Here is a 69,116-nt window from a genome sequence, read left to right as displayed (position 1 = left end):
ATAATGGTTATCATATTTATACATATATATATTAAATGTTATTTTTTAAAAATAAGGAAGGAGGTACAACTTCCTTCTCCCTCTTTTCTCTCCATCCACATAAGTGGGTGGTTGTTATATTTGGCATTCTAAAAAGAATGTTTTCCTCTTCTGGCTTTTGATCACTGATTTTGATAGCGAGAAAAAGAGATAGAATTGTTCTTTGAGTTATTTGAGCACCTTCCCTTACTACTAAAATTCTCTCAATCCAAAATAACCAGAGTCCACCACTCCTGGGTTCTTTACTTAAGAATACAAAAGAAGCCTTTGTGGTACTGTTTGTACTAATGTTCAAAGTTTTCTTGAAGAAAGTCTTCAAGACGTTCGTGTGCTGTTCGAGTGATTCTTGAAAAAAATCTTCAAAGGTAAGGTTTCTAAAACCTTTTTAATAGCATGTTGTAATTTATATAAATGTATATCTTGTTCTTTATTTACTGTAAAATTTACATTCAATGAAAAATGGATTTGTGTCGATCTTGCTTTCACTCACGGTTCCTTTCAATTTGAGATCCTTCAATTGGTATCAGAGCCAGGTTGCTAGTTATCTGATCTCAAATTCTATTATTTTGTTTAATTGCTTTTACAGTGATGGTAGGTTTTTACATACTCTGCATTCTATTTAAAGTTCATGTGATGAATGTTTTTGAATGTTTGTTGATGGATGTTTCGGGATTGGATACTCTGTTTTAAGGCTTTATTTGTTTACAAATTTGGTTTGTAAAGGCCCCTACTTTGGGCATAATTTTTCTATAGAGTCTGTAATTCTTAGCATATCCATGCATCATTTTATATTATAAGTGTTATAGTATATGAATATGCATGATTTAAATTATATAGCATGCTTATGCATCATATAGTATAAATATTATAGTATATGTATACATGCATTATAGCATATCCATGCATCATTTATATTATAATTATTATAATATATGGTTGAATGAATGTATGGAAAGTATGCTATAGTATGATTCATTACCTAATTATATAATTCTTATATATATTAGTAATGAATGAAGATTGCATGAAGCATGATATTATCTTAGGTTAATTTATAAATGTTATGATTAATTGAAGTATGTCAAGCATGCAATGGATGTTTTAATTATTTCATTTATTTATAATTGTTATAACTAAATGAAATTAGAATTAAAATCAATAATTAAGAGTTGCATGAAAACCTTAGGCTATAATCATTTTTTTAAATTGTTTTAAAACATGATTGAGATAGACCTAAGATCACATTTCTAATGAGATTAGAAATCTTAGTTTAATTTTTTAATAGGTTTAATAGGATTAAATTGATTCTTAATAAAAGATTGAATATGTAACAAATGTATCTATAAGAGACTTTTTGGCTAAGGTGGGTTCTGGCTAGGCTGGGGTATTTAAGTTGATGGAAACGTCGCAGCCCTATCTGGGAACCTACCTGGAAAGGTGAATTAGATAGATTTGTTTCATGCATGCAAGTTTTATCAAAGTCTATCAAAGAGTCTAATGAGAATTCAAATAAAATTGTTTATTCATCAAAGACAAGCGTTATTTTTTTAGTAAATTAAGCAAACACTTAGATAAAATCAGTAGTCAAATTTTTCCTAAGTTTATTTACCTAGGTAAAACGCTCAGTGGGAGGAAAATGAGGTATATGATACTTCATTTTATCCTCTACACGTTTCTCTCTGTAAATTCAGATCGTGGGATCTACACTCGGCCTCGAGGCACCATTGGTGTCCCTCTACGGGTGACATTTGGATAGGTCAATAACAAGGTGAATAGAGAGAGTTCTTATAGTAAGTGGGAGTGGGACGTGTGACAGCACATCCCTCGGGATCTCTCATTAGGTTAAATGAAGTTTCATACATCACCTTGTAGTATCGTGGGTGTCCCCCTAAAGGATGGCAGTATTGCATGATGCTTTATTTGATCTCCAGAAATTGATAGGGTTGTTTTATTTTCATGTCCCTATCGAGTTTTTCCCACTGTTGGCTTATTAGGGTGGAACTTTAGAACCTAAAATGAGGAATTACACTTACACATAATTGTTAAAGATGTTAACAAATTTTGGATTGAACAATGATGATTGTTAGTTACAGTGACAATGTGTTGTTTCTGTCTAATGGTTGAGAATGTCTCATTTCAGTGAAGGGGCACTTGATCACCCTATAGTGAATTTTGTCCTACCTCACTGAATCATCATTGCAAAATAGATGTAACTTAGGATACACTAGACGATTTTGCTAAAATCTTATTGGTTGTCTTAAGTGGTTTAATGCAAGTAGACTAAATGTAAATAGTTTGTTCTTTTTAGCAAATTCTTTAATATGGCTGCCGCTACTTTAAGTTTACTTGTCGCGGATAAATTAACGGGAGAGAATTACACTAGTTGGAAAAACACAATCAACACTATACTGATCGTCGATGATCTTCGCTTTGTCCTGATGGAGGATTGTCCTTCCCTTCCAGCTCACAATGCTCCTCGAAATGTTTGGGAAGCATATGAGCATTGGACGTCATGCAAACGAAAAGGCCTGAGCATATATCTTGGCTAGTATTAATGAAGTCTTGGCTAAGAAGCATGAGCCCATGCTCACAACTCGTTAGATCATGGAGTCCCTAAGGAGAATGTTCGAACAACCGTCTGTACGGCTCAGGCATGACGCTCTGAAACACATCTTCAATCTCGTATGCAAGAAGGGGGATCTGTTCGAGAACATGTTCTCAACATGATGGTCTATTTCAACGTGGCGGAGATGAATGGGTCGAGCATTGATGAAGCCAGTCAGGTTAGCTTCATATTGGAATCTTTCCCTGAAAACTTCCTACATTTTCATGCAATGCTGTTTTGAACAGGATTGACTACAACCTGACCACTCTGCTTAATGAGCTTATACCTTCCAATCCTTGATGAAAAGTAAGGAACAAAAGAATGAAGCAAATGTTGCTTCATCTTCTAAAAAGTTCTATAAAGGTTCGACCTTTGGAACTTAGTTTGTACCTTCTTCCTCCGGCACCAAAAAATGGAAGAAGAAGAATGTTGGAAAGGGGAAAGCTAGCCCTGTAGTTGCTGTTCAAAGGGGTAGAAAACCCATCAAGGCTGCAAAGAGAATCTGTTTCCATTGTGACCAAGATTTTCATTGGAAAAGGAATTGCCCTAAATATTTGGCAGAAAAGAAGAAAGCCAAGCAAGATAAATATGGTTTACTTGTATTAGAAACCTGTTAAGTGGAGAATGATGATTCTGCCCAGATTATTGACTTTGGGGCCACTAACCATGTTTGTTCTTCATTTCAGGGAATTAGTTTCTGGTGGCAACTAGATGCTGGTAAGATGATGATGTGAGTTGGAACTGGGCACGTCGTCTCGACTATGGCAGTGGGAGGTATTCGGTTGACTTTATAGAACAAATTTCTTATTTTAGAAGATGTTTATGTAACTTCTGATGTAAAAAGGAACCTAGTTTCTGTAAAGTGTTTGCTTGAGCATTCTTACTGTATCAACTTCATTGTAAATAAAGTGTTTATTTCCAAAAATAATGTTGATATTTTTTCTGCAAAACTGGAAAATAATCTTTATATGCTTAGACCGTTAGCAACTAATACCCTCCATAACACAGAAATATTTAAGACTGTAGTAACTTAACATAAAAGACTTAAAGTTTAATCTAAAGAAAATGCCCAACTTTAGCACCTAAGACTAGGACACATCAATCTTAATAAGATTGAGAGGTTGGTGAAGAATGGACTTCTAAGCGAGTTAGAAGAAAATTTTACCTGTGTGTGAGTCATGCCTTGAAGGCAAGATGACTAAGAGACCTTTTACTAGAAAGGGTCACAGGGCCAATGAACCTTTAGAGCTAGTACATTCAGATCTCTATGGTCCGATGAATGTAAAAGCTAGGGGAGGTTATGAATACTTCATCATCTTTATTGATGATTATTCAAGATATGGGTACGTTTATTTAATGTAACATAAGTCTCAATCTTTTGAAAAGTTCAAAGAATTCAAGGCTGAAGTTGAAAATGCATTAAATAGAACTATTAAAACATTTCGATGTGATCGAGGTGGAGAGTTTATGGATTTAACATTTCATAAATATTTGATAGAATATGGAATAGTATTCCAACTCTCAGCACCTGTACACCTCAGTAAAATGGTGTATCAGAAAGGAGAAATCGAATCCTATTGGGCATGGTTCGGTTTATGATGAGTTACACTTTCTTACTTGACTCGTTTTGGGGTTATGCAGTAGAGACTGCATTGTACATCTTAAATTGTATTCCATCCAAGAGTGTTGCTAGAACACCTTTGGCGTTATGGAATGGTCATAAAGCTAGTTTATGTCATTTTAGAATCTAGGGTTGCTCAGTGTCACGGTCATACTTCTCCAACCATGCGGCACCACAATTCACCCATGATCATGGTCAGCCTTAAGGGATGCTCAAGTCCCAATTCACTTTTTGCTCGACTCTTTGAAGCTTCATCGGACCTTAGGCGAGGTTATTCCATCCTCGACTGAATTGAACTCATGCGAAACTGAACTTCATTCGGCCATACATGTCGCCCGTACGAGTATTTTCCCTCATGTGCGACTTTAGCCGACTTGCCTCTACTCTAGNTCAAGCATGCAATGGATGTTTTAATTATTTCATTTATTTATAATTGTTATAACTAAATGAAATTAGAATTAAAATCAATAATTAAGAGTTGCATGAAAACCTTAGGCTATAATCATTTTTTTAAATTGTTTTAAAACATGATTGAGATAGACCTAAGATCACATTTCTAATGAGATTAGAAATCTTAGTTTAATTTTTTAATAGGTTTAATAGGATTAAATTGATTCTTAATAAAAGATTGAATATGTAACAAATGTATCTATAAGAGACTTTTTGGCTAAGGTGGGTTCTGGCTAGGCTGGGGTATTTAAGTTGATGGAAACGTCGCAGCCCTATCTGGGAACCTACCTGGAAAGGTGAATTAGATAGATTTGTTTCATGCATGCAAGTTTTATCAAAGTCTATCAAAGAGTCTAATGAGAATTCAAATAAAATTGTTTATTCATCAAAGACAAGCGTTATTTTTTTAGTAAATTAAGCAAACACTTAGATAAAATCAGTAGTCAAATTTTTCCTAAGTTTATTTACCTAGGTAAAACGCTCAGTGGGAGGAAAATGAGGTATATGATACTTCATTTTATCCTCTACACGTTTCTCTCTGTAAATTCAGATCGTGGGATCTACACTCGGCCTCGAGGCACCATTGGTGTCCCTCTACGGGTGACATTTGGATAGGTCAATAACAAGGTGAATAGAGAGAGTTCTTATAGTAAGTGGGAGTGGGACGTGTGACAGCACATCCCTCGGGATCTCTCATTAGGTTAAATGAAGTTTCATACATCACCTTGTAGTATCGTGGGTGTCCCCCTAAAGGATGGCAGTATTGCATGATGCTTTATTTGATCTCCAGAAATTGATAGGGTTGTTTTATTTTCATGTCCCTATCGAGTTTTTCCCACTGTTGGCTTATTAGGGTGGAACTTTAGAACCTAAAATGAGGAATTACACTTACACATAATTGTTAAAGATGTTAACAAATTTTGGATTGAACAATGATGATTGTTAGTTACAGTGACAATGTGTTGTTTCTGTCTAATGGTTGAGAATGTCTCATTTCAGTGAAGGGGCACTTGATCACCCTATAGTGAATTTTGTCCTACCTCACTGAATCATCATTGCAAAATAGATGTAACTTAGGATACACTAGACGATTTTGCTAAAATCTTATTGGTTGTCTTAAGTGGTTTAATGCAAGTAGACTAAATGTAAATAGTTTGTTCTTTTTAGCAAATTCTTTAATATGGCTGCCGCTACTTTAAGTTTACTTGTCGCGGATAAATTAACGGGAGAGAATTACACTAGTTGGAAAAACACAATCAACACTATACTGATCGTCGATGATCTTCGCTTTGTCCTGATGGAGGATTGTCCTTCCCTTCCAGCTCACAATGCTCCTCGAAATGTTTGGGAAGCATATGAGCATTGGACGTCATGCAAACGAAAAGGCCTGAGCATATATCTTGGCTAGTATTAATGAAGTCTTGGCTAAGAAGCATGAGCCCATGCTCACAACTCGTTAGATCATGGAGTCCCTAAGGAGAATGTTCGAACAACCGTCTGTACGGCTCAGGCATGACGCTCTGAAACACATCTTCAATCTCGTATGCAAGAAGGGGGATCTGTTCGAGAACATGTTCTCAACATGATGGTCTATTTCAACGTGGCGGAGATGAATGGGTCGAGCATTGATGAAGCCAGTCAGGTTAGCTTCATATTGGAATCTTTCCCTGAAAACTTCCTACATTTTCATGCAATGCTGTTTTGAACAGGATTGACTACAACCTGACCACTCTGCTTAATGAGCTTATACCTTCCAATCCTTGATGAAAAGTAAGGAACAAAAGAATGAAGCAAATGTTGCTTCATCTTCTAAAAAGTTCTATAAAGGTTCGACCTTTGGAACTTAGTTTGTACCTTCTTCCTCCGGCACCAAAAAATGGAAGAAGAAGAATGTTGGAAAGGGGAAAGCTAGCCCTGTAGTTGCTGTTCAAAGGGGTAGAAAACCCATCAAGGCTGCAAAGAGAATCTGTTTCCATTGTGACCAAGATTTTCATTGGAAAAGGAATTGCCCTAAATATTTGGCAGAAAAGAAGAAAGCCAAGCAAGATAAATATGGTTTACTTGTATTAGAAACCTGTTAAGTGGAGAATGATGATTCTGCCCAGATTATTGACTTTGGGGCCACTAACCATGTTTGTTCTTCATTTCAGGGAATTAGTTTCTGGTGGCAACTAGATGCTGGTAAGATGATGATGTGAGTTGGAACTGGGCACGTCGTCTCGACTATGGCAGTGGGAGGTATTCGGTTGACTTTATAGAACAAATTTCTTATTTTAGAAGATGTTTATGTAACTTCTGATGTAAAAAGGAACCTAGTTTCTGTAAAGTGTTTGCTTGAGCATTCTTACTGTATCAACTTCATTGTAAATAAAGTGTTTATTTCCAAAAATAATGTTGATATTTTTTCTGCAAAACTGGAAAATAATCTTTATATGCTTAGACCGTTAGCAACTAATACCCTCCATAACACAGAAATATTTAAGACTGTAGTAACTTAACATAAAAGACTTAAAGTTTAATCTAAAGAAAATGCCCAACTTTAGCACCTAAGACTAGGACACATCAATCTTAATAAGATTGAGAGGTTGGTGAAGAATGGACTTCTAAGCGAGTTAGAAGAAAATTTTACCTGTGTGTGAGTCATGCCTTGAAGGCAAGATGACTAAGAGACCTTTTACTAGAAAGGGTCACAGGGCCAATGAACCTTTAGAGCTAGTACATTCAGATCTCTATGGTCCGATGAATGTAAAAGCTAGGGGAGGTTATGAATACTTCATCATCTTTATTGATGATTATTCAAGATATGGGTACGTTTATTTAATGTAACATAAGTCTCAATCTTTTGAAAAGTTCAAAGAATTCAAGGCTGAAGTTGAAAATGCATTAAATAGAACTATTAAAACATTTCGATGTGATCGAGGTGGAGAGTTTATGGATTTAACATTTCATAAATATTTGATAGAATATGGAATAGTATTCCAACTCTCAGCACCTGTACACCTCAGTAAAATGGTGTATCAGAAAGGAGAAATCGAATCCTATTGGGCATGGTTCGGTTTATGATGAGTTACACTTTCTTACTTGACTCGTTTTGGGGTTATGCAGTAGAGACTGCATTGTACATCTTAAATTGTATTCCATCCAAGAGTGTTGCTAGAACACCTTTGGCGTTATGGAATGGTCATAAAGCTAGTTTATGTCATTTTAGAATCTAGGGTTGCTCAGTGTCACGGTCATACTTCTCCAACCATGCGGCACCACAATTCACCCATGATCATGGTCAGCCTTAAGGGATGCTCAAGTCCCAATGCAACGTCACATCACTCTTCGTCATCTTGGTTCCCAACAACACATCCCCCACACTTCTACTCTCTTATCGAGCTCTACCGAACCATCACACTGATTAACGGGACCACTCGAGCAAGTATCGGGCCAACCGAGAAGTATCGAGTCCCACCGATGCTTTAGGATGCCATCCCGAGTGTCGGAATGTCATCAGCTTTCTCTCTTCTACTCGGGCACGCTTATCGAGAACCATCATCAACTGACCCATGGGCAACAATCCAACTCGAAACTTCCCGAACATCCATCCATCCGGATATAATCGAGACTTGGGCCCTTCCAAGACATTGTCGAATCAAAACGGCATACCGGGTGCTATATCGAACCTCTGGCCCATGGGAAGGGGCGCAATGCCGACACACCCACGCCATCCGACACTATCCATGAGATCCCATTCTCGATGGAAGACGCCTAAGACACTTGTCATGTAACGCTCACACATGCCATGACACACGCGTGTGCCATGGGATAGCTCACTTAGGCCATAGGGCCCAGGGGTGGTGGAGAGCTGACACCATGCCTCCCCCTATAGTGCATTCCGGACATTTTCCTCTTTGCCACCCATGCATATCAAATGTGGCGAACTGTCATTTACCAACGTAGAGCACTCGTCTGAACTCCGATTGACATGAAATTCGACGTGCTTGCATATCTTATCAATATACATCTAACTCTAGCGTCGCTCATCCAAATTCGCGACAGAACCCCACCTTCCGAGGTCACAGCCTGGGGCCCCATCTGGCCCCCATGGAGCTTATCACTGACACCACCAATGACACAGTTGCTTGTCTTTCTGCTTTATGTTCAACATGACATTGTTGCCCACTTATGTTGGTGTGTTGGATGATGCACCGTCCTCCTCAGTCGCATCATGGCACTTCCCTTGGCCCTCTATCTTTGCCAGATGTGTCGAGACTCATGTGTCACCACTACACTGTCTGCACAAGTGGGGTCACAATCTACCATCTCAAAGTTAGATTGTGATACCCTCCCCCACTTAAACTATCATCGTCCTCGATGACAACTTTGGGGTGCAATACACTTTCAATCTCGTTGGATTGCAACACTCTCCCTCGCTTAAACTCGGCATTGTCTCGATGACGATCCGATCTTGGGTTGGCTGCATAACAGACCCACTAAAAATGATGTGCATCAGACTAAGTACGGAAAGTGCCACTACGTATGAGCGATCCCACCCACGGGCCTCCTCGTGCCCACTGTAGGACTTGGCCTCTGAGACTCGCAACATATGCATGGAAAAAGCTTTAGCATCCTCTCGCCTCCGCTAAGCAGGGATATATTTTCATTCTAATCAACTTGGTCGTAACCACAGCCATAACACATACTTCTCCGAGCACACATCAAGATGCACCCCTCGGGGTAAGGCTCGCAAGCCTACCACGAAACATCACACATCGTGGCATTCTCCCACCTTAGCGAATTCAGAAAACAAAACACAACCCCCTCTTTTGTTGGCACTACACTTCAGCCAACTCACTGGCCACCTCATGTGGCGGTGCTGCAAAGATGCTTCTCTTGCTCTTGATGCAGCTTCTTCTCTTTCTTTCTGTCTTGTCCGACTTCACTAAAAAAGAGTGGCTCTGATACCAAATGTCACGGTCATACTTCTCCAATCGTGCGGCACCACGATTCACCCATGATTATAGTCAGTCTTAAGGGATGCTCAAGTCCCAATTCACTTTTTGCTCAACTCTTTGAAGCTTCATCGGACCTTAGGTGAGGTTATTCTATCCTCAACCGAACTGTTCATGCGGAACTGAACTTTATTCGGCCATAGACATCGCCCATACGTGTATTTTCCTTCATGTGTGACTCTAGCTGACTTGCCTCTACTCTAGTCTAAGTCCTGAGGCTCGACCTTGCCCATATATGAGGCTAAGGTCATCACAATGCAACATCACATCACTCTTCATCATCTTGGTTCCCAACAACACGTCCCTCACACTTCTACTCGCTTATCGGGCTCTATCGGACCATCATACTGATTAACGAGACAACTCGAGAAAGTATCGGGCCAACTGAGAACTATCGAGTCCCACTGATGCTTTAGGATGCCATCTCGAGTGTCGTGATGTCATCAACTTTCTCTCTCCTGCTTGGGCACGCTTATCGAGAACTATCATTAACCAACCCATGGGCAACAATCTAACTCGAGACTTCCTAGACATCCATCCATCCTGACATAATCGAGACTTGGGCCCTTCCGAGCCATTGTCGAATCAAAACGGTATACTGGGTACTATATCGAACCTCTGGCTCATGGGAAGAGGCGCAATGTAGGCATACCCGGGTCGTCCGACACTGTCCATGAGATCTCATTCTCGATGGAAGATGCCCAAGACACTTGTCTTGTAATGCTCGCCCATGCCATGACACACGTATGTGCCATGGGGTAGCTCACTTAGGCCACAGGGCCCAGGGGTGGCGGAGAGCTGACACCATGCCTCCCCCTATAGTGCATTATGAACATTTTCCTTTTGCCACCCATGAATGTCAATGTGTCAAACTGTCGCTCACCAACGTAGAGCACTCGTCTGAACTTCGATTGACATGAAATTCGACGTGCTTGCATATATTATCAATATGCAAATCTAACTAGCGTCACTCGTCCAAACTCTCGATGGAACCCCACCTTCCGAGGCCACAGCCCGGGGCCCCATCTGGCCCCCATGGAGCTTGTCACTGGCACCACCAATGACACAGTTGCTTGTCTTTCTGCTTAATGTTCAACATGACATTCTTGCCCACTTATGTTGGTGTGTTGGATGATGCACCGTCCTCCTCGGTCGCATCATGACACTTCTCTTGGCCCTTTGTCTTTACCAGATGTGTCGACACTCATGTGTCGCCACTACACTGTCTGCACAAGTGGGATCACAATCTACAATCTCAAAGTTAGATTGTGATACCTAGCACATGTGCTCGAGGCTAATCCTAAGAAATTGAAACCACGTTCAAGATTGTGCTTATTTGTAGGCTACCCCAAAGGAACGAGAGATGGTTACTTATTTTATCCTAAAGAAAACAAAGTGTTTGTATCGACAAACACTACTTTTCTTGAAAGAATACCACACAAGGGAGCACAGACCCAAAAGTAAGATTGCATTGAATGAAATTTTTAAAGAAACTATTGAATCTTCAACAAGAGTTGTTGAAGAACCTAGTACCTCAACAAGAGTTGTTGAAGTAGGATTATCTAGTAGGTCAAATCCACCTAAAGTGTTGAGGGAACCTCAACGTAGTGGGAGGGTTGCAAAATCTTGGCTATGGTAGCTGATGGTGAAGTTAAGGATCCACTATTTTACAAGAAGGTAATAGAGGATATTGACAAAGATGAATGGATCAAAGCGATGGATTTTGAAATGGAGTCTATGTACTTCAATTTCATATGGAATCTTGTAGATCAACTGATGGGATTAAACCTATAGGTTGTAAATGGATCTACAAGAGGAAACAGGGTATTGATGGGAAGGTGCAAACCTTCAAGACTAGATTAGTGGCAAAGGGTTATATCTAGGTAGAGGGAGTTGACTATGAGGAGACTTTCTCACCTGTTGTCATGCTTAGGTCTATCCGGATCCTCCCATCAATTGCCTCATATTATGACTATGAGATTTGGCAGATGGATATCAAAACTGCCTTTTTGAATGGCAATCTTGAGGAGACCATTTACATGGTGCAGCCCAAGGGATTCATAACCCAAAGTCAAGAGCAAAAGATTTGCAAGCTTAATCGGTCTATTTATGGACTAAAACAAGCTTCTCGATCTTGGAACATAAGGTGTGATATTGCAACCAAATCTTATGGCTTTGATCAAAACGTTGATGAGCCTTGTGTATACAAGAAGATCATCAACAATTTAACAATTTTCTAGTGTTATATGTAGATAATATCCTACTCATTTGGGACGATGTAGGTTTACTGACTGAAGTTAAGAACTGACTAGCGACCTAATTCCAAATGAAAGATTTGGAAGAGGCTCAGTTTGTTCTGGGTATTCAGATCTTTAGAGATCGAAAGAACAAAATGCTAGCTCTGTTTCAAGCATCGTATATTGACAAAATGCTTGTCAAATATTCGATGCAGAACTCCAAGAGGGGCTTTTCCTTTCAGGCACGGAGTTACATTGTCTAAGGAATAGTGTCCTAAGACACCTCAAGAGGTTGAGGAGATGAGACGGATCTCCTATGCATCAGCTGTGGGAGGCTTGATGTATGCGATGTTATGTACTCAACCTGACATCTATTATGCAGTGGGGATAGTCAGTAGATATCAACCACAAACAAATAAACTAACATCCAAGGTTATCTTGTAACTTAAACATGTATGTAGAGACATATAGGTGGATCATGTTTAAGTGATAACCTAAATGGTCTGTAGTAGATTGATAAGGCTGGGTACCTTATCCTGGTGACACTACGAGTATGGCCCACTTTGTAGGTGTTACAATTGTTGTAAAGTGTTACAAATGATCTGATCCTAATCATTCATGTATGGATATATGAGCGGGGATATTCTATACAAAAGAAGACTAGACCACAAAATGTTTATTCTCATTATATAATGTCGTTCATAATTGAGACTTACATTTCACCAGGATGACCATAGGTAACATGACCTGAATCCTGAGTGAGTTGTGAACTCCTGCCTATGAGAGTGGTACTTTGATTTGTATGGCTGAGAGTGGCCAGATCGCTGACTCAACAAGCCTACCATTTTGGGGATTCATCTGTTTGGGGAGCTGGGAACATAGCTACACAAGAAGGAATTCATTCCTTCCCTGAGGTAGGGATAAGTAGATAAATTGCTCCCTTAGGGGCTGATTTCGGAACTTGAACAATCTGGTGCCACATCTTCTACTAGCCCGAGACGGTTTAGTCATAGTTTGACTATGATCTATTATTCATTAGAGGGACCAGTGGTACTTAAGAAGTTAGATGTAACTATAGGGATAGAATGGTAATTTGGCCTAACTGTATTTACGAGCAATTTATGAAGGGTCTTCATATTTCTGATTGATTATATCCAATGAACATAGAAATATATCTATAGTGCGAAGAGTGCAACTGTCGGTCTTTAATGGAGTGCCCGACAGTTAACGAATGGTAAATAATTTGACTAAATAGTTTAATTAATTATTCATGTACCGTTGGAGATTCAAGCTATAGGTCCATGAGGTCCCATTGGTAGCTCAATAGGTTTAATTGAGAATCAGTTTTTGGATTAATTTGAATTGTTCAAATTAGTAGAGAGATTTAATTATATATGATATAATTAAGTTATTTTAATTATATGTCATATAATTATAATAATGTATTTGATATATTATAGCTTTAGTGAGAGGAAATAAATATTTGAATATGATTCAAATATTATTAATATGAATTGGATTCATAATTGTTAATTTTAATATAAATGTGATTTATATTAAATGTCATATAAGAGAGAAAAGAAACTATAGGTTATATGTTATATTTGATATAACGTATAATTTAATATATATATTATATGATAAGTGTTATTATATATATATATATAGAGAGAGAGAGTAAATGTTATTTTAAAAAAATAAGGAAGGGAGTTACAACTCCCTTCCTCCTATTTTCTCTCCACCCACGTAAGTGGGTAGTTGCTATATTTGGCATTCTAAAAAGAAAGTTTTCCTTTTCTGGCTTTTGATCATCGATTTTGATAGTGAGGAAAAGAGACAACTATTTTGTGAGTTATTTGAGTTGTTGGTGAACAATTTTAAACCTTCCTCCTTACTACTAAAATTTTCCCAATCCAAAATAGCCAGAGCCCACCACTTCTAGGTTCTCTACGTGAGAATACCAATGAAGCCTTTGTGGTAGTGTTCGTGCTCTTGTTTGAAGTTTTCTTGAAGAAAGTCTTCAAGACGTTCGTGTGCTGTTCGAGGGATTCTTGAAAAGAAGTCTTCAAAGGTAAGGTTTCTAAAACCTTTTTAATAGCATGTGGTAATTTATATAAATGTATATCTTGTTCTTTATTTACTGTAAAATTTACATTCAATGAAAAATGGATTTGGGTCGATCTTGCTTCCGCTTACGGTTCCTTTCAATTTGGGATATTTCAAGACTGACAACTGCACTTTTCACACTACAGATATATTTCTGTGTCGATTGGATATAACCAATCAACAGTACAATAACACTTCACAACTTGCTCGTAAGTACAAATAGGAAAAACGAGTTACATCTAACTTCTTAAGTACCGCTGATCCCTCTAATGAACAATAAATCATAGTCCAACTATAATCAAATCCCTCTGGGGCCAGGAGAGGGTGCAGTGCCATATTATTCAAGCCCTAGAATCATTCATTAAAGGAGCAATTTATTTACTTGCCCTGACATTGGGGAAGGAGTGAATTTCTTCTTGTGTAGCTGTGTTCCCAGCTCCCCAACTAGACGAATCCCCAAAATGGTAGGCTTGTTGAGTCGGCGATCTGGTCACTCTCACCCATACAAATCAAAGGACGACCCTCATTGGCAGGAGTTCACAACTCACTCAGAATTCAGGTCATATTACCTATGGTCATCCTGGTAAAATGCAAACTTCTATTATGAACAACGTTATATAATGAGACTAAACATTTCATGGTCTGGTCTTATACAAACTCCTTTGTATAGAATATCCCCACTCATATGTCTCCACATGAATGATCAGAATCATATCATTTGTAGTACTTTACAACAATTGTAACACCTACAAAGCGGGTCATACTCGTAGTATCACCATGATAAGGTATCCGACCTTATTTATCTACTACAGACTATTTAGGATATCACTTAAACATGATCCATTCGTATGTCTCTACATACATGTTAAGCTACAAAATAACCCTAGATGTTAGTTTATTAGTTTGTGGTCAATGCAACTAATTTTGAAATAAAGCATCACATATTTTGTTACATAAAAAAAAAATGTTTTTACATTACAATTACAAACTATATGACCTTACGAGATTTAGAGCATCAACCCAACAGTTTGTTTACGTTAGGGACTAAATTGTTACGAATTTAAAAGTACAAGGACTAAATTGTTACATACTAAAGTTCAGTGACTAATTTGTTACAACATTAAGAGTACAAGGACTAAATCGTTACAACAAAAGTTCAATAACTAAATTGTTACTTGCATAAAAGTTTAGGGACCAAAAGTGTTTTGTAACCAACTTTTTAAAAGTTATTTTTTTAGTTTTCAAAATTTGGCCTTGTTTTTTAAACCATATATAAAAAGTAGAAAACAAAAAAAGAAATTTAGAAGTGGAAGTAGCGTCTATAGACTTAATTTTTAAAGAAAAAAATAAAAAACAAAATGATTACCAAACGAAACTTTGTTATATTTGTTAGCGATAAAATTGAAAACAAATGGATCCATTAGATGCAATTGAAAGTTTGAAGACATGTTAAATGCTTTTGAAAATTTAAAAACTATATTGTTTAATGACACTTGTAATTTAGCCTTTTTTAAATTGCATATCTAAATTTTTTATGTTATATTTGCATTTAGATATTTATTATGCATTTTATTAGTAAAAAATAGAAACAAATATATTTTTATTTATGCATTAGAAAAAATAACAAGAAACATGATTATGTCAATTCCAGTTATTGAAGAATGAAAAACAAGAAACATAAACAGGTTATCAAATGCTTTTGTTTCAAGAAACTAGAAACAAAAAGAAACAAAAAAAACAGAAACGTTATCGAATCATAACTCTCCTACAATGTCCAATATATTCCACTAACAATACTCAATCATTAACCCACAAAATAGACACATATTATTATTATTTCAGATTACCTATCTATAGAAATTGAATTAACTAGTTAGGTACAAATTAAGAAATTAGGAGTCAAAAGCTAAGCCTAATTGCTTAAGATGATGGTGTACATCTTGAGGATGATCATCAAATTTTGATCTATCAGGTTGTATCCAACGGCCATCCTTGTTCCTTATCATACCTTTATTTTCATCTTGCCTCCAATTTGGTGGGACTAAGTAATGATCTTTTAGAAAATCACAACCTTTGTTAACCAGTGCCGGATCTCTCCCGCTCGCTAACACAAACCTACCACCCTTTTCGTGGTACCTGTTTCACTTGCGTAAATTTAAGTGAGAGAAGACTTCGTTTTATAATTATTTCAATTTTTATTCCAAACTCCATAAATAAATTTCTAAAATATGCTTTAATAGCTACAATCACAAAGTGGCTCCAATATAAAATTGGTACATATATAGGGATGTTTACGGGTATGCCTAGATTCCAAGTTCTTGCCCCCATTAAATAGCTTCTCTTTCAATTTAAAGAGAATTTTCTTAAATTTATTCATAGAAACAAAAATAATATGACATATTAAATTATTTAATTATCGATATATAAGTTAAATGTTCAATCAGATGATTCAAACATGTCAAATTATGTACATCACATATAATAAAACTTGAAATTCTAATCATATAATAATCTCTTTGTTTTTTTTAAAAAAAAAAGCAAAGGGACGAGGACGGAGAACATAATAGAGAGGAAATATATTCTCGATTTAGTTCACATGATTTTTTTACCCTCACTCTCCCATTCCTCATTTTTCCAATGAGGATTTCCCAAGAGGTTTCCTCACGAGGGATGTGGACAATTGTATTCTAATTATTTAGTCTATATTATTTAGCCAAACTTCCAACCTCGTCCTCATGATTACGATGTTGGCACATTTTCTAAGAAGTTGTAATGTGAATTGGAGTTTTTCATATAGGTAAAGAAGTCCCTTTAAAATTTAGTGTTGAATAAGAAACATAAGGAATATAACGATGTGATTTATTTTTTAATTAGCCAATTAGATTTAAGTATTGATTTAATCAAAAAACCAAAACTTGAAACTAAAATAAAAATCATAAGAATAAATGAAAACAAACGCCTAAAATTATATAAGATCAAAATTTTAATATAAAAACACTTTCCCCAAAAGCTATTACCAATCTAAAACATCTTTGCCAATGCCAACTACCACATAGATTTCTTCCATTTAACATATTAATGGTCAATGACGGTCGTTTTCATTTAATAATAATAAGAAAAAAAAAACAAATATTATAATAGTGATAATAGTAATAGTAATAATAATAAGAAGAAGAAGAATAATAAAAAAATGTCAATCACGGTTGTGACAAAGAATCATATCCCAATTTGATTTTATGTGATATTATAATTTATAGTATAATGTCCAAATCAAGCTATTTCAAAATGTGAGCAAAACACTGCATTCCCTAAAAGATAATATTGTTTTTGTTTATAAATATTACAAAAAAAACTTAAAATATTATTTTTAGTTCTTATATTTTTATTTTTTTTCTATTTAATATTTATTTTCATTCTTTTTATAATTGGAAATTATTAAATATTTTCAATTAAAAATTTGAATTAGAATTTATTAAAAGTATAGAGACTAGATTAGAACCTAAAGGAAAATGATATCGAATGTAAAGTATAGTGACAAAAATTGTATTGAACCTAAAAGTAACTTATTCTAAAAACAACTAAAACAAGACTCAAATTTATTTTGTTTTTATGGTACAATTTGTATTTATTTAATGGTGGTCGAGGGAGAATCACGATATGTAAATATGTATTACATAGTGGCTTTATTTAATTATTTAATTATTATTTTAGTTTACGAAAATCTCACTAACTTTCATAAATTATATTGAATTATTTTGATCCTTTGATTCCTATCATTTTACTGTTTATCTGCTTAAAAAGATGTTTAATTTTACTTTTAACAAGTTTTGAAATTGGTCTTCATCTTTAGTTTAAAGTTATTTTTTATTTCACAAAGTTAAATAATAATAATCCCTTCCATTAAAAAAAAAAATTAAAAACTTTGAATTATATATATATATATATATATATATTAATATATATATATATATATATATATGGATTTGGTTAAATTACAAATTTAAATCAAAATGATTGTAGCTATATTTAGAATTTTTTTTTTTTTGAGAAAATTAGACTTTCAAAAAATAAAGCCTTTATATCTATATATATATATATTAAAAAAAATGATTTAGTACATGCTATTTCATATTGTTACTTAAGTAGATTAATTAGATAAAATAAGGATGATCGAGTGATTCATTATTAAAGGAAAAAATAAAAAATTAAAACTAAAGTGTAAAAGAATAGAATTTTTTAAAGTATAGAAGTTTAATTGAAATTAAGACTAAATTTTTAGAGATTTTTAATATCAATTTAATGTAAGGAGAAAATAAATTTTGTTAGGATACCAGAAAAGAAGAGATAAATATGTGAGGAACTTACCCATCAAGTAAATGTAAAAGAGCTTCCAAATTATGGGCACAAACGGGGTCGTTGGTTTGTTTAAGAAATGGTGAATTTTTGTGATCCAATTTTAACTCCACCCCCACGTGTGAATAACTCCACGGTAATTCCTCCGCAAATTTCATCACTGCCGTAGGTATGCTTTCGTTGAATAAAAATCCTGGTGTTTTTGGAACCATGTCGTGAATATTTACCACCCTCAATACCTGTTTTCATTTTGATTTTATTTTCTTTAGATATTTCTAATAAAAAAAAATATAAAAAAAACTAACTCCTTTTTCATATAATAATAATAATAATACCTTAACTCCCAATTCGTGAAGGCGTTCCTTGAAGGAGACGTTACCAACACGGGGCCCCGAGAATGAGAAAACACAAACCGGCACAACCCGCCCATTTCCCAACCGGTTCAACCCGGTTTCCGCAACATCGAAACCACCCACAACCGCCAAAGCACTTCCCAAACTATGCCCAGTGATCGTAATACTCATCTCCTCCTCCGCTCCAAATCTCTCCGACAGCCGCTTCACCTCCGCCACCACCTGCTCCCTCGCCGAAAATCTACTGTATCGACAACCTTCCTCCTTCTCCGTATACAGATCCAGAAACCCTGATTCCACCTTCACTCCCAAATTAGAGCAAGGAATCTTCGCCGCCGCAACAGGTTTCAGAAAATCCATCAGATCCACAATCCATTCCAACCGCGTCACCGTTCCTCTCCACGCCACCACGATGTCTCGCCGCCCTAGCTCTTTCGATTTCTCCTCGTTCGATACTGCTACATATCCGATCCAGTTCGCGTTCTTGCTCCATACCTTTGGCCATCGCGATTTCTTGAAGAAATTAGGCATGTTGATGTTTGATGTTGCGTACAGGTACCTTGTTACTTCATAGCCTTCGTTTTCCATTCCGAGTCGTTCGAAGAATTTGCCGCGACTGAATCGGCAACTTCCGCAGTATTTTGAGAACGGATCGTAATCGAAGGCGTCGTAGCAAGATTGTGCCATTTCGCCGTATCTGATTAACTCGGAGCGGAGGAGATCGTTCATTGGATCCAGTAATCCAGTCCAATCGTTGCTGCCGTGGATTTCTCGCCAGGAATCAGCGACTTTCGCTTCAGGTACGACTAATTCTTCCATGTTTCTTTGACTTTCGAGTTCTGTGGAAGAGGATGAGTCTCTGGTTCTTGAAACTACTTGACATTGTGATTGTTGCACTGTGTTCCTTGTATTGATTAATCTGAAGCCTTGGAACTGAAAATTTGAGGTTGAGTAATGGAGTTGAGAAGAGGATTGTTTGGAGTGGTGGAGTTGCTTTGGAATTGAGAAGAGAAAGTTGGACAGAAGAATCGCCATTATTGATGAATATGATCACAAGTTTTTTTGTGATGAAGATGAAGGAAATGATCTGGGGAAGATGATGAATGCAATCAAGTTTGTTTATAATTAAATAATAGATTGAAATAATGAGAGTTGATGGGGGAATATAGTGGTTTTTCAAACTAATGACAAAAAAAAAATTTGCTAGATAGGAAAATTTTTCAAAAAGAGGTGGAAATGGAAAATATTGGCAAAAATAGGGTTGTATTTGGGATGATAATCGTGTACCCGTACACTATTACCTTTAATCTAGTCATTACCAAGTAAGCACTATGTTAGCGTCGGTGGATTGGTCAACGACAAACTCGTGGACCCACCTTTATGTGTTTTTTTTTCCTCAATTTTGACTTTTTTTTAAATTTTTAACTAACAAATTTCTTTATTAATAAACTTAATTATATATTTAATATGCAATGAAAACTTAATTAGTCTACACTCATGTTAAAAATAAATTTTTGACTTGACTAAGTTGTATGTCTCTACAAATAAAAAGATAGATAAAAGAAAAATTAGTTATTTAATTTCAAAATAGAAGTTTACATGAAGTTTAAAGACGATCTCTTGGCGCTTACCCACAGGGATTGTCTTCATGTGCCTCTAAATTAGTTTCGCCTTATTGTCGTTGTCATCTACGATGAACATGTCTTCGATCAGTGTCAATAACATTGAGTCGTCTTGTTTGTTGAATAATACTTTCTACATTAACTAATGTTTGATTATACATTAAACCCAACACTGGTAAGATGTGCTATATTGAATATTGTTATACATCTGGGATAAAATATTCTATACGATGAAAAAATTAATATTAAATAATATTCATATCATATATTTGGAAAATGTAAGATTATAAATCTCTTACCATACAGCGCTGTCAGGTGTGATAAATCGTCTAATGATTGAATCGTACCAGGAAAAATAGTTATCTGACACAGCCTGTCCATTTGTTAATTCTCCCTGTGCACAACGATCATGACGTGCACACTACTAGGGTATATATTATGCGTGAAATCGACACTAGTTTTGGTCGTGCTTATCTCTTAAATCAATCTGCGTAGTGCTGAGAGTGTATAACACAACGAAGATACCATTTGTCGCAGACCAAATTGTGTCAACACACAATCTGGATGATGTCACTCTACTATATTGAAACATATAAGAGGGTTAACGGTCAACCAGATGTCTTGACCATCATGACAGTAATCTGATAGACCAAATATCTTGTGTGTTTGACGTTCAATTAATGTGACAAAAAAAAAAAAAGAAGATAACTATACACCTAAAAAAATTTAAATATTCATTTATATATACATTTGTTACCTGATTTTCTATCAATTATTTGTCAATATACTAGTAACATATTTGTTAACTGTTCAAAGACAGTTAATACACCATCCCATCTAAAATTATAAAAAAATATAATTAACTTATATTCTTACCTAAAATGATAATGAAATAAATATATAAAAATGAATAATACCTGACACATAGTGAACGATGACCTGGGGCCTATAGCTAGATTTGTGGTGCTATAATTTTAAATCTATCATAAGAATCAGATAGTAGAGGGAGAAACATAAGATGTACCAGAGTGTTTGACTTGTTAGCGAACAAAAATCTTCCAATAAGCTGCATAATGTATGCTCGTGCATACCTACATATGTTGATGTTGTCGACATCGGGAGGCAATTTTGGAAATTGGGACACTAACCACGAGATACTCAATCTTGCGCCTTTTAAATCATTTGGTAGAATGCCCAAGAGTTCATCACAAAGCTTTCCAATCATATTGTATTGAACCCGTCAAATGTTCTCCGTCCACTTGTAACCCAAACTGAATAGCAACATCCTGCAACGTAATTGTACACCACAAGGTAGGTGAAATGTGTGGGTTTCTGGTCTCCAACACTCTACTAAAGCAGTAATGAGGTGCCAATCAAGTTAGATAAATCTAATTTGTGCAATCCCAAGAAAACCAGCCTGTTCAACGTAATGAGTAATTCGTGGATTAAATGGGATAGTATGTTGAGCCTGTTCAACGTAATGAGTAATCCGTGGATCAAATGGGATAGTATGTTGTGCAGATGTCTCCCTTCTCCGACAACCCAAAACCATGGTAGAAGAATTATCCCATATCGATTGTGAATGATAGGTATTTTGTTGATATAGTTGCACAAGATTAAAAGGACCGAGTTTCATTACCTACGAAGTTCAAATTATATTACATAACAAATAAAATTCCATTACATAAAAATAATATTTCAAACTTTTAAATCCTTTTTTTTTTGTCACAACATTTAGTTTTCAACTTTTGTAAATTTTCTTAAAAAGAGTTCCTTCTTTTTAAGAAAATCTAAATAAATTAATATTTCAAACAATCTAAATATTTTCTTAAATCGTCTTAAATAAAATTTAAAAAAAAGATAGATTTATAAATAAGTCCAAATAAAAAAATAGATCTATGAATTAGCCCAAATGAAAATCTATGAATCATACACTTAAATAAGCCCAAATAAAATATGAATCATGCACTTAAATCAGTCCAAATGAAAACAAAATAATAGATCTATGAAAGAAATTTCATGTATTGGAACAAAAGGATAACCCAAATGTACAAACTTTGGAAATAAATAAATAAAACTTTTACCTAAGGCAGGTGGTAGATCGACTCACGACGACGAAGTAGGATGGCGGAAACAGTAAGATTGGAGACAGTCGGGGAGGAGGCGACAATGCGACTGTGAGAGAGGAAGGAAGGTGAAAAGTCTGCGCGCCAGGTCACTGCCACTTCACGGACTCTAAAGGAAGTCGTATACCGGGTACACGATTAAGGGATTATCGTGTACTGGATACACGATTTCAAAACCTATTTTTGCCAATACTTTCAACCCAACCTTATTTTTGTTAATAATCGTTAAAATAACATTATTTTTTTAAAAAAATCGTTGATGGGAACTGGGAACATATACTTTATATTCAAATGTCATTTTTCCCAAATCTTTTATTGTTTATCTTTTTCCAAAAATATTTATTAATCTTTAAAATATATTTAAATATATTTAAAGAGCAAATATCAATTTATATCTCTAATCTTTAGATGTTGTATCAATTTAAACCCTAAATTGATAATTGTATCAATTTAAGAACCTTGGGAATTGTATCAATTTAAACTCGATTCTTTTGTAAGTGTATCAACTTAAACCCCAAACTTTCATAATTGTATCAACTTAAACCCCCCATTATGTCTTATTTAGATAAGTTTAGTGTTTAAGTTGATATATTTATGAAAGTTCAGAGTTTAAACGGAATAATTTATGAAAGTTCAGGATTTAAATTGATACACTTATAATCGGGGTTTAAATTGGTCCAATTATTAGTTTGGAGTTTAAATTGATACAAATCACAAAGTTCAAGGTTTAAATTGATAAATAACCCTCAAAGTCTAAGGTTTAAATTGATACTATTCTAAGTTTAAGGTTTAAATTGATATAATCCCCAAAGTTTATGGGTATAAATTGATATTTGCCCTATGTTTAAATATACTACTACAATGTTGATACTTTTCGCTTTGATTCATTTTGGTTCCTCTATTTTTAAAAACTTCATTTTGATCCCTAAATTTTAATCTTCGGTTCATTTTGGTTCTTATATTTTCCAACTTTGGTTCATCTATTTTCAATTAGGTATTATTTGGGTGCATCTATACCCCATTCTTATCACTCACACCAACAAAAAATTAAAATATTTCAAAAAAGAAATAAAAAAAATTGCCACATGATAGGTTATGATTGGACAACTTAATAGGATGCACAAAAATAAGTGATGCTCGATATGCACCTTAAGGATTTTTGTGAAACCCGGATTTCCATTTTCCCTAGTTAAGCAAGAAATAAAAGGGATTAACTAAGTATAAGTTAAATCCTATGTTAAAGAGTAGGAAAATTCTAAGTGTTTAAATAGATTATTTAGTAGCTTTGAAATAGATTATTTAGAACTATGCGTTGGAGGGTAGAAAAAAATAGCCAAGTATTAGACAATCTTGTGCTATGCATTGGCCATTAGAATTTGAGAGGTTATTTGGGTATTGAAAGAGGCTAAAGTGTGGCCGAGAGGAAAGGTTATGTGATAAAGCATGCGGCAGCCAATGTCTTGAAAGGTTAGCGAAACATGCGGCAGCCAATGTCTTGGGAGGTTAGCAAAGCATGCGGCAACCTCAAGTTGCGCGGACATGGGCGTTGGGCGTTGGAGTTGCACGTGCTGGTTGATCATGTAGTAAATAAGCAGTGCTACACAATGAGGTAGACGATCGTGTAGCAAATGAGCAATGCTACACAATGGGGTATGCAATCGTATAGTAAGTGAATGACGCTACATGATGAGGTAGGTGATCATGTAGGCAGGCACTGGACGATCGTATAGCAAATGCGTGGAGCTAAGTGATGCGGTAGGCGATCGTGCAGAACGGTGCGACGCTAGACGATGCGGAGAGTCGCGCTAAATGAGAGCGCTATGCGATGATGCGATAGGCGATAGTGATGATGTGCTAGACGATAGCGATGATGTGCTACACGATGAGCAACAGCGGTACGGTAGACTATGTGCTATACGATAGGCGCAGGCGCTATGCGATGGTGCTATGCGTTGGATGATATGCGACAGTATTACTAAACGACGAGCTAGGCGATGAGACAAGCCATGGTGGACGCATGGTGAAATGTCTCTGCGTTGCTAAGGCTGGCGGTACATAAGGCTTATGAGATTAGTTTGCATTGGTCTTGAACAAGAGACGAAGGATATTGGCAAACAAGGATATACATGCGTTGGTCACAAGGGATGCATTAGCAAGAGCCTAGGCAATGGTAAGCTGTACCATGAGGTGTTGATTTGGGACCTAGCTTGACTCAAGGGTTGTTATGCGTTGGTGATGTGCTATGTGCCAAGGACATCTGAGGCATGTGGATGCGTAGGACAAGGCTAATAATATGCGTTAGAAGAGTGTTGGTCATTATCCTAGTTGAGCGCATAAGGAAAAGGTAAGCCATGCGAAAGAGAAGGATATGCGGCCAAGGATGAGCCTTGCGAACATCTAGCATATGTGACCAAGTTACGTCAATTGGATGGATGCATATGAAGTTGGATGGACACATTTGTGGTTAGATGGACGCATTTGAGGTTAGATTGACGCATAGCCCAAGATGGCTTGCGACCATAAGAGTGTGGAATGTGCCATGGTGATGCTAAATCATCAGACATGTGGCTTGTTGGGGAGAAATCTTGGGCTTCAAGAAAATGAGGTGGATGCACCAAAGAGCTTGCAAACTGATTAGGTTGCGTTGGTTGAAGGAGAAGCTAACACTTCAACCTTGATGTGGCAAGGAGTTGCGTTGGCTTAGGGAACAAAGGACGCCTGGACATGCGACCAAGCAGAAGGTGTCGCCCTTGGAGAGATTTTGGACGCCTATAAATAGGGCCAAGGACCTCTTTAGACCATAACTAGAATTCTCTTCAAAGGACATTAGGAAGAGCGTATGAGGGTCGAGTTGGAGGAACTATGCGTTGATGGAAGAATGCATGCGTTGGTAGCAAAAACCATGCGTCGGTCATGAAGTTCCAAGAGGAAGAGATGCTGTTGGATAGGAAGGTCTAGAAGTAGCATCAACTTGGAATGAGGATATCTCCCAGAATATTCGTGCGTTTGGAGTGAGTCCAAATCCACCTGAAAGCTACGTGAGTCTAGTTTTCATGGTAGGGCTGCCGGAGAAGATACTCCAAGGAATCGAGCTGGAGAGTGAGGAAAAGACAGAAAGGTCAAGCTGTCAGGTAAGCTTGGGCCAATTTGATGTTTTGATGATTCCGGCCAAACCACGAGGAGTTCTGAACTAAGATTTCAGGGTAAGCTATAACATGTTTGCAGAAGGAAGTATCTTAAAATAAGGTCTGGAACTATGAGTAATCTAAGTTGATAATTGAATCTAGAATTTAGGGTTCAAAAGGGAAACCAGGGGAACCTAAGGAACTTCGGAAAAGAAAGTTCCTAACCAATCAAGGTGAGTGGTTATTCCATTGTTTGAATGGTTGATTTCTATATATATGTGTGATTATATATATAGGTTGTGTTTGAAATATTGGCATGATCATGAAATATGTTTTTCTGGATATTTGATTTGTATTGTTGTCACAATGCGTGTATATTTGCATTAGGAAATGGGATTCATACCCAGGATATTGTTAGCGTGCTTGGTGGGATGCTTGACTAGAATTGTCAGAATATCTGGTTGGGATTGTCAGCGTACCCAAACATGGCTAACAAAGAATGTCGACATGTGTGCAGTCGATAGGTTATAGGGTATTGAGCTTGTGTCCACGTTGGTCATCATGGGTCATTCGCGGAGAATACCCGGGGAAAATACATAATCATGCCAGGGTTGTCAAGCTGACAGGCTGGGGAGATTACATTTTGTTATGTGATTGTTGTTGATTGTGGAATTGCTTTCCCAAAGATGAATTTCTAAAACCAAAGTTATGTTTGTTTAAAACTGCCACTCACTAAGCTTTGTAGCTCACGTTTTCTATGTTTTATGTCTTTTCCCCCAGGTAGCGGAAGGTGAGGAGTTCCAGGGTGCTGCTAAGGTCAATGTCTGCCACAAGCCACAGTTATACTTCCGGAGTGTTTTAAGAATGGTTGTTGTAAACTTTTAATTAAGTCTTGGAGTTGTATGAACATTACATTATTGTAATATAAAATGGGCCTACTTAATCAGTTGCTGCTATCTCCTTGACTTAAAGTTTATTGAGTGTAGTAAAGAGGTTTAGTTGGACAATAGGTATCACAAAAGGGTGGTATCTATGGTCCCTTATGCCTCTCCTCAGACTTAGGAGTGCGGGCACGGGTGGGGTGTGACAATTTTTCATTTCAAAATGTTCATTTTAATCCTTGTACTTTCAACTTTTAACCTTACACTATCAAAAAGCGACCATTTTTATTCATTAAAAATAAAATAAAAAAGAAAATGAAGGGACCAAAATAGAATAGTATTCAGGCTAAATTATAAAAAATGCCCCCGAACGTTGTCTTTTATGTAAAAAAAAAAAATACTCTTGAATTTTCAAATGTCTAAAAAATACCCTTAAAAGTTCAAAAAGAGTTTAAAAAAAAATACCTTTGCTATTAGTTTTGGATGGAAACCATTAAAGTTTTTTTTAAAAAATCTCTTAAACTTTCAAAAGTTTCAAAAATATTTTTAACTTAAAAAAAATTTCATAAATACCTTCACTGTTAGTATATGAACAGAAATCGTTAATACCTCGTTGTACAAATAACTTTAGAATTAAAACAGTATTTAAAAAGTGCTCCTACCGTTAATCTGATGATCAATTTTGTTTGAAGTTTTCTTAAGTTCGAAAAAACAATTTTAATAAAAACTATATAGATATCCTCATTTTTTTTTTTTATAAAAATACTCTTATTTTACTTTAAAATTTTCAATTATTAGCTTATACTAATTTTCTCAACAACCTAAATAAATTCAAAATTTTACGATAAAACATAAATTCTCACAAAATTACAAAATCAAAATCTCTTATTAAAACATATTAATACGATAAATATTGAAATGAAAAAAAATATATTTGGTCGTTAACACACACTCAACTACTAATTACAACTTTGTAAAATATTAAATCGTAAAATTTTTTGGTGATTTCTTTATTCTCTTTCCTTTTAGGAAAAATTTTATAGATAGAAAAAATGTCAAATTATTTACAGAAATAGTAACAAAATACTGATAGACTTCTATTAACATCGTCTATCAGTGTATATCACATAGTATCAATGATAAACTTCTACAAGTTTCTTTTACCAATAAATACTGATGGAATTTTATCGACTTCTATAAACCTCTATCAAAGAAGATTGAATTTTGCTATTTTGTGTAAATAGTTTCTCTTATTTTATTATTTTTTTGAAAATTCCCCTTCTTTTTAATGTAGTCCTTATACATAACTAAAGTGTGCAGTTGTATTCCTTTAAAAAAAAAAGTGTACACTCAGTATTTATTTATTTTATATAAACAAATGTCAAAGAATTAACAAAAAGGAGAGTAAGAGGGTATTGAATAGAGGAGAGAGGAAAATAGATGGAAAATAGAGAAATATGACAATATTAACCCTTTCTATTTATATAACAGTAAAAATATTTTTTTTAAACTTTTTTAAAGTTTAAGGGTGTTTTTGAAACTTTTGAAAGTTTAAGGTTATTTTTGACATTAACGGTTTCCATCTAAAAGTAACACTGGTTTTTTTTAACTCATTTTGGGTGTTTAAGGGTATTTTTGAAACTTTTGAAAGTTTAAAGACATTTTTTACACAAAAGTACAAAGTTTATGAATATTTTATATAATTTAACCTATCTGAAAATATAAGGATTAAAATGAACCAAAGTTGAAAGTGTAGAGGTCAAAATGAATATTTTAAAAATATAGAAACTAAAATGAACCAAAACCAACTTATATAAAAATAGTTTGTTTTTTTGCCCAAAAATTATTATTCAAACATTTAACTCGGAGTAAATTTAAGATTTATTAGAAATACGAGAAATTTAAGATTTTTCTTGGAAGTGCACATATTAAAATTTATTAATTGAAAATATAAAAAATTAAAATAGAATGGACACGTTGGAGTTGTATATTTTTATTATTTTTATTGTCATTTTCATTGTCTTCCATTTAATAAAACTGTTCTACTAATTATGAATGTTTAATATTTAGAAAAAATACCTTTTTTATTACATTTTTAAAAACAAAAGAAACGTTTTCTCTCACCTCTTTCTTCCGATTCTCTCTCCTCCCTCGATCTCTCTCCATCTTTGTCTCTCCTTCAATCCCACAAGAAGCTTTGAGATTGTTGCAAATGATCGTTGTCGTCCCTTCGATTTAAGCTCCCGGATTTGAGTTTTTTCAGCAATGTGAGAATCAACATTCCGGTGAGGTCTTGCCAACGATATTTACAGGGTTTTGCTTCATTTTTAATGTCTTCTTTGTAGTTGTTATTGTTGTTGAATGTCTTGGATGCTGATCTACACCTTGGATTTGAGCTCCAAAAATATATAGTTAGTGATCATTCATAGTAATTCACCTAAATCTGGGACTCTTAGAAGTTGGGAGGATTGGAGTAAGAGCTTGCATTTTAATTTGAATGTATGAATGGGAGGGAAATGCCTGTGGAATTGAAGGGGTGAGGAATATGAATATGAAAAGGATGAAGGAGAGAGAATGGGAAGAAAGAGGTATTTTGTTTTTTTTTTTTTTTTTAAATTTTAAAAATGTAATATCAATATTAAATATAAATAATTAAAAAAATGGCTATTTTGAAACTTGAGGACCTTTTAAATCTATTTACTAAAATTCAACGACTAAAATAGTCGATTTGAAACTTTAGAGACCAAATATACCTATTCTCTAGAACTTGAGTATAAAAGTATTGTTTGTGATCTAAACATTGTACATTTTTTATAGTCCTTCATCAACCTACAAAAAGTCATTAAGTAATAAAAATTAGGTAAAATGATTGAATTAAAAAAAAAAATTAATAATACATAGATATACGTAGGTAAAATGTTAAACCTTTACTTACCTCTAAAAGCGTTACCAACTCCAAAGAAGAAAAAACCCCAAACTAGCTCCATACTTTGAACAATCGATTAACTTCCAATCTTCCAGAAAAAAACAAAAGGAAAAATATGTTGCAAAGATGGAGACAACAATATCACAAACAATATAGATATTAAGTATAATTTAACAACAATATGGTTGATAAAAACCAAGAAACAACACTTCAATGCAATCAACAAGAGAATCAATCCAACAAATAATGATAGACTACAGAAGAATCAATTCAACAATTCATTAGTTTTATCTAATTTATTCTTATAGAACTCACAGATAAGAAAATTTATAGCAATGGAAACAAAAGCATAACTCAGCTAACATAATGTTCATACTATCAATTCGTGGTTTGAGGTTTGATTCCCCCATCCCACACTTTAATTACAATATCTCTTCAAAAAAAAAAAAAAAAAAAAAAATTATAGCAAACAAATCTAGACGAAACCCAACATTTTTCAACTTCGACACAACAAAGCGGACATCATCCAACCTTCCAACTTGGGCTAAACTTTCATAATTTTCAATCAGCAAATGCAGAATTTGACAAGTTTTCATATCAATAGAAATGGGCATATCTTTAACTAAACAGATTTTTACCTATTAGAAAGTTTTCCATTGAATTATGAACGAAATGGTGGGACTAAACTAACATAAAAGAAACAAAACTCTATATGATGATAAGCGATATGAAATTTGAGTTACCTTTTACAACAAGCGTCCAAACAAAAGTGAGCATCAATGACCAAGAAAACAAGAAGCCACCTATAAATATAGGTAGTATTACAAAAGAAAAAAACTGACCTTGCATTCCCTTCACCATGCTTGTTTAATTCTTGTTTAAATCATGCCCTTAAACCACAATTCAAGATCATATGGATGCATGCCTCTTAATTCTTGCTTCCTCAAAATTTGCATTATGCTCTGTTGAAGACAATCTAAGCAAGTTATAAAGCAAATTGGAATAGTTGTGGTTGTAAAAGAGAACCTAAATAAATCATGAAGCACAATGGGATTATTATGGTAGCAAAAAAAATAAATATCTAAACAAGTTAAAGCACCCTAGACAATATGAAAGTCAAATCAAATCTCGAACTACATTTTCAACAGATGAAATTAGCACTCTAAACAAGTTGAAAAGAAAAGCAATTCACTCTGAACAAGTTAAAACCAAAAACAATTTAACCTGTTACACGATTTCAATGTTTAAAACAGAGGAAATTAGCAAGAACAATATGAAAATGAAATAAAAAGCTGGAATTGAATTTTTCTTATTTTTATGTTTATGTTTCACAAGAAGAGCATAATCAAAGGATCCCTTCTCAATTCCCTATTTGCTCCCATATTTTATTATGTTCCATTTGAACAGATTAATAAATCTCTCTCTGTGCACATAACAAGAAAAATTATAATTTCAATATAGAGATGCTATCCAACAAACCACATTGGATTCCTTTTCCACACAATGGTGAGGGCTCTCCTTTGCTTTCAATTGGATATGGAAGAGTATCTTGTCACCATAGCCTTAAAAGAATCAAGACCAAACATATGGTACTACATAGGCAATTTATATATAAGATTGGAGATTAACACTACAACAAAAATCACTTTTTATAGCTTTCTGATATAGCCATTTCCAAAATAAGCTATGGAATTGGAAGAAAAAAAATGCTTTGAAAAGGCGCACACAGGCAAAAGAAGAGGGGGAGGGCTGGATTAAAATGCGTATCCCCCTATTTTTGTTTATTTTTGCTTTCTCTATCTCTCTCACCCTTTGATTTTCCGCCTCTCTTTCCCCTCTTCTCCATTCCTTTCTCTTCCTATACCTCTCTCTCTTTTCTTCCAGACCTGAAAATTGGAAGTTTAGACATTAGTGATCCCACGTCTTTTACATCAAATATTGGGTGCTTTTTTAAACGATATGAAGATCCACAATGGTGGATCTGATCCCAACGACAAAGGGATGGCAGGGACCAACGATAGATTTGATTAAGTGGCGATGGATTTTTATGTAGATCTGGCAAAAGCTCCACGAAATGAGTGACGAGCGACAGAACAGAGTGGGTTTGGGTGACAAATCTGGTACCAACCAAGTGATTTTGGGTCATGGATCTTCTTCTTCCAGTAGCGGAGGTTCTTCTTCTCGATGGGTTCTATATGATCTGAGTTTTTTTTTGAATTGTTACAATACATTTTCTCTACATTTTCTCTTTTTGTTTTCTCCCTTTTCGCTCCCTAAGCTATTGTCATTTTCATTGTATTTTCCAAGCATAAAGTTCATTCCACTTTAAGATTTATTGAGTATTGCAACTTATGCATCGATTCCTTTCAACTAGAAAATTGTATTTGTCGAAAAAGGATTGGTTTGCCCTAGGGGCTTATTTGTAATTCTCTTATGGGCCTAGGGCTTTCTTCTGTCTATTTATTTGAGCAGTTTTTCCGTATTTCTGTATTACTTGAATAATAAAAACTAGATCGTGGTTTTTTCTCCCTGACCTAGGGTTTTCCACATAAATTATTCGTGTGTTCTTTTTTCTTCTTCTTTTATTTTCATCAATGGTGGTGACCAATTTTGAGATAGCTGACACAATTAAGAAAGTTATCCAACAGTACCTAGAGACTGCCTTACCTCGCCTTCTTTAACAAATGAGTGCCGCTGGAACGACAACCCAATCCATTGACGGACAAATCGAGTCGCGCCCAGCCAAGGAGAATCGCAGACAGACTAAGTCGCGGCCAGCCGTGGACGAACACAGGAACCCTATCGGAGTCGTCGACGTATCAAGTACAGAAGGATTTCGGCGTCCAGATCTGAATGACGCCCAGCCACACTTCAGCCGCAGATCCGTCGATCTCTCAGGTGCAGATAACGTTCAGCGAGTAGATTCGATCGCAACCTAACCTTCCGTGCACACCAGATTGGTCGATGGCGTCCAAACTCGACGAGTCTTCACGGCGTCCAAACTCGATAGCCCTAGGGTTCGAAGCCGCGACGACTTCTTTAGCTCGACTAGCCGCAGCTTCGTCGGCGGGTTCTCTGACCAGCAACCTCTGACGGTAGATCAGTCGATCCACTCTGACTGTAGTGATGCCGGTCGAGTCGCGTTTCTGGCGAACTCTCCGGCAAGTGTGAATGGGGTGTGTTCTAATGAGATTAAAAGCAGATTTCTTTTCCTTCAGCAACAACCCATAATTTTGGGTCAATTTTTGGTACAAACCCGCAAAGTGCTTAACCAGAGTCATCCAATTTACAACTATGCCCCGAGAACTCGGTAAACTCTTTCCATTCTTTACCTGTTGCAAATTTATTATCTGGATCAATGGGACACTCTGCAGGAATAATTATTGGAGAAAAGCTGAATGACCAAAATTATTTCTCCTGGTTGCAATCCATCAGAATGGCTCTGGAAGGAAGATAGAAATTTGGCTATCTAATTGGGGAGATACCCAAACTTGAACCCGGTAGCCCCCACAAACGTATCTGGAGAGCAGAAGATTCATTGCTACGATTATTTCTGGTGAGTAGCATGGAACCTCAAATTGGCAGACCGTTACTTTAAATGGCAACTACCAAAGACATTTGGGATGCAGTATAGAAGTTGTATTCGAAGAAGCATAATGCATCCCGCCTTTATACCTTACGCAAAAAAGTCCATGAATGTAAGCAAGGGGCTATGGACATAGCATCATACTTCAACAAATTATCCTTGTTATGGCAAGAAATGGACTTATGCTGTGAGATTATCTGGAAATGTACACATGATGGGACGCAATATTCCAAAATTGAGGAAGCTGTTCGAGTATTGATTTTCTAGCTGGGTTAAATCCGTAGTTTGACGGTGTTTGCAGCAGGATCTTGGGCCAACCTCCTACACAGTTACTGATGGAGGTGTGCTCTGAAATATGCCTCGAAGAAGACAGGTCTAGTGTCATGAATATTTCATTAGTTACATCTACTGAGGCTACTGTTTTTGCCCCTAAGTCCTCTGAATCTGACAGTGACAAGAAACCTCCACCTGTTTGTGAGCATTGCAAAAAACCATGGCACACGAAAGACCAGTGCTGGAAGCTACATGGAAAACCNATCTGACAGTGACAAGAAACCTCCACCTGTTTGTGAGCATTGCAAAAAACCATGGCACACGAAAGACCAGTGCTGGAAGCTACATGGAAAACCTCCAAATTACAAACGACGTCAGTCACAGGATAAAACTGGTCCTGGACAAACTCTGGTCAGTGACTTGGCAAATGACATGACCACAACTCTGCTTCAAGCTGACGGTCAGAGTAACTTAAGTATTGTTGGGGTCAGTGCAATTACACACTCAGGTACGACTCAGTCCTTTGGTTTTATTAGCATTAATGGAAAATGGCCATGGATTGTGGATTCTGGAGCAACAGATCACCTGACTGGGTCTTCTGATCATTTTATATCATATCACCCAAGTGCTGGAAATGAAAAGACTAGAATCGCAGATGGGACCTTTGCCCCTGTCGTAGGGAAAGGACATCTTTCTCCGTTTGAGGGTCTAATATTGCGTGATGTGTTGCATGTTCCTAAAATTTCTATATCATCCTTACAGTGCGATGTGTGTATCCGGGCTAAACAAAGTCGTGTTTCTTTTCACTCTTAGCTTTACAAACCGTCCAAACTGTTCAGTCTCATCCACAGTGATGTCTAGGGTCCCTCACTATCCACTACCTCTACAGGCAAACAGTGGTTCGTCACCTTTATTGACGATCAGACCAGACTAACCTGGGTCTTTCTTTTGACTGATAAGTCTGATGTGTCCTCTATTTTTCAACAATTCTATGCGACCGTAGAAACCCAATTCAACACAAAAATTTCCATTTTACGGAATGACAACGGACGTGAATTCGTTAATAACTCGTTTAGAGACTTTCCTGGCCTCTAAAGAATTATCCATCAAAGCTCGTGTGCCTATACTCCCCAGCAAAACGGAGTAGCCGAGAGGAAAAATAGGCATCTAGTAGAGGTTGCTTGTTCCCTTATGATATCTACCTCTCTTCCTTCCTATCTGTGGGGTGATACTATCCTCACTGCAACCCACTTTATCAACTGCATGCCTTCCCGTGTCTTAACCTTTCATACTCCCCTTCACTATTTCAAAGAATCGTATCCCAATACTCGGTTAATTCCTGACGTACCTCTACGTGTGTTTGGATGTGTTGTCTTTGTCCATACCCACAGTCCCAATCGTATGAAATTCACTCCTCGTGCCCAGAAATGTGTCTTTGTTGGGTACCCTATCCATCAACGTGGGTACAAATGTTATCATCTCTCATCTCGGAAGTACTTTGTGTCTATGGATGTCACCTTTCTCGAGGATCGACCTTTCTTTCCCATTAATTCTCTTCAGGGGGAAAGTTCTAGTGAATAGGCTAACTGGTCCACGTATTCCATTCCTCTAGAGGTATTGGCTGAACTTGAACATCCTAGCCCTGTTCTACCTAGTCTTGTTCTTCCCACTAATCAAGTCCTTTGGATAACTTTCTATAGGAAGAATTTCAAGAAGGAAACAGTGCCGCCTGTCGCTTCTCCGGCTCCAGTTCATGAGTCTGACTCGGTCTCAGCTCCAGGTATGAATATCCCTGTTTGTGATACTGATGATTGTGTTGAGACTAATAATTGTAGAATGGACAGAGATATAGAAATTGGTGAAAATTATGAGAAAATAGAGAGAATTGAGGAGGATGGAGAAACTGATGGAAAAGACAACACTGAGGAAATAACTCCAGCAAACAAGAACAGTGGAAGGGAAGGTGATTGAGTGCAAAGTCATTCTAAAGAAAGATCCATAGATAAGACGGCTAGCTATAGTAAGAAACTTGGAGAAGAGGAAAACTGTGATGCGTCTCTTGATCTTCCAATTGCCTTGAGAAAAGGGACTAGGTCATGTACAAAATTCCCTATGCATAGTTACATGACATATAGTAACCTATCTCTTAGTTCAAGGCTCTTACTAACAGTCTATATACGGTAATGGTTCCAAGTAATATACAAGTTGCCATGAAAACTCCCGAGTGGAAGGCTGCAGTTATGGAAAAAATAAGAGCTCTAGAGAAAAATGAGACATGGGAACAGGTTGCTCTTCCTAAGGGGCACAAGACAGTTGGATGTAAATGAGTTTTTACTGTCAAGTACAAATCCAATGGCTCGATTGATAGATACAAGGCGAGACTGGTAGCCAGAGGTTTTACCCAGACCTTTAGTATTGATTACTATGAGACATTCTCTCCTGGGGCCAAACTCAATACGATCTGGGTGCTGTTGTCTATTGCTGTTAATAAAGATTGGCCTTTGCACCAATTGGATGTTAAGAATGTGTTTCTTAATGGAGAACTCGAAGAAGAAGTCTATATGAGCCCTCCACCCAGCTTCGAAAACCAGTTTAATCATCGGGTTTGTAGATTGAAGAAGTCACTGTATAGGTTGAAACATCTCCAAGAGCCTGGATTGATAGATTCACCACATTTGTTAAAACACAGAGGTATGATCAGGGGCACTCAGACTACACGTTGTTTACAAAAAAGTCTGGTTCAGGAAAGATCTCAATACTTATTGTGTATGTAGATGACATTGTTCTGACCGGTGACGATACTGATGAAATTATGAGACTTAAAACAAAGATGGCTTAAGAATTTGAAATTAAAGATCTGGAAAAATTGCGGTACTTTCTTGGATGGAGGTGGCTCGGTCGAACAAAAGTATCTCTATCTCATAACAAAAGTATACTATAGATCTCCTCAAAGAAACAACAATGACTGGGTGTAAACCTGTAGACAACCCTGCGGAGTATAATGCCAAACTGAGTAATGTTAATAATGGAGCCTCTGTTAGTAAAGTGAGATATCGGCTAGTTGGGAAGTTGATATATTTATCTCACATGAGACCTGATATATCGTATGCCATGAGTGTTGTTAGTCAATTCATCCAAGCTCCCTATGAGGAACATATGACAGCCGTCGAACGCATTCTACATTATCTAAAGGGCACTCATGGTAAAGGTCTTCTATTCAGGAAGTCTAGTAAACATGGTATAGCATATACTGATTTGGACTGAGCTGGGTCTGCTGTTGATAAAAAGTCTATGTCTGGGTATTACACTTTTGTCTGGGGCAATCTGATCACTTGGAGAAGTAAAAAACAGGGAGTGGTTGTCAGAAGTAGTGCAGAAGCCAAGTACAGGGCCATGAGTTTAGGGATATATGAAGAAATCTGGTTGAAGAAAGTATTGACAGATCTTCGACAAGACAGTGAGCTTCCAATGAAATTGTTCTGTGACAATAAAGCAGCAATAAATATTGCCAATAATCCAGTCCAGCACGATAGGATGAAACATGTCGAGATTGATAGACATTTCATTAAAGAAAGACTGGACAATGGGAACATATGTATTCCCTACATCCCTTCTAATCAACAGATTGCAGATGTCCTTATAAAGGGGTTTTTAAGATAGAGTTTTGATTACTGTATTAGCAAGTTGGGTCTGATTGATATTTACGCCCCAACTTGAGGGGGAGTGTCGAAAAAGGGTTGGTTTGCCCTAGGGGCTTATTTGTAATATTTTTATGGGCCTAGGGCTTTCTATCTGTCTATTTATTTAAGCAGTCTTTCTGTATTTCTGTACTACTTGAACAATAAAAATTAGATCGTGGTTTTTTCTCCCTGGCCTAGGGTTTTCCATGTAAATTATTCATGCGTTCTTTTCTTCTTCTTCTTTTATTTTCATCAGTATTGACTCCATCGATGATGACCTTACAACTTGGGAGAGCGAAATTGACTAAGTGACTTTCTTCCATCTCATCCTAGTTTGTCTATTTTATCTAATGAGTTTTCTTAGGGGAACCTCATATGGGATGGTCAGAGGACCGATGAGTCTAGCTTCTAAGCCCATAAGAGAGGGATCTATGTTCACATAGTAATAAGAGAAATATGTTTAATTATCTATCGTGTGCATAGGTAAAACAAGGAACTAACTCGTTCAAGCTTGAGGTTTAGGTAATAACCTTGTTATTTAAATATGTTGATTAAGCTATTTATCTCCTAGGGTTGAAAGAGACCCTGTAATTTGTTTAGTACTCACTGGGCTTCTAACACACTCTTTTCTTTTATGCTTTCTTTCAAAGGTAGCAGAAGAGTCAGGGTTACTGCGAGAAGACAAGGTCTGCCACGAGTTAAATCTTTATTATAGTAACGAGTTAAATCTTTATTATAGCAATAGGAAAAATGGGTTGGAAAAATGTTTTGTAAAAAACTATTAAACTATATGAAATTTAGTTTTTGTTGAATAGAAATCTAGAGTTAATTTTATTCCCTGCTAAGATGAGTTAAGGTTAGTTTAGTAGAGATAGGTAGTAGATATCCTCAAAAGGATGGTATCTGCCATTTGCACACCTTTTGTTAGGCTTGAGAAGTTTGCTCGGGAAGGAGTGTGACAATACTACAAAACTTTTAGGTTATTACTTGAACATGATTTGTTGGGATTGGTGTCCTAATTCTCCCGGAGTCTCGTAGTTTGTAAACACTGTACACATTTTTATGAATAAAATAATAGTTATTTTATTTTTACATTTACTCATATCCAATAAACAAAGATCAATGGTTATTGTATGTAAACTTAAGCATGTATATAAGATATACAAGTGGACCATGTCTTAAGTGATAACCTAAAAGGCCTGTAGTATACGAATTAAGAAGGAATACCTTATCCTGGTGACACTACGGATACTACCCGCTTTGTAGAGATTTACAAGTATTGTGAACTACTAATGATGGTTGATCCTGACCATTCATGTGGAGATATGCGAGTGGAGGTGTCTTATACAAAGAGTTTTCATAAGACCGGACCATGAGATGATTAGTCTTTTTATATAATGTCGTTGATACTTGAGACTTACATCTCACCTAAAACGACCATAGGTGACATGATCTTAATCCTGAATGTTTTGGGAACTCCTGCCTTTGAGGGCGGTCTTTTGATTACTATGGATGAGAGTGGCCAGATTACCAACTCAACATACCTATCTTTTTGGGGACTTGTCTGATTGCGGAGTTGGGAACTCAGTTACACAAGATGGAATTCACTCCTTCCCCGAAGCAGGGGTAAGTAGATAGATTGCTTCTTTAAGGGCTGATTTCGGGTTTTGAACATAGTGGCCACAACCTCATGTGGCATTGGCCCAACTATACTTATGAGCAATCTGTGAAGGGTTATCACACTGTTGATTGGTTGATATGGACACAAAATATATCTGTAATGAGGAGAGTGCAGTTGTCGTTCTTTAGTGGACTGCCGGCAGGTAACGGATGGTAGATTCCGTGACTAAAGAGTTTAGTGAGTTATGTTAGGGATGATGTCCTAAAGTCTCATATCTTGTAGTTTGTAAACACATTTTGTATGAACACTTGTGATATATAATATATGATATTTTCTTCACTACTTGACTTTGCACATTGAATGTTTTATTTGCTTTACCACAAACCAATAAACTAAAATCCCTGGTTGTCATTACGTAACTTAAACATGTATGTGGTGACATACAAGTGGATCATGTTTTAAGTGAAAACCAAAATGGTCTATAGTATATGGATATAGGAGGGAAACCTTATCATGGTAACGCTACGGATATGGCCCGCTTTATAGAATAGTTACACATGTTGTGACTTACTACAGATGGTCTGATCTTGATCATTTTTGTGGGGACATGTGAGCGGGGGCGTCCTATACAAAGAGTTTGTATAGTACCTGACCATGAAGTGTTAACTCTCGTTATATAACACCGTTCATAACAAAGACTTCACTTCACTAGGATGACCATAGGTATCATGACCTCAATCTTGATTGAGTTAGGAACTCCTACCATTGAGGACGGTCCTTTGATTTACATGGGTGTGAGTGGCCAAGTCACCAACTCAAACCTACCACTTTGGGGATTCGTCTGATTTGGGAGCTAGGAACTCAGCTACACAAGATGGAATTCACTTCTTCCCTGAAGTAGGGGTAAGTAAATAGACTACTCCCTTAAGGTCTGATCCTGGGGCTTAAATGATGTAATGCCACACACCTTGTCATGGCCCAAGAGGTGTACACACATAGTAGGACTATGTTGTATTGTTCATTAGAGGGATTAGTGGTACTAAAGGAGTCAGATGTAACTACAAGGACAAAACGGTGAATTGGCCCAACTATACTTACGAGCATCTATGAAGGGTTATCGTACTGATGGTTGGTTATATCCAATGGACACAGAAATATATATGTGGTAAGAAGAGTTCAACTGTCGATCTTTAGTGGAATGCCTGGCAGTTAACGAATGGTGAATCTCGTGATTAAAGAGTTTAGTCAGCTATTCATTACGGTTGGAGCTCAAGCCATAAGTCCATAAGGTCCCCTTGGTAGCTTGGATTCCAGTTGAGAATCAATTTTTGGGCTAGTTTTAAATGTTCAAATTGACAAGAGGGTGTTCGTTTATATATGATATGATTGAACTTGTTAATTATATATGATATAATTGATTTTATGTATGAGATACATTAATTTTAGGGAAATTGGATATAAATATGGGAAAATTGGATATAAATATGATTTATATCTAGTGGAGGAGAAAAAACTATGGTTGATATATGATATTAAACTATAGGTTAGCCCGTCCTTAGTGAAAACACACTATGTTGAAGTAGTGTTGTGCTGGTAGAAGTACCATGCGCCCGTACTCCAGAAATGCATTAAGTTAAAGGGTGTGTTGCGATGATACATGCGTTGTTGCCCGTCCTCAGCAATGATCTATTTGCGTTAATGGAAGCGTGGTGTTAATTTTTAATTGTGCACTCGTCTGAATCAAAAACAAAAGATAATTTCATTCATTATTTTCTAGGTAAAGAAGTTGATTCTTTGGTTCTTTATATATGATAAAAAAAATTTGTATTGCGTTAATTATAATTCCTTATATACTTAGTTAATTTTTAACAACTAAGTAACAATTCTTTCTAGTACGCAATAGCCTCTTCTTTATCATCCTTTGTCATTATTTGCGATATTCTTGATCTTTTACTTTGCATTTTTCATTACGCTGCCATGATGTATAATATGCGTACACTTTGTAACATTTCCTACACTTTGTATTTTCTAATTAACACTTAGTTAATTCGTAGCTATAGCACTATTTTACCTTTTATCCTTAAAAATTCTGCTCAAACCTTCTTTTTTAAATTTTGTCTAAATGTTTGTCTATTCTATCCAAACAATGCAATAAGGACCTTGCGCATCTCTAAATCTGCGGGTGGGGAAGGTCTGAGCAGATGAGATCAAGTGATGCGGTCGTTAAGAAAAATGCATTTCCATTATCAAAAAATAATATAAATAAATAAATTTTCATATAAACTTCAATGTCAGTGCAAGGGAAAACTAAAAAACAATCCCAACCCAATAACAGTTAAGTTGTGAAAGGAGCCTGCTCGTAGTTGGAAGTTCGCATGACACTAGTGGGAGCAAGCCAAAACGAAGGTGGGTTTCCAAGAACAATGCAATATGAAAAGAGAAAAAGGAATTATCAAGGATGGAAGGAAATTGCGTTGTTAAGTAATGTTGCCTAGGTGGAGCATTCGGAGCAACCAATCGATGCAAAATTTAGGATAGGAATTGAGCAATATTGCCTTAGTAGAAGATATGCTTGATGACAAGGATATATCTAAATTTGGAGATGTGATAACTTGTAGAAATACAAGTTATTTATACTGTTTTATTTAGATATTGCAGCCAAAAGAAAGAAAAGTTGATTCGATTGTATAAAAATTGGCTATGAAATGCGAGAATTATAAATTGTCATCAATACATCCACTAACATCATTGCGATGGTGGAAAAGGATATTTCAAGTCTGTTTAGCAGGAAATCAAGTCACCGCATGCATTCATGACTCAAGATAAACTGAACAACGCATCTACGTCGCATTGCGCCCATCATTCAGAAATGAATAGACGATCAATGCAATGATGACGCATACCACAATCGATCAAGAGCTAAGCGATCAACGCAATCTCAACCGCATGCGGTAATAAAAATAACACCGCATGCGGACAAACGATTGAAGATGTAAAGAGCAACACAAATGCAGAAGATTCTGACGCGTGTACAGCTGACCGTTGTGCATGTAGGACAGGATTGATTATGTAACAGAAGGAATATCCACTCCACCATTTCAGGAACTGCCTTAACAATAAAGTGGGGACCACAAGTCAGAGAGTCAAAGCTTAGCCTATAAATAGCTCCGGCAAGTCCACTGAAAAATGATGCTTGAATACAAAGAAAAGTGTATATACTGATCTGAGAGAGAGACTGGTTGAGTGACTAATCAGAGTAGATCCGGGAAGAATTAAGAGACTAGTCCGAGAGGTGAGTCTCCGGGAAAAGAATCCTTCTGATCCCTACCGTCGAAGCTTTATACAAAGGTCACCTCTACTAGACGAGCAAGCCTTAGAGAGAAGCTCTTCTGTTCATTCATTCCACACGCCGGCAAGAAAACCCGCCGTCCAGATCTGTGTTAAGACATTGACACTCTTCTGTATTTGTTTCTATCTCTTCATCATCACTTGTATTCATCTTCTTAGTCTATCATTCACACCATGTATCAGACGCTTAATTTTTGTATTAAATGTTATGATCATTTCCATTATCATTTCTCTGCCTATTTCCGTTCACCCATAATTCATTTTCTCCATGACGTTTTCTTAATCCCCTGGTAATTAGTAAGAATTAAGCAAGTAAATTAATCTGTGATAAGGAAATAATTATGTTTAGTCAAGGCATGCTAGACGACATCTTCACATGTGAGAGCAGAAGTGAAGATATCATTCCGCCTATCGAGAGAGGGTTGGAAGATTGCGTTAACTAAAGCAAGAATTACTTCTAGAGATGGAAGCAACCTTGCGTTCACCATGTTCATCCCTATTTCACTATAAAGATATGGGAATGTGACCGATCACCGAGAGGTGTACGCCAAGGGAAAGCGGAACCTTAGTTACATCTTTAAGGCAATTAACAAACTTGCGACGTTTGTATTAATTATTCTTTCTCCTTCTGATTCATCCTTAAAGACTTGCCATCACATACCATGATCTTTTGTATAAACTTCACAATCAGTCTCGAACTCAATATCATGTATATCATGTATCTTGTATCTTGTATCTTGTATCACATTAGCTTAGGTTTATTTTCATCGCAATTTATTTTATTAACGTAACTTTAGTTTATATGCACAATTTTACTTTACCGCAATTTACTTTCCTGCATAAACACACAATCTTTATTAATTGTAAAAACCAGTCGCATATATCCCAAATGTAACACATTAACAAAAACAATCCCTATGTTCGATCTCGGATTACTCTGAGAAACTTGCATTGGAATTATACTTGGTTTCAGCAGAAGGAAACTTGTGACAACACATTACTCCATAGCATACTACAAGAATATAGTTAACAACGCATCTATCTAGAAGTAGTATAGCATAAAGTGTGCATGAGCAACAACACAGCATAAGATTACATTTTACGTGTAACAAAGAGTTCCTTCAAGTTATTCACGTACCATTGGACCTTCAAGCTACAGGTCCATAAGGTCTCATTGGCAGTTCAATGGATTCAAGTTGAGAATCAATTCTTGGGGTTGATTTGAAATATTCAAATTGACAAGAGGAAAATCAATGATATATGATATAATATTGGTGTGATGTATGAGATACATCAATGTAAATATGATTTACATTAAGTACCATAAAATAAAAAAAGAACTATGGTTTATATGTTTCATGAGATGAAATTTTAAAACTATAGGTTAGAAATATAATATGGTAAGTTAGTTATCATATTTATTTATTATAATATTAATTATTTGATAATTATCTCTTTTTCTCTAATAACCAATTGAGTGGGAGGTTATTGGTGGTTTTATGCTAATCGTGAGATAAAAAGGTAAAATGTTTTCCTAATTTGAGAACAGTTACTTGATTTGGAAAGAAACTCATGGTAAAGCTATTAAGTGAAAGAGTTTTACTAAGTGATAGCTAATAGAGAGACTAGATGATCGTGGACTTAAACTATACGATAGTTCATTTAGCTGGTCGTAGCTGAACGATCACGTGGCATTGTCTATACGATAGATTTCCATCTTCTACACGATTGAGCATATTGTCTATACGATAGACTGTGTCATCTCTCACTTGCTCAATCGTCTACACTATTGTTGTCCTCTAGTCTCTTCCTCTAACCAAGATCATACAGAGCCAACAACTCTTAGATTCTCACACCGAGAATACCTAGGTAACCATTGAGGTGGTGTCCTCACTCAACTCAATTGATATCGAGGTTTCGAAGGCCGTTCATTGGGTTCGTGATCATTGTGTTCATTGTGCTCATGTTGTACCGGTTGTTGTGCTCGTGTTGTATCGAATCATTTAAAGTACGTATTTTGGAGCAGAACGAGAAGCTACTAGTTATCATTTCCTCTGAGCTCAACGAAGACCAGGAGAATGCATTGATGAGCATTCTAAGGAAACATGTGCGAGCAATCGGCTGGACGCTCGCTGACATTAGAGGAATCAACCCAGCGTACTATATGCATTGCATTCATCTTGAAGAGGACCACAAAGCAACGATCGAACATCAACGCAGACTCAAATCTGCGATGAAAGAGGTCGTGAAAAAAGAGATCATTAAATGGTTAGATGCGAGCATCATCTATCATATAGTAGATAGCATGTGGGTCAGCCCCGTGCAGTGTGTGCCGAAATAGGGTGGCATGATGGTAGTCTCGAATGAAAACAATGAATTAATACCGCAAAGGTCCGCCAATGGGTGGTGCATTTGCATGGATTATCGCAAGCTGAATGCGGCCACAAAGAAAGATCATTTCCCTCTACCATTCATTGATCAAATACTAGACCGTCTAGCTGGAAATGACTTTTACTGCTTACTGGATGGTTATGCTGGGTACAACCAGATTATGATAGCTCCAGAAGACTAAGACAAGACCACATTCATCTACCCATATAGGACCTTTGCTTTTCGCCGTATGCCGTTCGGCCTCTACAATGCGCCAAGCACATTTCAAAGGTGCATGATGACTATCTTTTCGGACTATCTTGAGGTCTCTGTAGAAATCTTTATCGACGACTTATCTGTTTATGGGAACACTTATGAAGTCTATCTAGCCAACTTGGAGAAGATACTGAAGAGATGTGAAGAGACGAATCTGGTGCTTAATTGGGAAAAATGCCATTTCATGGTGAAGGAGGGCGTAGTGTTGGGACACAAGGTTTCTTGGGATGGGTTGGAGATAGACAAAGCAAAAATCGAAGCAATAGAAAAACTTCCATCTCCAACAAGCGTGAAGGTTGTACGAAGCTTCTTGGGGCACACTGGATTCTACAGACGCTTTGACAAAGATTTTTCCAAAATAGCACAACCATTGAATGCGTTGTTAGAGGCTGACAGAAAATTTGATTTTGACAACAACTGCCTGAATGCATTTCGAATTTTGAAAAATGCGCTGATTACCGCACCTGTACTAAATGCACCTGATTGGACACTGCCCTTTGAAATAATGTGTGATGCAAGCAGGTATGCGATGGAAGCAGGTTTGGCACAAAAGAGAAAAACAATATTGCATCCCATTGCATATGCGAGTAAAACATTAAATCCTACTCAGACGAATTATACCACAATAGAGAAAGAGCTTCTGGCGATAATTTTTGCGTTGGAAAAATTTCGAGCATATCTGCTGGGAAAAAGGTACTCATCCATACTGATCATTCGACAATAAAGTACTTAATGACAAAGAAGGACGCAAAGCCGAGGTTGATCAGATGGGTTCTTCTCCTTCAAGAATTTAGCATAGAAATAATTGACCGGAAGGGGACAGAGAACCAAGTTACGGATCACTTTACTAGACTGGAAAATCCTGAGGTTGACCACAATGAGTCTAAGGTAAGTGTGGTGTTTCTGGATGAGCAACTGTTCCATATTGAAGAATTGCCTTGGTATGCAAACATAGTCAATTATCTGGTTTACGAGCAATTTTTGAAGATTACACCTACCACCAACAGAGGAAGCTCAAACATGAATGTAGAAATTATTATTGGGATGAGTTGAATCTGTATAAAAGAGGAGCATACAAGATTTTGCGATTATGCATACCAAATGCTACTCAACAACGCATATTATCGCAATGTCACGACTCACCATATGGTGGGCACTTCGGAGGACAGCGCACTGCAGCTAAGGTTTTATAAAGTGGATTCTTCTAGCCCACATTGTTTAAGGATGCAGCTGATTACGCCATGAAGTGCGATCGATGCCAATGCACAGGTAACATTTCATGGAAACATGCCATGCCGATGAACACTATCTTGGAGCTTGAATTGTTCGACGTATGGGGGATTGATTTCATGGGACCATTCCCTCCCTCGAATGATGAACATTATATTTTATTAGCCTTCGATTATGTATCCAAGTGGGTAGAGGCGATGGCATGCGCAGCAAGCGATGCGACAGTCGTCTCCCAATTCCTGAAGAAACATATTTTCACTCGTTTTGGCACTCCTCGTGCCATCATAAGTGATGAAGGGTCCCACTTTGTCAACCATAATATCAAGGAGCTGCTACGCAAATACAAAATTCTCCATAAAATGGCCACCACATACCATCCGCAGACGAATGGTCAGGCTGAGGTGTCCAATCGGGAGATTAAGCTGATTACTCGAGAAGGTAGTAAGGCCTTCGCGAAGAGATTGGGCAACAAAGCTTGATGATACGTTGTGGAATATCGAACTTCATTTAAAACACCAATAGGAATGTCCCCATATGCGTTGGTACTTGGTAAGGCATGTTTTTTGCCTTTGGAGCTGGAATATAATGCATTGTGAGCGTTAAAGAAGCTGAACTTTGATTTGAAGAAAGCAGGAGAAGCGTGAAAAATACAACTGGTCGAGCTAGAAGAATGGAGGATTAACGCATATGAAAATGCGAAGATTTACAAAGAGTGCACCAGGTGCTGGCATGACAAACACATATGCGGCAAAAACCTCCAAGTCGGGCAGAGGGTCTTACTCTTCAACTCATGTTTGCGCGTTCTTCTCGGGAAAACTAAGTCACGTTGGTCCGGACCTTTATAGTTAGACAGGTATTTTCGCATGCGCGGTTCAATTATCAAATGATGACGGAACTAACATATTCAAAGTTTAATGGGCTGCGAGTACAGGCATATCATAGAGAAGGCTGGCATCGCCAAGTCGACTCCATGGAAGTAAAAGAACTTTGAATAAAGAAGGAAGTACGTGGTTCCTGCGTTATCCAAAGTTCGCAAGCCATCAGGGATGCAAGTTTTGGGAAGCTGGAACTTCAACTTTTCTCTACTACTCTGAATTTTCATTACACTATCTCTTTTCAGCTTTATCTATTCTTATTCTAAAAGGGGGGGAGGGGGGGGGGGGGGGGGGGAGATTGAGAAAAACAAATTTTTGTTTTTAAAATAATTTGACCTTCTCTCTATTATTCTTGCAAACGATCGAGGCACTGGATTGCGGAGATGTTATGCGAAGAAGCCAATATCTTACTTCTTCACCGCAATCCAAAGAAGATAGATCGCCGCAAAGATGGATGCGTCAATACACAATGCGAGTAACAACATAAATTTAGGGGTGTATTCTTCTTTATCTTTATTTCAATTTTGCGCTATTGCATCGCATGTTAGTTTTAAAAGTTTTATCACCGCATCCTCTTTGATTACCGCAATCATTTGACATAGATAAATTTGTAAGACGCCGCATGCTGTCTCTTTGCCAATTATGATTTCAATGATGAAAAAAATACTTCTATTCTTTCGTATATACAGAGTCAACTTAACTTTGAGATAGTCACCTCATGAAATATTTCTAGAAGTTAGGAGATTGCTAGCTTTCTTTCAAACTCCCTTTATGAAGCTTTCTATGAACATCGCATAACTTATTTCAATCTTTTTGGTAATGAGGACATTGCCACATTTTAAATTGGGGGTGAGGGATTTATTTTCAACCTTGCTACTCTAAAAAAGGGGGGGGGGGATTTTGAGAATAACAACTCCATGTCAATAAGAGTTAAGTTGTGAAAGGCACTTACCCGTAGTTGGATGTCCGCATGACACATATGGGGGCAAGCCAAAACAAAAGTAAGTCACCAGGATCAACATATAAATAAATGACCGCAACTCCACTGCCAAGTAGGTATGAGTTTAGTATGAGAAAGAGCGCATTGCTCGTAATTGGATGTTCGCATAACACACATGGGGGCAAGCCAAAACGAAGGCAAGGCACTCGAATAACGTGAATGCATAACGTGAACGCAATCTTAGGAAGTGTTAGCTAAATCCCTTCTCAACCCGTTCCCCTGCATATTCATTATAACTTTCGTGTTATTAACTCTTTTCTTAGTTCTACCGCATAGAATCTATACCTTAAACAAACATACCAACCAACTTATTGTTTTATTTGTCACCGCAAAGAAATCTGAAAGCACCGTCGCATACTGTCTCCATAGTCCCTGTTTTCGACCCTAGGCTTACTAGGCAACCTAGTAGGATTTATATTTGGATTTTGCTAGAAAAACTTGCATGCATAACGCATATACCACCATCGCAATATACACCATTATTTCATCATATCCACATTGCATCAGCGCACTAAATGATCATATAGTTAGCATGCTTCATTGCATAGACATTGACTACATGATCACCTGATATGCGATACCTCGCGCTTGCTCAATGATCGTTTAGACGATTGTGCTTTAGTACATCATTGTCGTTTAGATGATCGATTAAGGCTTGCATTATGCATTGTTGATAATGGACAAAAATGCACGTTATCATAGTGCAAAATTCTTAAAAAATGCTAGATTGCATTGATAAAACATGTTAAATTGCATCCAAAAAGCATCAGATTCATAATATTGCGGTCGCATGCGTTCATCGCATTAGAACAATTGATTTTTGTATTTTTGTGCAGAATATGCGATGATGCAAGGTGGAAATTGCGATCATAGGAAATTATTGGTCAAGCGTAGCATTATCGCAAGGCTTTGCAGATCGTGTTCGCAAACATTTGCTCAAAAAGGATTGCCACAACATGATGGGCGATCTAGGTGAAAGGCTAATTAATCGCGATGGGATAGAATGCTGTTGACAGTCAAATCTGAATTAAGTTGACAGCCACTAACGATAACAAGTACATTCAGTTTTTTGATGACAAATATTCGGCACATCAATCAGGATTAAAGCCGTCCCATCTGTGCAATCATGAGAGAGAAGCCGCCGTTCACCCTGGATGTTCTATAAATACCAAAGGCATCCTTCGGAAAAGGGGTTCACCATTCTACCAGTTCAAAAATTCATACGTTCAGGTCGCTCGTCTTTGTTCATAGTTTTCCTTTCATTTTAAGGTGGAGCAAAAGAAGAGTGGTGATGCTGGAGATCGCTCAAGGCAACTCGAGAGAGAACCTTGAGGCATAGAAGTAGAAAGCGGGCCAACTCTCACGAGAGCGAGATTATCATTTGAATACGAGTAGAAAATCAATGTAAAAGCTTAGGCAGCAAGAGATTGTTACCAGGCTCTTTATTCTATTTTTGCATTATTGTTTTGTACTTCATCTCTACATTTATACAATGGAAGTTCTTATTCTACATCTGTTCACTCTCCTAGTACGCATGAGTAACTGAACTAGTCGAATGGGTTGAAAAGAACTAAGCTAACATAACCTAGGAAGTTCATTGCCTACGATTATCTTGTGTTGTGTTGTGCTGTGCCAAATACCCCTTTAGAGCTACTCGAAAGAGAGTCTGAAGAAAGAACCTAAGACTAGAGAGAGCTAGGTTAGAATCTAGACTCGAGAGAGCAAGATTAGAACTGCATACACGAGAGATAGGAACTTAGAGATAAGCTCTGTTTGCCAACCTGCATCATATGCATCCTATGGATTGGAATGATATTATATGGCCACCTTATTTGTGTGTGTGCTATTCTATCATCGCATAAATAAGAATAGAGGCTTATATGTAGGTCCTATAGACTTATCGCATATATCGCATGCATTCTAGCATTAGAAGCCGTAGCATTCGCATCGAGAGATGGTTTACTATTGTATGCATGTTGCATGATCGCAAAGCATGGACCCATCCTAGGAAGTGTTAGCCGAAACCCTTCTCAACTCGTTCACCGCATACTCATCATATCTGCCATTTACCAACTCTTTTCAAACTCCGCCACATTTGTTATTTTTTTATCATCGCAAACAACAACCTCAACAACTATTTATTTATTTTGTTACCGCAAAGTTTTCCTAAAAATTACCGACACAACCTATTTTCACAAGTCCTTGAGTTCGACCCTAGAGTTACCAGGAAACTCAGTGGAGTTTACACTTGGATTCTACTGAGGGAAATTGAGTGCTCAACACAATTTCACTATCGCATATCATCCATAATTTCACTTCATAAAATCAAGCATCAGTTGCGCATTGCATGATTGTGTAGCTCATGCTTCATCGCATAGTCAAAGGTACACGATCATTGCTAAACAATCGTTTAGCTCAGGAAGCGTTCGTAAACGATTGAGTAAAGTGTTTACTCTTTCACATAGGCGATCACAAGGAGTTTGGTACATAATCAAGGAGACACTGGCTTCGACCGGACGGTTCAAGACATGGTTCGCCTGTTTGAACCGGAGACTCTTTGCTATTTGTAATACCTAGCTTTGGTTTTGAGATTTTGAAGCTAATTATCCCGATTCATCAATTTTTGCTTAATGTATATGAGATGTATGTTGTTTATATGGCATAGTGTATGACATATAGATTTAAAACCCACCTTAGGTTGTACAATTATTCATGCATCATGTATTATAAGTGTTGTCATATGGCATGATGAAATTACAAGAAAGCATGTGCATGCATCATGAATAATAAGAGTTATATATATAAGTGTTATATAAAAGTAGCAATGAATGAACAATGCATGGAGCATAACACTTAGGCTAATTTATAAAAGTTATGGATGCCTTGTATATGTTTGCTTTGCATTGTGGATGGTTTTGGTTGTTTCTGTTATAAGTGTTAGGATGGAAATTAAAACTAAAATCAATAAGAAAAATTGCATGCAGACTTAGGTGAACTCATGTTTTAAAAGGGTTTTAAAATTGGATTGAGATAGACCTAAGTTCAAGGTTATAATGGGATTAGTAACCTAGTTTAATCTTTTTAAATCGATTTAATAGAGGATTAAATTCATTGGCATAAAATATTAAAATTGTATTAAATCTATCTATAAGGTACCTTTTATCTAAGGCGGGTTTTATCTAGGCTTGGGTACTTCAGCTGAGGAAATGGAACACCCCTACCTGGGAACCTACCTGGAAAGGTGAATAAGATAGATTTTTTGCAAGCATGCGATAGTTGATCAAAGACTCCGTTAAAGAGTTTAATGGATAATGATCAAAAGTTGTTCAACTTTGAAGGTAAAAGTTACTCCTGGGCAAACCTAAAAAGTCACTAAGGTAAAATCCTTAGCCGTGCTTTTTCTAAGTAAACTAAACCCTAGGTTATAAAATAATCAGTAGGAGGAAGAGATGTATAAGATATGTCAATGATTCCACTTACATTTCTCCCTGAATGTTCATGTCATGAGATTCATGCTTGGCCTCATGGTGTCCTGAGAGCATCCCCCTTCGGATGGTGTTTTCATGAGTCAATATCAAGGTGGACGAAGAGAGTATTTATAGTAAGTGGGTGAAGGGTGTGCGTCAACACGTCCTGCGGTCTCCTTCATTGATTCACATCGTGAGATCATTCTTGCACTCCCTTGTGGCGCCCTGGGAGCGTCCCTCTTCAGATGGGTTTTGTACAGTTGGTCAATATCAAGGTGAACTCCAGAAATGGATAGGGTCACTTTAGTTTTTGTCCTAATCGGATTTTTTCCCATCGGATTGGCTACTTCGGGCAGAACTCTAGAGCCTAAAATGACGGGTCACACTTATGGGAAATTGTTAAGTAAGTTAATGATTTCTTGACCAAATAAATGATGGCTAGTCGTTATATGAGCAAGAGTCGTTTTGGTATTAATGGCTGGTTGAGAATGTCTCAATTTAGAGGAGGGATAAATTGACCACCCTTCGGCGGCTTTTGTCCTAAACCTTTGAAGCGTCATTGCAAAACTAGATGTCACACGAGGTTCATGTTAGTTTTGCTAAACTGTATTGGATGTTGTATGTTTTTCAATGAGTATTTGCTTAAAAACCTAACATAGGTCAATGTGTTTCTTTTTTAGCAACATGTTTAATTTTCTATTAAATGCCTCTAGTTTGACCGATTACATACAGTGGAAAGAGTTCATTAATACGTATTTCATGGTAGACGACCTCGATTTTGTCATGTGTGAAGAATGTCCTCAAGTCTCAACCCTTGATGCATCGTGAAGCGATCATAGTGCATATGAGTTGTGGATGAAGGCTAATTCATTGGCCCGACTTCATATATTGGCTAGCATACTTGATTTTTTGGATAGAAAGGTTGAGAACATGGTCATTGCACGTGAGATCATGGACTTGTTGTAAGAATTGTTTGAAGGTCAGTTCTTACTTTTCGAGCAAAGAGGGATGGATGACAAAGAAACCAGTTGTGTCAGTTCCCAAGATAACCTCCAAGAAAAGAAAGCAAGTGTTGTTGACTATGTTAAAGTTCATAGACGAGAAGTATTCTCTGAAATGAAACTTGGAGCTTATTTAGGTTTTGATTCAGATCCCACTACTCTCCAAAAGAGGAGGAAGTCTAAAGATAGTAAATATGATTTATTGGCCTTGGACACGTGTTTGGTACAGAATTATGATTCTGCCTGATCATTGATTTGGGTGCTATTAATCACGTCAGTTCTTCCTACTAAGGATTTAGTTCTTGGCAAATGTTGCCATAGGGAGAGTTAACTCTTCGTGTCGATACTGGTGAGGTTGTTTCAGCTGTTGCTGAAGGCAGACTGAAGTTATTTTTGGACAAGAAACGTTATCTATTACTAGATAATATTTTTGTAGTTTTCCATATCAAGAGGAACTCAATCTTGGTTTCTTGTCTCATTGAACAAGGATATACCGTCTCCTTTTCTAAGAGTAAAGTGTTTATTTTCAAGAATGTAACTAAGATTGGTTTTCGTTCAATGGAAAATAACTTGTATGTACAAAGGTTGTTAGTCATAAAAGCCTAGCTTAATACTGAAATGTTCAGTACGACGACAACAGCTAAAAGACCAAAGGTTTCTCCTAAGGTAAACGCCCATCATTGACAACTAAGTTTAGGTCATATCAACCTTAATAGGATTGAGCAATTGGTGAAATGTGGACTTCTAAAGAGTTTAGAAGAAAACTCCTTGTCGGTGTGTGAATCATACCTTGAAGGAAAGATGACCAAACGACCTTTTACTAGAAAAGGCTATAGAGCTGAGGAAACCTTGGTGCTTATACATTCAGACCTCTGTGGTCTGATCAGTGTTCGAGCTCGATGTGGGTATGAATATTTCATCTCTTCTATAGTTGATTATTCAAGGTACGGGTATCTCTACGTAATGAAACGTAAGTCTGAAACCCTTGACAAGTTCAAGAAGTATAAGACTGAAGTTGAAAACTTGTTAGGTATGAAGATAAAAATACTACGATCTGATCATGGTCGAGAGTATATGGACCTCCAATTCTAGAACTATACGATAGAACATGGAATTATGTCCCAACTCTTGGCCCCGAGTATAACTTAGCAGAATGGTGTATCAGAAAGGAGAAATAAAACCTTGATGGACACGGTTCATTCTATGATGAGTTATACTCATCTTCCAAACTCGTTTTGGGGTTTCGCAATGGATATTGCATGTTACATTCTGAACAACGTTCCCTTGAAAAGTGTTTCTCAAACACCTTTTGAGTTGTGGAGAGGCCATAAAGGTAGTTTACGCCACTTCAGAATTTGGGGGTGTTCAACCCACGTACTAGTGACTAACCCGAAGAAGTTGGAACCGCGTTCAAAAGTTTGCCTCTTTATAGGCTACCCCAAGGAAACGATGGGTGGATACTTCTATGATCCGAGTGAGAACAAAGTGTTTGTTTCTACAAATGCTATCTTCTTGGAAGAAGAACACATCAGGAATCATAAACCACAAAGTAAGCTTGTTTTACATGAGACTTCTAGTGAGACTACTGAGGGTTCAACAAGAGTTGTTGAACAGACTGAAAGATCAACAAAAGTTGTTGAGGTCAGTACATCTAGTCAACCATCTCAAGAGTTGAGACTACCTTGACATAGTGGGAGGGTTATGAACCCACCGAAATGCTACATGGGTTTGACTGAAGCTCAAAACATCATTTCTAATGATGGGGTCAAGGATCCAATGTCTTTTAAGCAAGCAATGGAAGAAGTTGACAAAGATGAGTGGATTAAGGCCATGAACCAAAAAATAGAGTCTATGTACTTCAATAACATTTGGGAACTTGTAGATAGACCTAATGGGGTAAAACTTATAGGATGTAAGTGGATCTACAAGCGAAAACAAGGTGTAGATGGAAAGGTGTAAACCTTTAAGGCTAGACTCGTGGCAAAGGGTTATACTCAGGTCGAGGAAGTGGACTATGAGGAAACTTTCTCACCTATTATCATGTTAAAGTCTATCAGAATACCCCTGTCCATAGCCACATTTTATGATTATGAGATATGGAAAATGGACGTCAAAACTACCTTTTTTAATGGTAATCTTGAAGAGACCATCTACATGGCTCAACCAGATGGGTTCATTATTCCATATCAAGAGCAAAGAGTTTGCAAGCTTAATAGATCCATTTATGGATTGAAACAAGCATCTAGATCATGGAACATTAGATTTGACAGTGTGATCAAATGGTTTGGCTTTGATCAGAACGTTGATGAGTTTTGTGTTTACAAGAAAATCATCAATAACTCAATAGCTTTCCTAGTACTATATGTGGATATTATCCTACTCATTGAATGATGTAGGATTTCTAACTGACATCAAGAAGTGGCTAGCTGCCCAATTCCAAATGAAAGATTTTGGTGAGTCATAGTATGTTCTAGGGATCCATATCATTCTGAATTGTAAGAACAAGAGGTTAGCCTTGTCTCAGGCATCGTACATCGATCAAATGTTGATCAGGTACAGGATGCAGGATTCCAAGAGGGGTTTATTACCTTTTAGGCATGGAATTGTTTTGTCTAAAGATCAATGTCCTAAGACACCTCATGAGGTTGAGAAGATGAGACGGATTCCCTATTCTTCAGCTGTTGGAAGCTTAATGTATGCAATGTTATATACCAAAATGTATGCAATGTTATGTACCAAACCTGACATTTGCTATGCAGTAGGGATTTTCAGTCATTATCAGTCCAATCCAGTATTAGATCACTCGACAACGGTCAAGACGATTCTAAAGTATCTTCAGAGAATGAGGGACCACATGCTCGTGTATGGAGATAAGAATTTAATCCTTACAGGATACATAGACTCTGACTTTTAGACTGATACAGATTCTCGTAAATCGAAATCAGGGTCAGTTTGTTCACTTTAAATGGAAGGGTTGTAGTGTGGTGAAGCATCAAGCAAGGATGCATCGTGGACTCCACTATGGAAGCCAAAGATGTAGTCTCTTTTAAAGCAGCTAAGAAGGCAGTTTGGTTGAGGAAATTCCTTACAGATTTGGAAGTTATTTCAAATATGTCTTTGTCAATCATTCTTTATTGTGATAATAGCAGGGTTGTGGCAAATTCGAAGGAACCTTGGATTCATCGTAGACGCAAGCTTATAGAATGGAAATACCATTTGATAAGAGAGATTGTGCATCACAGTGATGTGATAGTCACGAAGATCGCGTCGGAGCACAACGTTGCTGATCCATTTACAAAGGCCCTCATGGCTAAAGTGTTTGAGGGTCATCTGGAAAGCCTGAATCTACGGGACATGTGGCATCTTGTCTAGGGCAAGTGAGAGATGATATTGGGGTACAAAGTATGCCCTAATCTCCCGAGGCATTAGGACAAGTAGGAGATTGTTGGGATTGGTGTTCTAATTCTCCTAGAGTTCGTAGTTTGTAAATATTGTACACATTGTTATGAATAAAATAAGAGTTATTTTATTTTTGCATTTACTCATATCCAATAAACAAAGATCCATGATTATTGTATGTAAACTTAAGCATGTATATGAGATATACAAGTGGATCATGCTTTAAGTGATAACCTAAAAGGTCTGTAGTATATGGATTAACGAGGGATACCTTATCTTGATGACACTACGGATACGATCCACTTTGTAGAGGTTTACAAGTGTTGTGAACTACTATAGATGATTGATCTTGACTATTCATGTGGAGACATGTGAGCGGGGGTGTCTTTTACAAAGAGTTTGTATAAGACCAGGCCACGAGATGATTAGTCTCTTTATATAACACTGTTGATACTTGAGACTTACATCTCACCTAAAACGACCATAGTTGACATGATCTTAATCATGAGTGTTTTGGGAACTCCTACCTTTAAGGGCGTACTTTGATTAGTATGGGTGAGAATGGCTAGATTACCAACTCAAAATGCCTATCTTTTTGGGGACTTGTCTGATTGCGGAGCTGGAAACTCAATTACACAAGATGGAATTCACTCCTTCCTCAAAGCAGGGGTAAGTAGATAGATTGCTCCTTTAAGGGCTAATTCTGGGTTTTGAACATAATGGCCATAATCTCTCTTTGTAAGTGAGGACAAAACTATGACTTATTATTCATTAGAGGGATCAGTGGTACTTAGGGAGTTAGATGTAACTACAGGGGCATAACGGTAAATTGACCCAACTGTACTTACGAGCGATCTATGAAGGGTTATCGCACTATTGATTGGTTGATATGAACAAAAATACATCTATAGTGACGAGAGAACAACTGTCAGTCTCTAGTGGAGTGCCCGACAGTTAATGGATGGTGGATCCCATGATTAAAGAATTTAGTCAGTTATTCACGTAACGTTGGAGCTTCAAACTATAGATTCAAGTTCAAAATCAATTCTTGGGGTTGATTTGAAATGTTCAAATTGATAAGAGGAAAATTAATTATATATGATATAATTGGTGTGATGTATGAGATACATCAAATGGAGAATTAATGTAAATATGATTTACATTAAGTACCATAAAATAGAAAGAAAAAAAAACTATGGTCTATATGTTTCATGAGATGAAATATTAAAACTGTAGGTTATAAATATAATATGGTAAGTTGGTTATCATATTTATTTATAATAATATTAATTATTTGATATTATCTCTTTTTCTTTAATGACCAATTGAGTGGGAGGTTATTGGCGATTTTATGATAACCATAAGATAGAAAGGAAAAATGTTTTCCTAATTTGAGAAGAGTTACTTGATTTAGAAAGAAACTCACGATAAGGCTATTAAGTGAAAGATGTTCACTAAGCGATAACTAGTAGAGAGACTAAACGATCGTGGACTTAAACTATACGATAGTTTGTTCAGCTGGTCGTATCTAAACGATCACGTGGCATTGTCTATACCATAGGCTGCCATCTTCTACATGATTGAGCACATTGTCTATACGATAATTTGTCATCTCCTACTTGCTCAATCGTCTACCCGATTGTTGTCCTCCAGTCTCTTCCTCTAACCAAGATCATATAGAGCCCACAACTCTTGGATTCTCATACCGAGAATACCAAGGTAACTATTGTGGTGGTGTCCTCACTCAACTCGATTGATATCGAGGTTTTGGAGGTCGTTCGTTGGGTTCGTGATCGTTGTTTCGTTGTGCTCATGTTGTACTAGTTGTTGTGTTCGAGCGTTCGTGTATTGCAATCTTGGAAACTACTGGGGGCTCATGTAGCCTATGCCGGATTAATCGTATTCTGGGTTATGCATACTCTATCCCTTGATTATCTTGTTAGCATGCTATCATTTCTAGTTGTTGCATGACCTGTTAGTTTCCGTTCTAGACTGTGATTGTGTATGTTCAATTTTGAATAGAATTTAGAACGATCCTTCTATTGCTCATGGAAATCCTCATATTGGATTTCCTTCATGATCCACTTGTATGTTTACCATATACTGTTCAAGTTACATTGAACAACTTTAGATCTTAGTTTATTGGATTGAGTTAATTATATCTAAATTTCAAATAAAATAATACATATTTTACTAAATAAATAATTTTTATTTACATATTACAAACTATAAGATTCATGAGATTTAGGACACTAAATACAATACTTACCCTAAAGGCGAGAAGGAGTAAATTTCATCTTGTGTAGTTATGATCCTAGCTCCCCATTTGGTATCATCCCCAAAATGGTAGACATATTGAGTCTGCAACTAAGGCCACTATCAACTATATAAATCAAAGGACAACTCTCATGAGTTGAAGTTCATAATTCATTCACGATTGAGATTGAGTTACATGGTCATCATTTGAAATATTAATCTCTTCAATTAATGGTGTTACAAAGAGAGATTATATATTTCATGGTCTAGTCTTATACAATCTCATTTCACAGAATACCTCCACTTGCATGTTTGCACATGAACGATTTGAATTAAATCATTTGTAACATTTACAACTCTTGTAATGATTACAATGTGGGTTGTATCCATAGTGTTACCAGGATAAGACACCCAATCATATCTATATACTCTAGACCTTTTTAGGTTGTTACTTGAACATGATCTACTTGTATGTCAATCACATACTTTTCAAGTTACATAAAATAATATTGGATTTTAGTTTATTGGATTTGCACAGAAATAAATAACACATCTGAAAGAATAGGCAAGACTTATATTTATATAAAATTTGCTTACAAAATTTACAGTGGGATGTACAATACATAGAAGTAAAATACAATAAACTATTTGTAAAGCATGTGATACATATCTCGTAGACCTAGGGCAAACATGATACCTCTATACATCTCCCACTTTCCCTGGATAACGTGATGCTTATCTCGTAGATGTAGGCTCTCTAGATGTAGGCTCTCTAGATGACCCTCGAACACTTTAGTCGTGAGAGCCTTTGTAAATGGATCAACAATGTTATGCTTCGAAGCTATCTTCGTGACAATCAAGTCTCCTCGTTGCACAATCTTCCATATTAGGTAATAATTTCATTCAATGTGCTTGCCACATGTTTTTTGATTTCGTGATTCGAGCTTAGGAGTGTATTGTATAAAGTAATTGAAAAAAATAAGTGCAAATGTGAATGATGCATTGATGTGTTTATGATGTGTTAGTGACGCGTTATTGCGTTAGTGATGTGCAACAAGATGCATGACACTTCTCTATAAACGTTCAAGTTTTCCTGACTCAGATCCAAGTATAAATCCAACTCAGGTTCTTGGTAAGTCCAGGGTCGAACTCAGGGATTCGTATTAAAGCTAACGCAGGCTTTGCATTGTAACTATTGTAGAAGTATCCTAAATGTATGTAGAAATGAGTTATTTACACTAGGTTGTTGTATGTGTGCAAGAAGATACAAAAGGGTCAAGTAGAGGATAAGGGGTCGTGTGGAAAATGGATTTTGATGCAAGTGATATGCATCGATCTAAGTTAAATGTACACGAACAAGAATATGATGTGAATGAGATAACTTGTTTATCTCCATTTATGTGTTAGACGGTATTCGACACTTCTCAATGCGAATATCATACAATACCTATCTCTAGGATGTATGCGTCAATCACAGGATGCAATAAAACACCAGTGCGTCTATCTCTAGATGTACTAAGTGTTTCTAACTTAATGCTGGCTTACTTATTCTCTCGAATAATTTAAGCTAAAGTTGCTTTTACCAATTGATTTAGTTGGCTTAAGTGTTCGAAATAGAATTTTGCATGAAGTTATAGATGCATCCAATCATAAACAAGAAATAAACAGTGGCAAAATATGATAGATCAAATATGTGAATTTATAAAGAAACTGATTGTCTTTACAAAACCAACACTTAATCAAATGAGGAGATGAAAACGATAAATAAGATGGAATGAGAGGAGTTAAGCCACAGAGTACAATCTCTTGTCCTCTTTAGCTCAATTTTCGTGTACAACCACTTATGGAAGAATTAGAAGAAATGTTTCTCTCGAGCTCAGTTTCCTTCGCTCCTTGATTGGAGATGGTGGTGGTTCTCTTCCCTCTTGTTCTTCTCATCACCACAGCACAGCTCTACGGTCTCAAAATTACAGAATTATATAGTGAGCTAAAAGATCTAAGATTCTAAAACTAAGTCGTTTCATCTGGTGGGATTTCTTCTATTTATAGGCACCGGTCTTCTCCAACTTGATGATGGGCAGCATTAAATTCCATACCCTGGTCGCCCGCCTGACACTCAGATGCTTTTCAGACGCCACCCGCTATAGATGCCAATGCTTGCAAGTGGTGATTTGACACAAACAGCCTGAATCAGCGAATCTTCCTTGCGTTGAATTCCTCCGACGCATGCCCCATGCATTAGACTTTGCCTGCGACACTTTTCTTAATCATACATTAGACTTTTGTTGAAATCCTGCAAGATCATGCGTTAGTGTCGCAGTATTTTAGCAATGAACATTCTTTTGCATGAGTTTAATAGTGTTCGAGTAATTCCATGTGTTTTCTCTAAATATGATGAGATTTTATCATTAAAGACCCTATTTGTTCCAACTTTTGAGCCACAATAACTTGTATTTCTACAAGTTATCACCACACTTATGGCTTCAAAGTTCTCTTGAATTTTCCACAACATTCTTGTTATCACAATAAAGTGTGAAGGGCAAAGGCATATTTAGAACCACTTCCAGATCAGTTAAGGACTTTCTCAACCATACAACCTCCTTACCTTTTTCACAAGTAGCTCTATACTCTACCTCCATCGTAGAGTTAATAATGCATCCCTGTTTGATGCTTCACCAAAGTATAGCTCCTCCATTAAGAGTGAACACTGATCTTGATGTAGATTTTCTAGAATCTTTATCAGTCTAAAAACCAGAGTCAGTGTATCCTGTAAGGATCAAATTCTTAGCACCGTATACAAGCATTTAGTCCCTCGTTCTCCTAAGATACTTGAGGATTTTCTTTAATGTCGACCAATGATCAAATCCTGGATTGGACTAATACATGCTGACAATCCCAATTGCATAGCATATGTTAGACCTTGTACACAACATGATATACATAACACTGCCCGCAATTGATGCATATGGAATACGTCTAATTTCCTCAACTTCCTGAGGTATCTTAGGACACTTTTTCAAAGACAAGGTAACTCCATGCCTAAAAGGTAAGTTAGCTTTCTTGGAATTTTGAGTCGAATATTTGACAAGCATTTTGTCAATATAAGATGCTTGAGACAAAGCTAACATTATATTCTTGCGATTTTGAACAACATGAATTACAAGAACATATTATACTTCTCCCAAATCTTTCATTTGGAATTATGTAGATAACAAGTTTTTAATGACATTAAGGAATTCTACATCATTCTCAATGAGTAGGATGTCATCCATGTATAATTGGGTTTTATGTCCTAAAAATTGTGGTTTGTAAACAATAAATTTATTATGTTAATCAATAAAGATATTATTGAAGTTTGATTCAATAAAGTAGTTATTGAATATACGAATTGCTCATTTAATTTTAGAAATAAATCCAATAAACTTAAGATCCATGGCTATTACATGAGTACTTGAACTTTATGTGGAGACATAAGAGTGGATTAAGTTCGAGTAGATAGCCAAAATGATCTATAGTATACGAATATCACTGGTACCTTATTCTGGTAACACATTCGGATGCGGCTCACTTTCTAATTGTCACAATCGTTGTAAAGTGCTACAAACAAAGTGATCCTAACTCATTCATGTGGAGACATGAGAAGTGGGGGTGTCCTATGCAATGAGTTTGTATAAGATCAGACCAAGAAATAAATCACTCATTCTTTATAACGTTGTTTACTGTTTAAAACTGACTATTTCAAAATGATACCTAGGTAACTTAACCTTAATTCTTAGCTAACTATCCTTAGATTTGCATGGGTGAGGGATGGCTCAATAGCGCTGGCTCAATAAGTTTTCCATTTTAGGGGTAAAACTGGGTAGATAGCTAGGGACCTTTCTAGTTTAATCCACTCACAATTTGAAAGTTGGAGCTATTTATTGTGTGTGCAATTCGATTTCATGAAGTTTTGATACAAAATTGAAGTTCTAAAGCTGAGAAATGGCATGCAAAAATTGGTTTTTACTGAGATTTTGACTGAAGAAAAGTTCATCAACCCAAGTGATCTTCTCCTCTAAAATTCCCTCTAATCTCAACTCATTTTAAGTCCCACAACTCAATCTATGGTCCTAGAGAATAGTAGGGAAGATCTTCTGGTGGTCTACACTTAGTACCTGAGAAGATTAGAGCTGAATTTGAAGATCAAAAGTGTTTTTCAAAAGTATTTTTGAAACTCTCTTCGTATTGTATGAAATGCTTAAATTGTTGCTAAAATTAATGAATTAGAGTGCTTAGTGATCCTGAATTCTTCCGTTACTTGCTTACCTAAACAAAAACGTATAACATAAGAAAAGCAAGAATACCTTTGATGATTTTCTTGTAAACACAAGCTCATCAACATTTTGATCAAAGCCATAGTATTTGACTGCATTGTCAAATCTTATATCCAATATCTAGATGTCTACTTCAGTCCATCGATGGACCGTTTTAGCTTGTAAACTTTTTGGCCCTGAGCTTGTTTTATGAATCCCCTTGGTTGATTCATGTAGATGCTCTCATCAACATTGTCATTCAGAAAAGAATTCTTGACATCCATTTGTCATATTTCATAATCATAATATGTGGCTATGGATAAGATAATGTTAATAGACTTTAACATGGCAATAGCAGAAAAGGTTTCATCATAATCAACCCCTTCTACTTGGGAAAAAAATTTAACCCCCAGTATAAATCTCAGGGTAAGTATAATAAATCTCGACTGAGATGATTGAATTGCCACTGAGATTATGTAAACGACCATGAAAACAGTAATTATTGGGCTAAAAAACATGCAAATAAAAATTCAAACACATTTACAAAAGACAATATGGATATATATACCTTGTTTTCTTGATTTTTTTTTTTTTTTGGCAAAAAGATGGGTTGTGAGAGTTTAAATACTTCCAAACACTTGTGAAAATTTTTTAGAACCAATTTTTGTAAAGCATGCCAATAATTGGGTTTCACAAACAATGATATTATAAAAATATAATATTATTATTACAAAGGGCGTATTCGTAAAATAACTTTTCAATTAATGATTACGTACACATGGACAATTTTTTACTATCAAAATTCTAACTCAATCTCGGGGCCAATCTTCTCCTAAGAAGGCTTGAGATAAACTCTTTTAACAAGTTTTTCAAAAAGTGTACTATTTTTGTGATTTGAAAACTAGAAAGGGCTATTTTAGATCATTTCTCAGAAGGTTTATAATTCCCTCATTTAAATTTCCAAGAAATGGGTATGTGAATGTTTACTTAGTCCTCCTAGTTGGAGGGTCTTTAGCATGGTTAGAGATGTTGTAGGTTCTATTCTTAGGCTTTAGTGTAGTATTTATACTTCTGGATACTCCTTGTAAAGATCAACTTGTGATAAAAACATACTTATGGTATCAGAGCTCTTTCTTCCATAACTTCTCCTTGTTTCAAATCTATTCGATTTCAAATTTTTTGGTGGACATTTTCTCAAATCCGGCAAGTCAGCTCACTTTCGTGCGCTTTCATATCTAAATCCAATTAAGACTGCCGCTTCTGCAACTCGAGTTCGACACTCCTTTGTTCCATCAATATGATCAAGCTTTGACGCGGGTTCACCCGTCAGTCCGATTAAGCTTCGACGCTATTCTATTCTAGATCAGGTCAAGATTCGTCAGACATTCCATTCAACCGAGTTCACTGGCCTTCCAGCTCGCCTTTGCCAGTCATCTGCTCTGCCAGGCATTCCAGTCAAGACTCTCTAACCAGGCGTTTGAGCTCCGAATTTCATATCTGGTCAAGATTCGCTTGCCCGATATGCTTTCAGATCTGACGCGAGCCAAGTCGATCCTATAAAGTCGAGCCAATCTATCAAGACGAGCCGAGTTGATCTTCAAGTCAAACCGATCTGTGTTGACTGAGTCGAGTCGATTCAATCTGAGCCAAACCGCTGAGCCATTTTAGGTCAAGCCAAGCTGTTAAGCCTGTTTCTTCTCTTCCCACGCCATTTTCAGTCAAGGCAAGCAGTTGAGCTAGTTTCTTCTCTTCCCAAGTTGCCAAGCCATATGGAAAAAGATCATGTACTTCGGCCCATTAGTACTATTCTTGATGGGACAAATTACATTACTTGGGCTCATCAAATGAAGAGCTTTATAATTGGGCGTAAATTATGGTGCATTGTCACTGGTGGTATTCCTCAACTAGTTAAGACATCCATTGAGGATATAACTAAATTCATTGACCGATTAGAGGATTAGGACAACAAAAAACCATCAGATCATCACTTGACTCAAAAACACATTTATACCGGCCATTCACGTTCAGTTTTATGTGTTTGATGATGCCAAGAGTTTGTGTGATTTCCTATCTACCTGGCTAGTCCATTGGGTTAGCTCACTATTATCAACTGCACAACACTCTTGTTAATCTTAATCAGGAGACAAGGCACTCTGTTAATGATTATTTGGCCACGCTTCAACCAATTTGGACACAATATGAGTCGATCTGTGCTACTTTGCTACATCATAGTCCCTTCCTGTCACTAGATGCATCAATCTAGGAAATTTTGTTTGAAGAAAAACTACTTGGTATCACTTCTTCCAAGCAATTTGAAGTTGTCCTCGCAAGCACTCATTTGTCTGGTACTTCTGGAGCTACCTTCTGTAAAAACTGCAAGCTTACTAGGCATAAGTTTACTAACTGTCCAAAAGTCGAGTCCAGATACTATCACAAATGAGGTCATATTCTGGACAACTGCCCTACATGAGCACCGCGACCGTCGGGACATACTTCAAGACTCTAAACCTGGTCCTAGCTCTACTTTTGTCATTGTTGTTGTCTCCTCTGCTGATTCTGAACCTTCTCTACCTACTTTTCAAATGCCCGACTTACAAGACTTGCTTAAACAGGTGATTTCATTCAATTCCTTCATGCTTGCAGTCTCCCTAGGTAATAGGTGGCTTCTTGATTCCACTTGTAGCAACCATATGACGTTTGATTTTTCTATTTTAATTACACCCACTCCTACCAAATATCTTTCTCCCATCTACGATGCTGATGGAAGTTGTATGTGTTGGGGTTGATGCCCTAAATCTCGTAGGATCCTATATTTTGTAAGCACTTGTATGAACAAACACTCAGTGATTTATAATATATGATATTTTATTCACATTGTCTATGAAATATATGATATTTTACTTGCATTAACCACAAACCAATAAACTAAGATCCATGGTTATCGTTGTAAGTTAAACATGTATATGGAGACATTGTGTTTAAGTAATAACCTATAAATGGTTTGTAGTATATGGATAAGGTTGGGTACCTTATCCTAGTGACACTACGAGTATGACCCACTTTCTAGGTGTTAGTCTCGTTATAATGCGCCGTTCATAATTGAGACTTTCATTTCACTAGGATAACCACACATAGTACACAACCCTTCACATAATAACTAAATATTTTTCAAAGAATAAATGCAAACTTTCCTCAAACATTCATGTTTTCTTTAAACCCATCTCCATTTTCAGAATGTCATGAGACCTTAATCCTAAGTAAGTAAGTTGTGTACTCTTGCCTATGAGGATGGCCCTTTGATTTAATGGGTGAGATTGGCCAGATCGCCAACTCAACAAGCCTACCATTTTGAGGATTCGTTTGATTGGGGAGCTGGAAACTAGCTATATAAGATGGAATTCACTCCGTCCCCAAAGTAGGGGTAAGTAGATAAATTGTTCCCTTAAGGGCTGATTCTAGGTCTTGAACAACGTGGCGCCACACCCTCTCTTGGCCTGAGTGGGATTTAGTGATAGTGGTACTATGATCTATTGTTCATTAGAGGAATCAATGGTACTTAAGGAGTTAGATGTAATTATAGGGGCAAAACGGAAATTTAGCATAGCAGTACTTACAAGCGATTGTGAAGGGTCATCTTACTATTGATTGGTTATATCCAATGGACATAGAAATATATTTGTAGTGCGAAGAATGTAGCTGTCAGTTTTTAGTGGAGTGCTCGGCAGTTAACGGATGGTGGATAATGTGATTTAAGAGTTTAGTCAGTTATTCACGTACCGTTGAAGCTTCAAGCTACAGGTCCTTAAGGTTCCCTTGGTAGTTCAATGGATTTAAATTGAGAATCAGTTTTTGGTTTAATTTGAAATGTCCAAATTAATAAGAGGGAATTTGATTATATATGATATAATTAAATTAATTAAATTATATATGATATAATTGATATAATATATTTGATACATTATTGTTTAATTGGAGGAACTAATATTTGAATATGATTCAAATATATTTTCTATGAATTAGATTCGTAGTTAGTAAATTTAATATAAATATGATTTATATTAAATGCCATAAAATAAAGAAAAAGAATTATGGTTTATATATTGTATGTGATGCAATATTAAAACTATAGGTTATAAATATAGTATGATAAGTTAGTTACCATATTTATTTATAATTTATTAATTATATGATAATAACTCCTTTTTCTGAATAACCACCCTTAGTGGGTAGTTATTTGGTTTTATGGAAAAAGTGGGATAAAAAGAAAAATGGTTTTCTAATTAATTAGATAGACGTGATTAACAATTGAGAGACTATACGATAATTTCAATATCCAAATGATCGAGTTACATTGTCTATGCGATAGACTTCATCATCTACATGATTGCCCTTGTTCGTCTACTCGATCGTCTTCTTCCTCCAAACACTAAACGTTCTCTCTAACAAAAATTAGCCAAAGCCCACCACTTCTGGATTCTCACATTAAGAATACCAAGATATCCAAGTGGTAGTGTCCTATTTGGTTCGAGGATCAAGTTACTACTTGTTCGAGGGAGCTCGAGAATTTTTGGCTACATTCGTGAACGAGTACTATCGAAGGGTTATCTTGAAGAAGGGTTCTTCAAAGGTATAGTCTCTTAATCTTTTTTTTTTATTTCAGAGCATGTTATAATTTAAGTTTGATGCATAAACTGTTTTGTATTACTGTAAATGTATGAGTTCATTCACAATAGGATTTGGACGATCCGCTTCTGCTTAAAGGTTCTCTGTAAACAGAGTTCCTTCAGTATGACTATATCTCATGCTGGCTCCATTAACACTTCCATGTTGTAACTTTCTAATCCTTATTGTGTTCCAAATATGACCTTTAACCTTGTTTCTATCAAGCAATTGTGTGATCTTAGTTTAACTATGTCTTTTTCTTCTATTGGGTGTCAGGTTCAAGATCCGCAAACGGGACAAACAGTTGGTACAGGTCACAAAGTGGGAAGATTGTTTGAACTCACATCGCTTTATCTTTCTGTTTGTTCTCTTTCTGCTGCTGTTACTGACTCTGCTATATATCAGTGGCATCTCCGTCTTGGTCATGTCTCTTCTGAAAAACTCCATCATTTAATCTCTAATAAAAATTTGAATAATATCTTCAAATTTGTGTCTTTTGATGTTTGAATTACAAACTTGCAAGATAACATGCATTATCTTTTTCCCAGTCCAGTTTTATAAGTGATCAACCGTTTGACTTAGTTCATCTTTATATTTAAGGATCTGCTCCTATCTCCATTGTCAATGGGTATCGTTATTTTGTCTTGTTCATTGATGATTACTCTCAGTTTACCTGGATATATTTTCTTAAACATCGTTCTTCCCTGTCTCAAATATATATTGATTTTGCTGATAAGGTTCACACCCAATTCTCTCGCAAAATCAAGGTTCTGCATACAGATAATGCCTTGGAATATAAGAAATCTAGTCTCCTTTCCTTTCTCATCCAACAGGGCACTTTTGTTCAATAATCTTGTCCCTATACCTCTCAACATAAAGGGCAAGCGGAATAGAAACATCGTCACCTTCTGGACTCTGTCCGAACCTAACTTCTGTCTGCCTCCTACCCTGTAAAATTTTGGGGTGAAGCTGCGCTTACCTCTATCTACACAATTAATCACCTTCCTTCCTCGATTCTTCAAAATGCTTCTTTGTTTGAACGCTTTTATGGTACTCCTTCTTATTACTCTAACCTCCAGGTCTTTGGTTGTGCAGTTTGGTACTTCTTTACCCCCATGAACATACCAAATTGGAACTGTGTGCATGTCTCTGTTGCTTCCTTGGCTATGGAACTGAACACAAAGTTTTTCGTTGTCGGGATCCTCTTTCTAACAGATTGCGCATCTCTCGGCATGTCACCTTTTGGGAACACACTATGTTCTCTAGTCTTTAAACCTTTCATGATTCTCCCTTGAGTCTTCTCCCTCATATTCCTAACGATGCTTTTGATCTTTTCCCTTCCTTTACATCCTCCTCTAAAGTTGAGTTTGAACAATATGTGCCAGTCTATGTTGATCGTGATCAGCCTTCTATCTCATATGTGGAAACTAACCTGATGACTCTGCTTCTCTTGTTTGACGCTCCACTAGGGTAAGGGCACTTCTTACTCATCTTCGAGATTTTCACTGTTTTTCTACTATCAGTTCCTTCGTTCAACCTACCTTTTTTCATGAGGAAAATACTAATCCCCTGTGGCAGCAAGCTATGAGAGAAGAACTTCTGACTCTAGACAAGATGCACACATGAGAATACGTTGATTTACCCCCTGGTAAAAAGCCCATTGGTTCAAGTCGGTAAAAAGCCCATTGAGCGTTATAAAGCTTGGTTAGTGGCAAAAGGTATTCTCAGGAGTATGAGGTCGATTTTGAAGATGCCTTTGCACCTGTGGCACGAATGACATCTGTTTGATGTCTCTTAGTAGTTGTTGTAGCCAAACATTGGCCACTTGTTCAAATGGATGTCAAGAATGCCTTTCTTAATGGAGTCTTATTTAATGAAGTGTACACACAACCATCCTCAAGTGTCTCTTTTCCATCCTAGAAGGCATGTCTCCTTCGTCAAGCATTGTATGGTTTGAAATAAGCCCTTCGAGCTTGGTTTGCAACTTTTAGTTCCATCATCACTCAACTTGGATATACATCCAATCCTTATAACACAACAATATTTACACTATAGACAACTCATGGTATTGTTTTTCTTCTCCTATATGTTGATGATATGATTATTACTGAGGATGATCTTCAAGCTATTTCTGAAGGATCTCATATCTAAGAGTTCCATGAGCGCGTTCGAATTGCTCCGATCTTACAATGACCGAAATACATCAATATACATTCAATACATACAGTTATGCAAACAAATCATAATTAATGGCATGCTAAGACAAAGATATAACAAGATAAGAGTTCCATACCAGTTGAAGACCGTCTTTGAAACTCCAGAACTTACCGCAGCGGAAG

At 36.7% G+C, this 69,116-nt stretch overlaps 1 protein-coding gene and 1 long non-coding RNA gene across 3 annotated transcripts; one reads left to right on the top strand and one right to left on the bottom strand.

Moving 5' to 3' along the window:
• Positions 1–15,796: 15,796 nt before the first annotated feature.
• On the bottom strand, positions 15,797–19,829 carry LOC120085395 (phospholipase A1-Igamma1, chloroplastic-like). Its single transcript, XM_039041349.1, has 3 exons — positions 18,744–19,829; positions 18,421–18,647; positions 15,797–16,191 (listed from the first exon to the last, which is right to left on the bottom strand). Exons 1-3 carry the CDS (start codon positions 19,794–19,796, stop codon positions 15,948–15,950), a joined length of 1,524 nt encoding a protein of 507 aa, XP_038897277.1. The 5' UTR covers positions 19,797–19,829; the 3' UTR covers positions 15,797–15,947.
• On the top strand, positions 19,180–26,564 carry LOC120085396. 2 transcript variants are annotated; one of them, XR_005483915.1, is made up of 3 exons: positions 19,180–19,316; positions 19,399–19,561; positions 26,415–26,564. It is a non-coding gene; the product is annotated as an uncharacterized LOC120085396 (long non-coding RNA). The 2 variants fall into 2 exon arrangements; XR_005483914.1 differs by lacking the exon at positions 26,415–26,564 and adding an exon at positions 19,687–20,093.
• Positions 26,565–69,116: the final 42,552 nt, after the last annotated feature.

The sequence above is a fragment of the Benincasa hispida genome, chromosome 9, assembly GCF_009727055.1.
Source record: "Benincasa hispida cultivar B227 chromosome 9, ASM972705v1, whole genome shotgun sequence".
NCBI classification, from domain to species: domain Eukaryota; kingdom Viridiplantae; phylum Streptophyta; class Magnoliopsida; order Cucurbitales; family Cucurbitaceae; genus Benincasa; species Benincasa hispida.
The sequence above is the reverse complement of the archived record's forward strand: the minus strand, read 5'-3'. Positions and strand labels throughout refer to the sequence as shown.

Bases quoted from the DNA above. Each gene is read 5' to 3' on its own strand.
- LOC120085395 (XM_039041349.1), bottom strand. From the start codon at position 19,796: ATGGCGATTCTTCTGTCCAACTTTCTCTTCTCAATTCCAAAGCAACTC. The intron at 18,648-18,743 runs GTATTATTATTA...AAATGAAAACAG, and splicing joins TTCACGAATTGGGAGTTAAG to GTATTGAGGGTGGTAAATAT. The intron at 16,192-18,420 runs GTAAGTTCCTCA...CAAGTGAAACAG, and splicing joins CTTTTACATTTACTTGATGG to GTACCACGAAAAGGGTGGTA.